Below are 72,089 nucleotides of genomic sequence, written 5' to 3' on the forward strand. Positions count from 1 at the left end.
TCCAAAAGTGTTAAACTCATAAACAGAGAATAATTTCTATTACATAATTTAGTGTTCCCTAATCGTCGTATTTTAGACGCCATCGAAAGTATGAAGTTGACTTTAGTAAACGTCTTTATTTTGTGATGGTGCCTGTCTTGCGAATTCAGTGCGTCAATTTGATTAGTACATTGTGTGAATTGTTCTTTGACAATACTAAGAGTTGCCTGTTTGGCATATGTACACTACAATTCAAGACTGGTCTTACTCAGTCAGATTAACGAGCTACTATTTTTCCAATCGTAAATAAGTATTGTGAGGCAGATGCTTTTGAGTAAGTGTGTAGTGTATCCACAGAATGGTGTGTGGTCTTAGCTAATGAAAGACTCGGCCAAAAGTCTTCAGAAATCCATAGCTGTTAGTTAGTTCTGTTACGTAAGTAAAATTACATAAAGACTCATTTCGCTACTTTTAGACAGTTGAACTTTCATTGTCAGTTTTTCATTACGTTCTGAAGGCATGGATTTGTTTTAACTCTTCCTCAAACATAGGTAAGAATTCTACATGCGTCTTTAGGGTAGCTGATCTGGCAAGAGAGTGAAACGGAAATATTGGGCCAGAGCCTTATACACTCGTGCGCACACAGCATCCCAGGAATACAACGACCAACTTCGTCTTGGGGGTTGCTGGAGGGGGGAGGGGGGGGGCGGTGAGAGGCTGTTGAAATGTGTCTTGAGGAATAAATCTAGAATAGAACCCGCGCTCAGAAACATCAGAAGAATGCAGCAGAAACTAAGTCAGTATTTCCCAAAATACTAATGTGGAATACAAGAGGCAGGTCAAACTCAAATTTTTCCATCCATTAAAAAATTGAAAGCTACTTCTCACCCTTCTTTCGCTGCTCCCCGAAATTGTACTGGATAGACATTGCAAAATTTGTATGAAATTCTGTTTGGCAGCAATGAATCAAATTCGGAATTCCATCTCGTCGAGCGCAGTTTCCTCAGAGCCTAACACGTCTGTTACTTCATCAGTTTCTTTTATTTGTCATCTCTGAAACACATAATCACTGAAGAACACATACATTCGTGGCTCCATTGTCGTAAAGCTGTTGCAGTTCCTACTTCCTACATATTCATTACGGAATCAGTTAGTAGAATATTTTGTTGTGTAATGAGCAACATGTAAACTCAGTATCTAGGTAAAATGATTTACTTCCTGACTGCAAACCTGAGTATTTGCCATTCATACAAACAATGTAATCGTATTATTGACTACTGCATCTATCCAGCTGTATTTTCATCTTCTCTAAATCATTTTATTATTTACTTTTCAAAACTCTCAGTATCATAGCCACTTACACCACTGATTCCCTCATTTCAAACTTATTTCCATTTGAGTTACTAAAATTTAAGTGTAAATACTTACAACACAAAGTTGTTCCATTCTAGAAGTAGTAGGGCTAAGAAGAGAAAGAGACATCCTTCAGCTCGACCTAGAGGTCATTCTGGGAAATCTCATGCAATTGAGCTTTTCGTATTTTGCTGATGTCAGCATCAGTATTTTTTTTATCTCCAGTCATTCGAGGAATCATGTCATACTGCCTCGTCCGAAGGTCAAGGAGGAGAGGGCCTGTGCATACCTACTGCCATTGTGGAAATTTTGCATTAAGTACCCCCCCCCCCCCCCCCACACACACATACACACACTGAGCAGCCCCCGCATTCGTGTGAGAAAGATTCAACTGCAGTTCACATGCATGCCATATTACACTGACTTCAGTAACATCCCCCCCCCCCCCCCCCCCACACACACACACACACTGCGCTACTACACAATTTGCTTGAAACACCCCACTACACCACTTCCCAACACTCCCGCAAACCTTGGCTTCCACTCTGCAGCTATTTTTGCATTACTAACTTTAAAAAAAATTCGTTTAAGGACTGCTTATGCCAGTCCTCACGTTGGTATCTAACTATGCATACCTCTAATTTACAAATAAAAACCAACATTTGCACGAAAATATAAGTAATGAATTAGGAATTCTTATTCACTGAAAATGAGTTTTTTCCTTAAACACTTTCCCACAAGGTCTGAAAACATAAATAAAAGCAAGTCTATCTTCACATCCTACTTGCTCCTGCTACTTACCAGATAGCTACATCAAAAATCGATATTTCTCTGTAAATAATTAAAAACCAACATTTGTTTCGAAAATATAAATAAGAAATTGAAAATTCGTATTTGTTGAAAGTGATCTGTAGCTTAAATGCGACTCCACAAACCCAGAAAACGCGAAATAATTGCAAATCCCAAATCCTCCAATCACCAGCAGAATACTGCACTGTAAAATCGAGACCATAGTTCGATCTTTGTAATACGCTCGTAGATGGCTCCAGTATCAATTAAAAAACAGCAGCAGCGCAAAAATGCCAAATTTACATTTTTATTAGACGTTTAAACGATGTCTGATGTTGCAATATTGCAATACTGTATCGTAAAAGAAAGTATGAGTTAATTTACACGTATATATAGTCGTTAAATTAGTGACCAAAGTCTGAAGTATGCACCCCAGTGGTAAAGATCAACAGTCGACATTTTAGAAACTAGGCCTTAAAATTTGACGTCGTAAAAACTACCCTATCCGGGCCTATAGCTGCAGAAAAATATGTGCTAGGTTGGCCCTCAAATAGAGACACTGAATCTAATTAGTCATAACACACTCTCAAAGTATATATTACAGTGTTTTTAAATAGTTAGAAGCACCAATTGAGGACGGACATCGATGATGCATCGTGTTATTCACTATAAAATGTATAAATGAAGCTTTACTCTGGTAATTATTACTATTACTACAAATAGCACAGGCCTATTAAATTCCATATAAAAAACAGCAGTTTGCAGTCAGAAGGTCCTGTAAAAGCTTTATAGACTGTATTTGACCGATATTAACCTTCGTAACACCGGGAGGGTGGGGGGGGGGATGCAGTGCTTTATGCCTACGTTTTGAAAATATTGAAATCTACTTAGGTACTTTATTTTTTAAAATTTTGTAAAAAATATTTACTTTTTTTGATGAAGTCTTCTTCCAGATTCTATGATTGTTTCACATATGTCGTTTAAGCTTAACCGGAAAATTTAAGTTTAAGTGAGATGGTCATAAAGTCTCTCGCCCTTGGTAGTAATGCAACTTCCCACAACAGTCGTGTTACGCCAGAAATAATAACAATGCGTGAACTTAGAACACATGTAAATTATCTTTCACTGGGTTGAAAATTGTCTCAACAACGATTCATTTTCCTTTGGTTATTTCTTGTTTCCTGTTCAAGGACACTTAATTCAGTGCTAGATACAACCGTGATTGAAATGTGTCAACATTCACTTACTGGCAGTGAAATACCACAGACTCTGAAAGAATCTACAGATCCCCAAATTGAATTTGATGAAACTTACGATGTAGCGAGTGAACCTGAAGAGGAATGTGTTGCACGCAAGCATGTGAACAGTGATAGATTACATAAGACTCTGGGAGCCTGAAACTGATGACGCAGCTTGCGAGTTTAGTGACAGTCACATCACAAGCACTTGAAAAATTTATAGCTCCAAACCTCCTCACATTAGAAGACTAGTGGCACAAAACATAGAGACAGAAAGAGAAGACATAAGAGACGAAGGTAAAGTAGGAATAATAAGAGAATCATTTGAAAAGTTTTTGTCTCCAGAAATTGTCAACATCATAATAAAAATAAAGCGTACCAATGAAGAGGCATTGAGGCAGAAAATATCCAAGACAGACAATACTGAATTCATGGCGTATATAGGACTACTTATTATTACAGAGAAGGAAAATGACAGTAATCATCTGTTACAGATTTATGGTCCTGCAGTTCAGGAAGGTTTGTTTATACTGCTACCATTAACCGAACCACTTTCCAGCAGCTTACTAAAATAGTAAGATTTGATGACGTTGCAAAGAGAAATCATAATACGCCTAACGCCTAACGCAAAGCTTTTTATGACTACCCTCCATTGCTATAAAGACGAAAGAAATGCCACAATACTTATTAATGGGATGCTATTATCTATAACGCACAGATATGTACATCTACATCTACATTTATACTCCGCAAGCCACCCAACGGTGTGTGGCGGAGGGCACTTTACGTGCCACTGTCATTACCTCCATTTCCTGTACCAGTCGCGTATGGTTCGCGGGAAGAACGACTGTCTGAAAGCCTCCGAGCGCGCTCTAATCTCTAATTTTACATTCGTGATCTCCTCGGGAGGTATAAGTAGGGGGAAGCAGTATATTCGATACCTCATCCAGAAACGCACTCTCTCGAAACCTGGCGAGCAAGCTACACCGCAATGCAGAGCGCCTCTCTTGCAGAGTCTGCCACTTGAGTTTATTAAACATCTCCGTAACGCTATCACGGTTACCAAATAACCCTGTGACGAAACGCGCCGCTCTTCTTTGGATCTTCTCTATCTCCTCCGTCAACCCGATCTGGTACGGATCCCACACTGATGAGCAATACTCAAGTATAGGTCGAACGAGTGTTTTGTAAGCCACCTCCTTTGTTGATGGACTACATTTTCTAAGTACTCTCCCAATGAATCTCAACCTGGTACCCGCCTTACCAACATTTAATTTTATATGATCATTCCACTTCAAATCGTTCCGCACGCATACTCCCAGATATTTTACAGAAGTAACTGCTACCAGTGTTTGTTCCGCTATCATATAATCATACAATAAAGGATCCTTCTTTCTATGTATTCGCAATACATTACATTTGTCTATGTTAAGGGAAAGTTGTCACTCCCTGCACCAAGTGCCTATCCGCTGCAGATCTTCCTGCATTTCGCTACAATTTTCTAATGCTGCAACTTCTCTGTATACTACAGCATCATCCGCGAAAAGCCGCATGGAACTTCCGACACTATGTCCTAGGTCATTTATATATATTGTGAAAAGCAATTGTCCCATAACACTCCCCTGTGGCACGCCAGAGGTTACTTTAACGTCTGTAGACGTCTCTCCATTGATAACAACATGCTGTTTTCTGTTTGCTGTAAACTCTTCAATCCAGCCACACAGCTGGTCTGATATTCCGTAGGCTCTTACTTTGTTTATCAGGCGACAGTGCGGAACTGTATCGAACGCCTTCCGGAAGTCAAGAAAAATAGCATCTACCTGGGAGCCTGTATCTACTATTTTCTGGGTCTCATGAACAAATAAAGCGAGTTGGACCTCACACGATCGCTGTTTCCGGAATCCATGTTGATTCCTACATAGTAGATTCTGGGTTTCCAAAAACGACATGATACTCGAGCAAAAAACATGTTCTAAAATTCTACAACAGATCGACGTCAGAGATATAGGTCTATAGTTTTGCGCATCTGGTAGTGGAAGGTGTGGAAGTCGTCGTGTTCTAAAAAGAAATTAGTGGATCACATCGAGAGGTTCTGCCAGTCCATGATGCTGCCTCAGCTACAATATACGCTTAATATCAAGCCCTCTCCCACATCATTCATACTAGGACTTCCAATAAGAAAAGCGTAAGCAAAACACCTGCAAATATTAAGAGGCACGTACCTCAACATCACAGTGTAGTAGTATGACGGTGCCGGTTTGAAGAGACGAAGATGACAGAGTGACACTGCACGGGAAATAAAGAGATGACAGCGGCAATAGTAGTGCGGGATTTCCAATAGTTGCCGACGTGACGTCATTGTATTCCATACCAGAGTAGTTGAAAAGACATCAAGTTATTACCTGAACGGTGTTCCACAGGTATTAAACACACGACCATGATGAGCCACGTGCGTCGTCACTTTGTAAAACCTATAAGCTGGTTACTAATAACATTGCCCGCTCCTGTACTTCTGATTTGACATATATAATATATAAAAGATTACTTTCACTCGACATTTGGAGGTCATCCACATTAAACACTGTTATGGTATAGTACAACCCTAGGTGTCGCTTATATGGAAGATGGCCCCTCGAACATACAACGCTCTGCCCTGTAACAACTTTGTAGAACTACTGAAGCAAGCTGGTTCCGTTAATGCAGATTTATAGAGCAGTTTCGCGAGGCAGAATACGTGCGCTGTGTGTAAGTTAACGGCATCATCTCAGATTCCGGAAAAAAAAGAAATGCTGGCCAATAATAACGTAACGGTGTAATTTAATGGTAAATTCCGCGATTTGTGTGACAGGGTACCAAATGGCGACGGACAGACCGTACCAACGACGGTACCGTGGAGAATAACGCTTCCGATTATTTTGGAGTCCGAGAATCTTATTATAAAAGCAGGCGGGCAGAATATAATAGTTAATGGTCTACCGTTAATGCAGTAGACAAACAGTAGAGGGGCTTCCGACCCAACGCTAGCAGCACTGCAGACACAGCCTACAGGAGCAGGAGATACAGACTGGGTGCTCGAATACAGTGAGCGAAACCTGCTATAAGTGCGTCATGGTAAATTGTCATGTGTTACCCAGTTCTCATGTGCTGAAACGATTTGACTGCAGGAGGAAGGTAGAGCCGCAGCCGTGTTAATGATCAGCAACAAGCCAATACTGCTGACATAGTGATCTCAAACCATGTCAGTCTACCTATAATACGTCATAAAGTTCGGGTATACAGCCCTTCAACAAGCCTACCGGCTTGTATAACAATAACACCATATGCTGGTGGCGATATAAATACTGCTTGCTTATACGGATTTCCAAATCAGGTCCCTACATCATAGTCTGAGCGTTGCTGTATATGATTCAGACACTCCGTATAGCAGTTTTCACTGGATGTATATTAAATCCTATTTTAGTTCGTGTGCAGGGTTATGAATTGCATATGTGAACTTGCTTACAAAAACAAGTACATTTATTGCGCATTACAACGGTTACATATCAGTTTGGTGAACTGTGAAGTTTAACGTCTCGCAAAAAAGTAACATGCAACATTCGAGGAAATGAAGAGTGCACAGTCAACTTTAACACAGGTAAAAGCGTCTCCACGTAATGGAACATTGCGTTTCCCTCGTCCTGAAAACAAATTTTGCACAGACGGATACCCTTGTTGCTTTATTCAGAATATTTGCGTCAGGTTTAATATTTCACACATCGTTTGCAGTAATTATCGCCTTTTTCGGTCGACAGATGGTATCCACAGTGTGAGTGTCCTTTACACGAATCAGAAACATACATTTGGAGAACCACAGAGCGTGTGCTGTCCTAGGATCATCGTTTTCACGCCAGTACTTCAAACACCACCACAATGAAAACACACTGTTCCAAAGCCACGCCCATCCGCGTGCTGCTTAGCAGGTTGGGGTCACTCACTGAATGTTGTTAATCTAACCTCCTGCGTGCTGTATTACGCCCACACTTTTCTCGGCACAATTTCGGCAGAAATGTATTGAGGCATTTATTCTGGAAAGAAATTTGGACGTATTTTCGGTTTGCACAGTTTGCCTCCCACTCCTATAAATACATTACTGGTCATTAAATTGCTACACCAAGACGAAATGCAGATGATAAATAGGTATTCATTGGACAAATATATTATACTAGAACTGACATGTGATTACATTTTCACGCAATTTGGGTGCATAGATCCTGAGGAATCAGTACTTAGAACTACCACCTCTGGCCGTAGTAACGGCCTTGATACACCTGGGCATTGAGTCAAACAGAGCTTGGATGGCGTGTAAAGGTACAGCTACGCATGCAGCTTCAATACGATACCACAGTTCATCAAGAGTAGTGACTGGCGTATTGTGACGAGCCAGTTGCTCTGGCACCATTGACCAGATTGGTGAGAGATCTGGAGAATGTGCTATCCAGGGCAGCTGTCGAACATTTTCTTTAACCAGAAAGGCCCGTACAGGACCTGCAACATGCGGTCGTGCATTATCCTGCTGAAATGTAGGGTTTTGCAGGGATAGAATGAAGGGTAGTGCCACGAGTCGTAACACATCTGAAATGTAACGTCCACTGTTCAAAATGCCGCCAATGCGAACAAGTGGTGACTGAGGCGTGTAACCAATGGCACCCTATACCACCACACCGCGTGATTCGCCAGTACAGCGATGACGAATACACGCTTCCAATGTGCGTTCACCGCGATGTCGCCAAACACGGATGCGACCATCATGATGCTGTAAACAGAACCTGGATTCATCCGAAAAAATGACGTTTTGCCATTCGTGCACCCAGGTTCGTCGTTGAGTACACCATCGCATGCGCTCCTTTCTGTGATGCTGCATCAAGGGTAACCGCAGCCATGGTCTCCGAGCTGATACTCCATGCTGCTGCAAACGTCGTGGAGATGGTTGTTGTCTTTCAAACGTCCCCATCTGTTGACTCAGGGATCGAGACGTGGCTGCACGATCCGTTACAACCATGAGGATAAGATGCCTGTCTTCTCGACTGCTAGTGATACGAGGCCGTTGGGATCCAGCACGGCGTTCCCTATTACCCTCCTGAACCCACCAATTCCATATTCTGCTAACAGTCATTGGATCTCGACCAACGCGAGGAGCAATGTCGCGATACGATAAACCGCAATCGCGATGGGCTACAATCCGACCTTTATCAAAAACGGAAACGTGATGGTACGCATTTCTCCTCCTTATCATCACAACGACGTTTCTCCAGGCAACGCCGGTCAACTGCTGTTTGTGTATGAGAAATCGGTTGGAAACTTTCCTCATGTCAGCACGTTGTAGGTATCGCCACCGGCGCCAATCTTGTGTGAATGCTCTGAAAAGCTAATCATTTGCATATCACAGCATCTTCTTCCTGTCGGATAAATTTCGTTTCTGTAGCACGTCATCATTGTGGTGTAGCAATTTTAATGGCCAGTAGTGTATATCCGGGATGGCTGAATGACCATTATAGATCTGTAGCTGCCGTGAGGTGGAGTCAAAAATCACACTTCTGCATCACGTGCAGCTGCAGTCGAATTGGAGAACTGACTCAGCACAGCCGTATCATGCACGATACGACCTTCTGACGCAACCTGAGACACAGGTGAGGTCCACAAAACTCTTCTCGGTATCTTGAAAGGTCGAGAACCTGAGAACCGACGACTTGGCACCGTGGCTGTTGTGACCAGCCTGCTGCAACTAGAGATCAGGCAGGTCTTCCAGTTGCAGCAACAGAGTCATGAATGCTAGCATGCGAGTATACACTCCCGACCATGGACCCTGTGTACACATCAATTTACGTTTTGGACTATTGGGATTTTAGATACACAGAGAGGCTTTCAAGGGCCCATGGATGCAACGAGCAATCGACCAGTAGTACTTTAATCGTCGTACTGACGAAGTATCCAAAATTATTTCTCCAATTACGTGACGTGCGTGATACGAGTGCGTCCACGTAGTATATTTAGTAAATTTCATCCGTTTCTATAATAGGGTTAATCTCGCGTTTTTGAAAATGTGATTTCATCCAGTCATCAGCGCAATAGTTGCTCACTGAACAGCCAGTTGCGTAGCTCTTGAAAGCAGCAGCGACCATTGGTGACCCATCACGAGTCTGGAAAGTCGCATTAGTCACCTCAGGTGTCACTTGTTTACCCCATGTGCTCTGTTTCCAAGGCACTGTTTCCTAGTGCACCCGACGCGGTAGATCCGCCCTCACAGCATCGTCAGTGGCAGGTAGTAACGCTGTCGCATAGCACGAGGTGGACGGCCGATGTGGAGACTGGCCGCCTGGCCTCGCCCATTCACCCTGAGCATGCGTGTTCCAGTCGTCTGGAAGTTGTGGCTCACGTCGGCACCAACGACGCCTGTCGCATGGATCCTGAAGCGATCCTCAGTTCGTACAGCCATCTGGCAGGGGAGGTGAAAACTGCTGGACTCGTGTGAGGGGTGCAAGGAGAGTTCGCAGTTTGCAACATCGTTCCCAGAGCTGGTCGGTGTTCTTTGGTTTGGAGGCGAGTGAGGGATCTCAACCAAATTCTTCGTCGACTCTGTGACGACCTTGGGTGCAGATTTCTGGACGTGCTTTAGCGTGTGGGGATTTGTAGGACACTCCTTGACAGACAGGTCAGGGGTGCGCTACACAAAGGAAGCAGCTACTCGGACAGCAGAGTACTCGTGGAGACCACATGAGGTTTTTGTTTACCAAGGCGGTAGTCTGAGGTTCTCTGATGAACACTCGTCAGTCGATCTACAGACAGGGAAGTCAAACTGACTTCAGAGTAGAGCCATTTCGACTGTCACAATTTTATGTGTAAACTGTCGAAGTATTCGTAATAAAGTTCCCAAATTTACTGTCCTCCAAGAAAGATGTCGTGCTCATACTATTCTATCACGAAGCCTGGATACTTATAATGTGCTTTTAACATCCTGTTCACTACATTTCCTTTCCTGCAATTTATATATACTTGTTTGAACTGTATATTTACCGGGTTGGAAAATTCTCTATGATTGAATAGTATATTTACGTAACCGCAAAATTAAGAAACACCAGTCTTGCTCGGAGACTTTGAAATGTAACAACGTAATGCATTTGAAACTTACCCCACACCGTATCTTGCTGTTCCTGGCAACCAGGTCCTTCCGCAGTCCTTCAAGCAGAGCCTTGACAGCATGCTTGCTGGCGTAGTACATCGAGTACAGTGGATCGAATGGCATGATGTGACCAGCTATACTGGAAGCAAGAAAAAGAAACAAACTTGTACTGCCTGTACTATATGGATGCAAATTGTATACTGTGTAAGACGGCAGGATTTAACCACCAAACATGAATAATTTTCACAATTCGTATTTCATTTACTTCGGGGAGCGAAAGCTAGCGAATTCTTAACCGTTTCTTGGTTGATACTTGGTAGCCTCATACTGACATTTCTGTGGAGATGCAAGCTGAGACTCTAATTTTCTGACAGACAGGCGAAAGTGCGACTTCACGGTCACAGTGATCGACAAGGAACAAGGGCTGTGGGAAGCCAGTTTCCTGGATCTAAAAGCAGAATGCTGGTAGTTTACAGCCCAAGACAGTCGCCTCGTCGTGAGGGCGGTGGGAAAGGACTTCTCGTGATTGACCTGTGGTCGCTAAGGAGGCTTAGGCGAGATGATGCTGAAAGTATGAGATTGTAGAGATAGAATCTTACAGGTGCCATGAGCAGTCTTTTTTAGCATAAGGAATGTACGTGGGATGCCTGCCGCAAATGAATGCTAACGTCCGAAAGAAGTTCTTATGCGAAGTGCCAAGCCGCATTTCTGCCAAAAGACACGTTAGCGTATTCGGTTAGTTCAATTGCAGATGGTGGAGGTGTCATAATATTTTCTAGAAGTTTCTATTGACCTGAACATGAGCTGAAAGAGGTTGAGTGATAGTTTCATGACGTGTAGAGTGGAAGATACTCCATTTGTAATGGGGGCTGTGATTGGCTGTAGGAGAATTCACACTAACGACGCGAGATTTACTCTAAACTGGACGCGTCACGGCGGGGGGGGGCTCCCTTGGTGGTGTCGGTAGGACATATTTGGCTAGACAGCGATTTTGAGAGCTCTCTGGTGAGCGATAAACTTAGGTGGATAGCGTTTTGAGACATGGCTGGCGAGGTGTCAGAAAACTGTCTGAGCATTAGATTCGAATGTGCAGACGTTGCCACTAGGAACTGCATCATTCGTCTCTCTATGGACAGAGATACGAACCTGTGCTTGTGCGTGGAGGCGGAGGCATTACAAAGTGCTTCTTTACGAGCTCACACTTAAAAAAAGTCTCTGATCCTGTTTTATAAGTAAGTCGAATTCTTAATTCGTCATTACACAAGTGGCCTCGACCTCAGGAGGTTGCAGACGCCATTTTACGTCCTCTGTGTAGTCAGAATCTTCAGCTACGCAACACACTTTGTCTCTGCGACCACTGGCAGCAGTTCCCAGATAATCGCTGCAGAATTGTTCTTCACAGAATTGAATTCGGCAATATACGCACCACGAATCGGCACATAGGAACTCTTTTAACAGTACGTGTGTTAAGTTCCATTTCTTTGATCGCAGAGCCGTTCATTGTCAGTGCCAGTAAGGGTAGAGGCTTTCGTAACTTCCATGTTAATCAGTATCAGCCGCTTAAGTGTTTCTGTCGTATAAGCGAGGACGCGATTCCGAGTCACGCCATGAACGTTTTGACAATCTCAAATTTAGGTTAGTGAGTTGGAGTTAACGTTCTGTCTCAATGAATGTTCACTTTGCATTGTATCTTTGATAGTTGTTTTTATAATAAAAGTATTATCATTGCCCGGTTGTTCTACTCTTCCTAGAATTAGACTCCAGTCACCGATCTTGGTCAATTTAGAGTGGAGTATCGTCACAGCTTGGGGACTACCGCAGCTGGGGACTGTCATTGGCATGACTAACTTAATTCACTTATTCGGCGATGCCACAACGTTGCCATCACGTCATTTACTGCTATCACACATAATCTCACGCAATTAGAGGGGGTAGTATTGGCACTGAAGTGACAGGACCCTTATGAACACAAGTCTGTAATTATCATTATTTTCTATCCATAAAATACATAAACTTCAGTGTGATACTGAATAAGTTCCAGGTTCCTCCCTACCGACCATTGGAACGAAACAGAGGGTTACGTGTGAGGAGAATGTTTGATAGATTCGACATGTGCAGGAACTGATACACCAGATGTGCTGTACATTTAGTTCCTCCGTGGAGTTTTTCGTTGATGAATATTACTAATGTTAGTTTCAACACTGCAGCATGTTGTTGGTCGTAACAGTGAGCAAGTCACAGTATTTAGTACTACTGGGCAGTGGTTTTGGCACATGATGCGTTAGTACACAGATATAGCAAAATGCATGGAGCTCTGCAAAGAGTAGGTTATGAAGATCTGTAGGTAACAATAATTGAGCGCCTTCGTTTCTATAGTCCGAGAGAACACAAAAAAGTATACTACGAGTTTGTTTTTCTTTTTTCTAAATGGTCCTACATAGGACAGAGACGGTGCCTCGCATTAAAGTCTACTCTATGTTGCGGACTTGAAACCATCTGTCATGCACTTCCTCAGGTCTAAGCGAAGAAGTTTTAATGCTTCGTCGATATCGGGGTTACTAGGACAAACACTAGTTCAATTTAACAATGATCTTGTTAGGAAATTAACGGTGGTGACCTTGAAGGAATTATTCTGGCTTGGGCCTTAAAATAAACAAAGAAACCACAGGAAATTTTCATGGGGATCGCTGGACGGGGGTTTAAAATCCACACCGTCTCGCGTAATGCGAATTTTCCTGTTTCCTTAGATGCACGAGAATTCTACATCGCAGCAGAATGCTACATTACTTTCACAGAATCCGTCTTTTAAAGGGAAGTGAAAATAGACCCGTTGTAACGATTCCTTCAATCGGGAAAACCTGATATAATGCAAATATTTTCTTCTGACAGTCAAACGTCTTATCTACACCGGTGCCCAAAATTCAAGCAACAGACGCAAATAGTGCAAGACTGCGTTAATTTTGCAACAAAACAATATAAACCGGTGACAGTAAAGTAGAAACAACGTAAAAAGTACAGAACGCAAACAACTGCACCATTTATAACGGTAGACATAGATGTTCTTCGTTTTTTCCAACTTAACGGATTTTCACACACATTCCGACAACTGGTTAATGTACTTAGCATGGGGTGTTACCACCTCTGGCAGCAATATATGTCTGACTAAGAGTGGTGATGCTGTGAGTGATGTCATCAGTCTCATGTTGAGGCAATAACGCCAATTTTTCCTGCAGAGCTGCTCGGAAGTTTTCAAGGGTGGTTGGGGGATGCTGACGTGATACAACCTGTCTTCCTAGCACATCCCAGACGTGTTCCATAGGATTCAAATGGGGGGAGTGAGCAGTATCATCCGCTTCCAAAAGAATATCAATCACCCGTGCTCTAAAAGTCGAGCAGTATCATCCATCAGTACGAAGTATGGGCCCACAACTCCTCGCAAGAACCACACATGAGGTCCCAGGCTCTCGTCGCGATACCTGGCATCACTTAAGCATTGCCTGTCCACTCGTACAATTTTATGAAGAGGTGTTCGGGTAGTCAGCGTAATCCCTGCCCACATCATTAGGAATCCTCCTCGATACCGCTGTCTTTCCTCAATGTTTGGATTCCGAAAATGTGTTCTACGCTCTCTCCAGATGCGTCTGCGTCGATAATCACTCTCCAGACCAAAACGGGACTCATCTGTGAAAATAACATTGGCCCACTGTGGCATGTTGATGGCCCTTCTGAGAAGACGCGGCAGAGGTACATATACAGCAGATCTCAGACAGTAAAGGCCTCTATGCTGTAGCCTTCCACACAGCGTTTGCCTCGCGGGTGCTGCGATGTCAGACGCCAGCTGCCATGCACTACTAAGGCGGTCCGTCCTGCTCTTACAGCCACATAATGGTTTTCTCTATTTCAGATATTACACGTGGTCGGCCCTGCCCTGGTCATCGGGATACAGTTTCGATCTCTGTAAACAACAGAACGATTCACATTAAGCCATCGGGGTACATTAGTTTGTGACTGTCCTGCTTCCATTCTTTTTACGGCTCTCCACTGCAAAGAGTCTGATAGGCGACTCCTCTGTGCGGCACTGCACCGTCTGTGACAGTGTACACCACGACCGTGGATGTTGGACTACCAGACAAATACTATCTCGTTTCATGGGTGCTCTGACGTCATCGTTGGCGTGCTTGTCCGTTGACCGGAATGCTATCTTTCATGCAGATAACGATTGTACGGACATCTGTCGACATTTTGTATGATTATATCGTGAATCAGACACAGGAAGGGAAAATAATGGTTTGTTGCTTTAATTTTGAACACCAGTGTAGACTGTGGAGATAAGAGTCAGCTTTCATGTTCGTTAATAAACACGCAAAAATACAAGAACTTCTAGCCCTTTTCTAAACATGAGACGTTGATTGGAAATTGAGCAAGGAAAACGCCCAACAACAACAAAACATAATCGTAATGAATATTTTGTAAATTGGGAAGTTGTTAAATTTTGCATCAAATGCAGATAAAACTAAAGTCTGACGAGGTCGGCTGTAATAGACGGGAGATTACCGACCGTCACTCTGGCACACACACACACACACACACACACACACACACACACACACACACTACCACCAACAGTAACAGCAGCGGATTAACAGTAATGATTAACAATGGTGTCAATAGTTAAGTGAAAACCAAGACTATAAACTCTAAAAATAAAACACCAACTCCAAATCTTCAAGTGTTACCTTAAACCAGATAAAAATTACACTGTGTCTAAAAAGTGAGGTAGTGTTTGTTATTTCGGTAGCTATAAATATGTACCAGTACTTCGAGAACCAGCTATTCGGGAAACAGAAATCATTTTATTATTCTTCAACGACAGTACACAATGATATCATCACCTGTAATTGTACTGTCCGAATTGTAAAGAAAGTAGCTAGTCTTCTAATAAAGAAAGCTAAATGCGGTGTAATGTTAAGCCTAACAGGAAAAGTATCACGCACGTGTATAACCCTGTACGAATATTTGGAAGAGTGTATTTACAAGATGACATTGCGTGTAGTTTTTCAAACCAAGATTCAATTTTTATGTCGCGAAAAATCATTTCTAGTTTTATAGTTGGGTAGATAATCTACATATCCTGAAAAAAAGTATATTTAAAGATGTTCATTTTTCTGCTCTGAGAATCTGGTGAACGTGTAAAACCGAAATAGTTACGATAGCTGTTAAAAAAAAATGGAAAAGTACAAGAACACAAATATCTGTAACCTAAGAGCTAGCGTCAACTCAGGCGCAATGCAACAATATAATTTAAGCTGTGTGGTAATAGAAAATTGGTTTACTAAGTGTAGTAAAAAAAAAAGGAAAAATGTTTGCTCGGTAAACAACTCACTTCTTGACATTGTCTCCTATGAGGGACACACACTTGGTCCAGCGATCTTCCAGCTTCTGTCAGACTCTGCGAAATACTCGTTGACTGCAGCTGTCAGTTTTCATTTGTTGAAAATTCCTTACCAGCAAGCCAAAATTTCAAGTTAGGGAACAGGAAAAAGTAACTTGGAGCTGAGCTTGGTGTACAAGGCGAATGAGGAAGCAGTTCAAAGCCCATTTCACACCGTTATCGCTGATATGTGGGATGGAACATTATACCCTGAAAGAGTACTTTTTCGTGTGCCAACCTAGGTTTTCTTCAGCCAACACAAGTTTCAAACGATCGAGGAATGGAGCATAATAGGTTTCAGGTTCGGGTCTACGTTTTCCCAAGTAATTTATGAGGATTATTCCTTGAGAATCGCAATAAACAGTACGGCACTGGAGAATTCTGAACCGATCTCACTTTACATTGCAACATGTATTTGCTACATGATGAAGAGGAGTACTGTAATCCAAGAACTGTCAAGAAACTTATTAGTTCCTCCCTAAGGTATCTCATGAAATGTTCTTCATGTCAGAGCTATCGCAGGTGTCAGTGCAGAATTCAAGCTTAGGGCGGTTTTAAGGTACCAGAGAGAATGATTCTCACGCGGTACCTGATGTCGACGTTTATTGGAAGCGAAATGCTGATTGGCTCTATGTTTAAGAATACCTCTATACAGTCTCACAAGACGAAAATACATCGCTATAGACGCTTTGAGGTCTACCTGCATATGTGGATGACGAAGGCGTCGTCGACTCCCCTGTCCAGCATGCTCTGGACGGCCTCCCTCGTGCAGACGACAGCCCCAGCACGTTGACGTCCAGTGTGTGCCGCCACTCGGCTGTCTGTCCAGCTGGGAACACAGGATGCCGCCATCATCAGTCAGCAATAAAGCGAAGGACGAGGACTGCAGTGAAACGGTGTGTACCGACACATCATTGGAAATGCTTATGCTGTTGAAGTCAGTGATCCTGTATACAATGAAGCTACTCAGAACAGTGTAGTGACAGAGCGTCGTCGTTTAAGCTTATTCTGTAATCCTCGTCGCAAAAAGTCGAGTGCACACTGTTGTATCTACGTCTTCACAGCCACTTTATGTCAGCAGTATTATCAATTTGAGACTCTGAAGACAGTCTTCCACGGGGTCCAACCTGCAAAAGTCGGAGGGTGTCACATCTGCACTGTGCGATGCGTAAGGGATCTTGATCCAGTCTAAGAAGGTGCCAGATTAGCTGCCAAAGATTCGTGCGGTTGGGCGTTACCGTTGTGAATTTGGATCGCTTCCGTGTTCTTGTGTAATCTCTTCGTGGTAATGCTTGTGAAAGGTGATCGTGTCTCTCGCTATTTATGAACAGCGGCATTACAGAAAATCAAGAACCGCGTCCTTATTATTCCAAAAATATAAATAATGAATTTTTTTGCTGCTGTCTGCATCTTACATTTGTTTAGTATTCGGAAGGAGATACGTCGCTTGTACCTGGATCTTTTTCATTCTGGATTATGTACAGGGTGGTCGGAAACAATCGGAAAACCTTTTGAGGGTCTTGCAGAGTAGGCTGAGTTGAGAAATATTTTTTAAGAAAAGAACTCGATACGTTGCGCCGTTTCCGAAATAATAAACACTGAAGGTCCCTGAGCGCGCAAATCCAAGCGGCCCGCCAGATGCAATTAGTATCAGTTGCTGTAGCATTCATGCCAACTTTCGAGACTGCTCAGCCTTCGGCTCTGGTTCGATCCTTACTACCGTCCCGTGTCCAATTATTGTGTCGCTCTCTTGCTCGGTATTCGGGAAACAAACAAACATGTTTGGCGACACTGTCTCTGGCGGGCGTCTTGAATTTGCGCGCTCAAGTCGCAACGGCTTGATTGGCTAAATTCCAATGTCTTTTATTCGGACGTGGTGGAACGTATAGAATTATTTTTCAGCACAACTTACCCTGCAACAGCATTACGGACTGCTCAGACTGTTTCTGACAATTCTGTATATTCACGTTTCGTCACCGGCCAGTAGATGGGATGCAAACATGTCTTTATTGGTTTCCAATTCTTGCAAACTTGTCTTTATCAGTCTCATTCCAATAAGTTCACACTTTCCGAGACTACAGATTTTCTTCCACTCTACGTAATGCTTTTGGAACGCAGACCATGTTTTTAGAAAGCTCTCAGGTATTTAAACCATTGTCTGAGTAAATAGACTCGTCGTCTCGCTTAGGATTTGTGTCAATGATTTCAGTTTAAAGTGTCTCACTTCTTACACTATGAAACAGTATTTAACTAAGAAATTCCTTACTATCAAAAAATTTAATTTCATTATATTTCATGAATATGACTCTTTATTTTTCAATTTCAATATTGCGTAAATGTTTTGAAGGAATCATCATAAATCATTTGTAACTGATATTTTATCGGAAAGGTGCCTAAAAACGAACATGCAATAAATTTATGAATTTAAACTACAAAGAACCCAGGTAAAATGAAACAAGTCACCTCTAGTTAGAAGTTCGTAAAATAATTAAATCGCACTGTGCGGATGGAACCTGCTGCCCAATTGAAAAACGACTCAACTTAAACATAAATTATTGAAACAAGATCTGTAGGTCAAAAATATCTGTAATACCAAAGGTATGCATAATTGTTGCGTTACAAAATGGTAAATAGAATCAACATTGATGAAGGAAGTTAATGCAAGTCGTATCACAGAGGTCGTTTGCTAGTACGCAACCTGAACATCCAGGTGTTTTACCTGCCTTGGTCCACTGTCTAGTCGATGAATGTTCGTTCGTCTCGTTATTTACAAACTGCGTTTGAGAATCAAAGTGGTTGTGCCAAACTTACAGGAATGAATGCGGCAGGGAATGATTCCATCGTATAACACTGATTAAAAATAGTTAAAAGTAAGAGGGCAGATGGACAAGCATTAGCTCGCCCTCTCGGATCAATCCAACAAGTAAAACGGTATTAACTTGGTATATAGTGTCTGTGGTGTCACCGCTAGACACCACACTTGCTAGGTGGTAACTTAAATCGGCCGCGGTCCTGTAGTACATGTTGGACCCGCGTGTCGCCACTGTGTAATCGCAATCCTAGCGCCACCACATGGCAGGTCACAATACACGGACTAGACCTCGCCCCAGTTGTACGGACGACATAGCTTGCGACTAGACCTACCAAGTCTTCCTCTCATTTGCCGAGAGACAGATTGAATAGCCTTCAGCTTAGTCCATAGCTACTACCTAGCAAGGCGCCAATTGTATCAGTGCTTATAGCTTACTACTATTCAAGAGATGTATTCCAACAAGAGAATAAAAGTTAAGTAACATCTACGTACTTTTCTTCTTATTCATTAATAAGTCTCATGTTCCAGAACTTCAAGCCCGTCTGCGTTAGTTTAGCGTGCACCTAGCTACCTCATTGTGTCTAGACTGTAAGAAGAAGACACAACAGTGTCTCTCTCTCTCTCTCTATTTTAGTCGATTCCCACTCTCCATGACCACCTGAACTACAGCACGCCAATTACTTCTGTTCTGCATTTTCTCCTGTAGACTTCCCAGGTTCTAATGCATTACTGATGTGACGCCATCGATTCATCTCATCCTTGGCATCCCTCTTCCTTTTCCTCCGATCTTGTCCAGCATTACCGTCTTTTCCATAGAATGATGTCTTCTCGTAATGTGCCCAAAGAAGGTCTGCTTTTTTTTGTTTCAGTACTGTACCGTCTAAGCAACAGTGTGGTTTTATTTGCTGTATTCGTACTATTTGCAGTGCATGGAACTCTTAAGTATTTTCTTCCAATACCACAATTCAGAGGTACCTATTCCACGCCGTTCAGCCTTTCTTGCGATCCAGGTCATATCAGTATATCACAATTTACTATACGGATTTTTGTTTTAAATTTGCGTCTCTACTCCTTAAAACACTGTCAAAGTTGTACCTCCCCTCTCCTCAAATCAATGACGGTCTCTTGATTTCGTGGCTGCATTCGCCATCACAGAAAATACTTCCATTTTTTCTCCTCCCGTATGCCATGAAGTGATACGTGCAGTTGCATAATTTGAGTTTTCTTGACGTTCTCCCTCAGACCAGCCTTTGCACTTACTCCTTTCACCTTCAGTAAGAGGATGTTTAACTCTCTTTCGCGTTCTGCAATCAGTGTGGTGTCACCTGCATATGTAAGATTGCTTATATCTATCTCAGCTATTTGCATTCCAGTTTATTCTTCATCTAGCCCAGCATTCCCCATAATGTCCACTGTTGAGCCAACTGACCGATACCTGGGACCGAGACTCATACTGACCCACTCCCTAAGAATGTGCGTCTTAACATTTTAACATTAAAGGCCGGCAGTAGGAATAAGCAGCATCCACCCCGTACGTAAGCAATTGACCACAATACCTAAATTTTATATATAATTGGAAGGAGAAACAGCCTTGGTCGTATTTTTTTGTTTTATTATCCACAAAATCGATTTTCGGTCACTTAGTGACCATCCTCGGTGCTGTAAGATACAATTAAAATTGTTAGCACTGGTATTAACAAGCTTAGAGCTAAGTGACCGAAAATCGATTTTGCGGATAATAAAATAAAAAAATACGACCAAGGCTGTTTCTCCTTCCAATTATATCCATTATCTGGTCGTGGTGCACAGAACACTCCATGGAGTCGCCAATCAATAAAATTTATATCACACTATAATTATTCTTAAACAAAAAAATACGACCAAGGCTGTTTCTCCTTCCAATTATATCCATTATCTGGTCGTGGTGCACAGAACACTCCATGGAGTCGCCAATCAATAAAATTTATATCACACTATAATTATTCTTCATCTACCTAAGTTTTTGCTATGTCATATTCATTTATTTAGGAATTCCATTAAAAATAGCTGCGAGAAGTCGCTTAGTTTCAGAATTACGCTCAGACAACGCTACATATTTTGAGTATTTTCTAGTGTAGCGGTTCCTTTTATTATGCTAATGACTTACTTTCAAATAAAGTGTTCCCAAACGTATGGAAGAAATTAGAAGTTGATCTCAGGTGAGCTGCCTCTTTTAGGGGCCAAACATAAAAATCGGCTTACTTACGATTTAACCAGCACAAAATCAAGACTGGTACGCAACTAAATATGTGAAATATATGTATAACGCAACCGAATATGTAAAAGAAATCTGTATGAGTGACTATACATTTACTTCGATACATGGAATTTCTTCTTTCCTCTGTTATGAAATAACTTGAACTGTCAAATCGGAGTAATACGAGTAATGTTAATATATCGTGGCCGCACTTGTGGAAGTACCCAGGTCATACTAGTATTTTTTTTTTTTTACAATCGTATTGACCAACTAGGATTTTTTTTTTTCAAATGCAAGTAGCTATCTACATTTCTTTCTTCGGCATATTTGCACCTTTTTATTGTCTGATTTCGAGCTGTGCACACATCAGTGGCATTGAGAGCTAGGGGTGAAGGGGGGGAGGGGGGGAGAACCATGACAACGCTCAGGGCGGCAGCAGATTTTTGAAAGCGGCAAAATTTTAAGTTTTAATGTGCCTCTAAGAGGACGAAGGAAACAAGACAATGAAAGTTTTCCATAAGTGAATAAATATGACATACAAATCACTCATAAAATCTAGTGTTTTAGTGGAAATTATCTACGGAAACAGATAACAAATGAAGTGCCGGTTTTCCTAGCGTGCGTCTTTTAAAACAGAAAATATTGCTAGTGGCGGTGTTGCGTTCCCTATTAATTGTTCACTGCCTCTATACAACATTTGACATGCACCTACGTCAGCTTGAAAGCCCCTACAGAAGGGAAAGACTTTATAATAAAGAAATAAAGGTGTCAGCTCGTGATGACCTTACAGTTCCTAAACAACAACCTTAAACACCTGTAGCAACATCACTGAGGAAGACATTTTGTAATAAATAAATAACGAATTAGTAAAATATTCACTGCACGTCACATGCCATAACCTTCTGATTACAGACATTCTGATTCAGTGATGTTTACACGGGAATGATGCGTGTCGTCCTTTCCCTATCCTTCCCTCTCCTTTCGATACGCCATATATGCCATTTACATCCCTGTTCCTCTTGCCATGGTGCTCAGAGTTGCAGAAAACGTAGAAAAAAAATAATTTAATGTTTTCCCTCGTTTCTTTTTCGATGTTGAAGCCTCAAGCAATAGATAATATTAATATGATACCAAAGAAACGTATCAATATTTGTTCTGGAACTGAACTGCACTGCACGAGCTGTTTACCTATTTTCATCGTCTCTCACACTGCGCTCAGAAAACTTCATTTAAGATTTAAGTCCCATTTTTCACTACAGTAAATGAAAGTGCTTTCAAAACTGCTTGTTTTGAGTCATACATGGTGGTCGTGGCATGTCGGAGAGCACGCCTCCTCAATATCCGACTTCAGCCGCTTCTCCTTCGTGTACTACGGATACACTAAATAGGCATTCGTGATTTATACACGTTGTTTCAACAGATACAGCATTTGTACGTAAGCCACCGTGCTGCTATGACGTTCTACTTTGTACAGCGGAAGCGACAACGCAGTACTCAGCTCTTCTGGCTGCCACGTGTTTCGCGCCGCAGTTGTCTACTTCTCCACGGTAGTGTGCAGCGGTGCAATTGTTTAGAGAAAATAGTTAATTTATTCAAAAATCGCAGATGATGTTCTCTGTTTCTGCTACAAACTCTTCCCGAACATTAAAATATTATTCACTTCAGGCGCCTACAGAAACTGGCGGTAGATTTCTGAGACGTTAATCAGCTACAGTACATCCCTAATGAACTCAGAATCGCACCATGAGTGGGTGAAGATCTCCAGAAGACTAAAATTTGTCAAAAATGTAGATGCAGGAGCCCTGGAAATATTAAATGTGGAAACCCGGCATCGGTAAGGCGTAATCAAACACCTTATAGCAATTGTTCATTTTTTGAATAGATAGTCTTCCTTTGAATGGAACGTCAGACAAAATGTTTATTCGGAACTATGAGAATTTCTTGAAACTGGCAGTGATAATAATAAAAAAAATTCTGGGCAAACATGCAAGGAAGGCAACTCGTGGTAAAGAAATGTCATAAAATTATCTCGGGAAACTCATACAAAGTGGCATAATTCGCAATCTCTGTTAAAAACTGAGAATAAAATATTTTATTGACAGCTACTAACTACGAGGGCAGTTCAATAAGTAATGCAACACATTTTTTTTCTCGGCCAATTTTGGTTGAAAAACCTGAAATTTCTTGTGGAATATTTTCAAACATTCCCGCTTCGTCTCGAATAGTTTCATTGACTTCCGACAGGTGGCAGCGCTGTATGGAGCTGTTAAAATGGCGTCTGTAACGGATGTGCGTTGCAAACAACGGGCAGTGATCGAGTTTCTTTTGGCGGAAAACCAGGGCATCTCAGATATTCATAGGCGCTTGCAGAATGTCTACGGTGATCTGGCAGTGGACAAAAGCACGGTGAGTCGTTGGGCAAAGCGTGTGTCATCATCGCCGCAAGGTCAAGCAAGACTGTCTGATCTCCCGCGTGCGGGCCGGCCGTGCACGGCTGTGACTCCTGCAATGGCGGAGCGTGCGAACACACTCGTTCGAGATGATCGACGGATCACCATCAAACAACTCAGTGCTCAACTTGACATCTCTGTTGGTAGTGCTGTCACAATTGTTCACCAGTTGGGATATTCAAAGGTTTGTTCCCGCTGGGTCCCTTGTTGTCTAACCGAACACCATAAAGAGCAAAGGAGAACCATCTGTGCGGAACTTCTTGCTCGTCATGTGGCTGAGGGTGACAATTTCTTGTCAAAGATTGTTACAGGCGATGAAACATGGGTTCATCACTTCGAACCTGAAACAAAACGGCAATCAATGGAGTGGCGCCACACCCACTCCCCTAGCAAGAAAAAGTTTAAAGCCATACCCTCAGCCGGTAAAGTCATGGTTACAGTCTTCTGGGACGCTGAAGGGGTTTATTCTGTTCGATGTCCTTCCCCATGGTCAAACGATCAACTGTGAAGTGTATTGTGCTACTCTTCAGAAATTGAAGAAACGACTTCAGCGTGTTCGTAGGCACAAAAATCTGAACGAACTTCTCCTTCTTCATGACAACGCAAGACCTCACACAAGTCTTCGCACCCGAGAGGAACTCACAAAACTTCAGTGGACTGTTCTTCCTCATGCACCCTACAGCCCCGATCTCGCACCGTCGGATTTCCATATGTTTGGCCCAATGAAGGACGCAATCCGTGGGAGGCACTACGTGGATGATGAAGAAGTTATTGACGCAGTACGACGTTGGCTCCGACATCGACCAGTGGAATGGTACCGTGCAGGTATACAGGCCCTCATTTCAAGGTGGCGTAAGGCCGTAGCATTGAATGGAGATTACGTTGAAAAATAGTGTTGTGTAGCTAAAAGATTGGGGAATAACCTGGTGTATTTCAATGCTGAATAAAACAACCCCTGTTTCAGAAAAAAATGTGTTGCATTACTTATTGAACTGCCCTCGTATTACAGTATGATTTTGGGCTATGCATCAGGCATTTTTGGTGTATCTCAAAGGAAAATGATAGTAAGTTTACTTAATTGGATTTTACTGATGATATCTACGATACAAATATTCGTGAACATTTTCCTGCTTAGTGCCTGTAAGGGATACATCTGGTTTGGTGCTTCAACAAAGGTACTTGTAAAACACACAAAAAAAAGAAATTACTTTTGGCAGACGTGACGGGGCAGCGCAGTGATGACTGTAAAATATGAAAGGCAAGAACATGGGAATGTAAAAGCGAACTTTGGATAAATCCTCAACCATTTCAAGTTCCCTGTAGTAGTTATTCCCTGATTCTAGTCGTGAATAATGCTGCAAAGGCATCGTGCTACGCAGTTTCCTTCGTTTGTTTGGTGAGAAAAATTTTTGGTTTCTCTTCTGCGTCTACGCGACGCTGGGCAGATTTGTTGGTCATAGACGAGGGGCGTTCAATAGGTAATGCAGCGTTTCTTTTCTGAAAGCAGGTTAGTTCTATTCAGGATTCTATTAAACCTTATTATTTCCCACTCTTTTCGTACAAATCCCTATTTTTCAGCATTATCTCCGTTCAACGTGACGGCCTGGGAGAGCCAGTATGCCTACATGGTACCACTCCACTGCATGACATCGGAGGCATTGGACCAAATAGACGTCGGGAGGTGCGAGATCCTGGCTGTTGGGTGGGTGAGGAAGAAAGGTCCAACGAAGTTCTGTATGCTTCTCTCGGGTGCGCAGACGTGTGTGAGGCTTTCGATTGTCTTGGAGAAGGAGCAGTTTGTTTGCATTTTTGTGGCGACGAATACACTGAAGTCGTTTCTTCAGTTTCCTGAAGGTAACAGAATGCAGATCAGAGTTGATCGTTGCACCGTGATGGAGGGCAGCAAACAGAATAACCCTTTGAGAGTCCCAAATGGCCGTCGCCATGACTTTATCGACTGAGGATGGGGCTTTGAACTTTTTTCTTCGGAGGTGATGTGGTGTGGCGTGACTCCATGGACTGCTGCTTTATTTCGAGGTAATGAACGCATTTATCATCGCCTGTGAGGCTGTTCTTACTAATAATTGCCTCGATCAACCTCTTAACGGGCAAGCAATTCCACGCAGATGGTTCTTCGTTGTTATTCTTTGGTCTTCTGTCAGTTGGCGAGGAACCCATCGGATACACATCTTTCAGTACTCCTATTGGAGAACGACTGCGTATTTGATTGTGATCCGTCGATTACCTTGAACGAGAGTGGCCACTCGTTGCAACAGGTGGAGCGTGACAGCTGTGTGCGGCCGCCCACGAAGCGGGAGATCGTAAGGTTTTGCGCGACTTTTTTTGCAATGATGACAGACACCTCACCCTACGACTAATCTTACTTTTGTTCAGCGCCAGGTCTCCAGAGACGTTTTGCAACCTATTACCAACAACTGTGAGTCTCTGGTTTTCCGCCGAAGGTGACTCAAGAACAACTCTCGGCTTGCAAAGCACCGCTATTTTGAATTCTACGTATGGTGCCGCCAAATGTTGAAACTTCATAAAACTACAGGGGTGAAGCGGAAATATTCCACCACGTCCCACAGCAAATTCCGCATTTTGTCAGCTGGAATTAGGTGGGATAACGAAGTGTTGCATTACTTGTTGAACGCCCCTTACATGTATCCTAAAGTTGAAGCCATTGACTAAAGCAAGGTGGGAAGGTAGATTTGATGGAGTCGTACAAAATATATGACACTAGCGATGCACTGGTTGAAGTAAGCGAAGACGAAAATACGAACATAATGGGTGCACGTGAGGATGGCAATTTGGCAGACTTTAGCCGTGCTTTCCTTTGTTGTACCCCAATATTTGTTCTGTCTCTCGGCGAAATAGCTAGGCAATTCAAACCAGTATTGTTACGGGTCCTATTTCACTTGCTATCGTCTGTCCACTTTGTCTTGCTTCTTGAGAGCCACAGTTCTGTTAGGAATTTTTTGACTTAATTCTAAACGTTTCGTGCCTTTTGCAACTTCTGCCAAAGTCGGCGATCTACCACTGTTCAGCGTTGCAGCGAACAGTCGGTCAGTGCGCGGCTAACAGGTGTAAGAGCATTTCTTTATCTTTGTGGTGTGCTGTCAATATGTACCACATGTGAAGATAACCGTCTACGTATATATGCACTCCGTCTTCAGGCCACGAGTGGCCTACCGGGACCATCCGACCGCCGTGTCATCCTCAGTGGAGGAAGCGGATAGGAAGGGCTTGGGTCAGCACACCGCTCTCCCGGTCGTTATGATGGTATTTTTGACCGAATCCGCAACTAATCGGTCGAGTAGCTCCTCAATTGGCATCACGAGGCTGAGTGCAACCCGAAAAATGGCAACAGCGCATGGCAGCTAGGATGGTGACCCATCCAAGTGCCGACCACGCCCGAAAGCGCTTAACTTCGGTGATCTCACGGGAACCGGTGTATCCACTGCGGCAGGGCCGTTGCCTACGTACATATGCACTGACACAAAACTTTTCTGTCACGCCCATCATGTGGATTACAGCAAGCAATCGGTACGAAGCGCAAACCGTGCATACTAGACGTAATGTGAGATTTGTACTCGCCTCTGCTCCCCGCCTGTCACTCCCCCGGCCCCCGCGGCGGTCATGGTGCTCCTCCCTCCGCACTGCACGCTCGCCTCTGCTCGGGGAACGCATTTTAGTTATACACTCTGCAAATGACATCTCTTAATTCTGGTTGACGTAATTAATTTTGGAGTTAGAGCTCAAAATATTTTAGACTGTAAACGTTTCACTTCTGTTTTACTGATTGGTTTCCCAGTCTTAAATACGTATTCACATCCAAAAGAGCTATAATGACGTGTGGAATATGAAAATAAGACGTCAAGGATTAATGATGTCGTGAGAAATGGAAGATGGGGTGCCTTGTCTCTTGTTCCTTGATCATTGTTCGGAGCCTCAGCCGCATCCACAGGGTTCACACAAAGTCCCTTTACCCCCTATGTAATGCAGAGATGCTAAATTGTTCTTTTATTCTTGTAGACACTCACATAAATGTAAATCATTGCTAATGAGTGCACTTGCACCTTCAAGGAACGAATCGTAATGACCACGTGTGTTCACGAACGACCACATTCAGAAAAATCAATAACAAATATTATTCTAGATTTCAGTGCTCTATTTCACAAGCCTTCCCTACCAAACGCAACAATTTTATGGTGTGAGAAGAAGCCATTTCAGCTGAATGTATAAAGCATAAGATGCGCTCGATGACGTACCCAGACACTCTGGAATAAATAATTAAAAACAGTCACACAACCTCAAATTTGTCCTCTGTCATGTTGTCATATAAACACAGTGTCACTATCTAAGTATATACGGACACTCCATAGGGGGTAATGGGACTTTGTGATCACTCATTGGTCTTCCGGGTAATCCATGCCCCAAATTTCGAAGCTGTATGACGGCTCAGAAGTTCTTAATTGGCGAGAACATGAAACAATTTTTTTTCCACAAATTATTAATAAAAAGGATTTTTCTTCAGTTGCGAAGATTTACAATCAAACAGTAATCATTTGGAATTAACATTTTTCCTCACGTATGCTTAAAAATACACTCCTGGAAATTGAAATAAGAACACCGTGAATTCATTGTCCCAGGAAGGGGAAACTTTATTGACACATTCCTGGGGTCAGATACATCACATGATCACACTGACAGAACCACAGGCACATAGACACAGGCAACAGAGCATGCACAATGTCGGCACTAGTACAGTGTATATCCTTCTTTCGCAGCAATGCAGGCTGCTATTCTCCCATGGAGACGATCGTAGAGATGCTGGATGTAGTCCTGTGGAACGGCTTGCCATGCCATTTCCACCTGGCGCCTCAGTTGGACCAGCGTTCGTGCTGGACGTGCAGACCGCGTGAGACGACGCTTCATCCAGTCCCAAACATGCTCAATGGGGGACAGATCCGGAGATCTTGCTGGCCAGGGTAGTTGACTTACACCTTCTAGAGCACGTTGGGTGGCACGGGATACATGCGGACGTGCATTGTCCTGTTGGAACAGCAAGTTCCCTTGCCGGTCTAGGAATGGTAGAACGATGGGTTCGATGACGGTTTGGATGTACCGTGCACTATTCAGTGTCCCCTCGACGATCACCAGTGGTGTACGGCCAGTGTAGGAGATCGCTCCCCACACCATGATGCCGGGTGTTGGCCCTGTGTGCCTCGGTCGTATGCAGTCCTGATTGTGGCGCTCACCTGCACGGCGCCAAACACGCATACGACCATCATTGGCACCAAGGCAGAAGCGACGCTCATCGCTGAAGACGACACGTCTCCATTCGTCCCTCCATTCACGCCTGTCGCGACACCACTGGAGGCGGGCTGCACGATGTTGGGGCGTGAGCGGAAGACGGCCTAACGGTGTGTGGGACCGTAGCGCAGCTTCATGGAGACGGTTGCGAATGGTCCTCGCCGATACCCCAGGAGCAACAGTGTCCCTAATTTGCTGGGAAGTGGCGGTGCGGTCCCCTACGGCACTGCGTAGGATCCTACGGTCTTGGCGTGCATCCGTGCATCGCTGCGGTCCGGTCCCAGGTCGACGGGCACGTGCACCTTCCGCCGACCACTGGCGACAACATCGATGTACTGTGGAGACCTCACGCCCCACGTGTTGAGCAATTCGGCGGTACGTCCACCCGGCCTCCCGCATGCCCACTATACGCCCTCGCTCAAAGTCCGTCAACTGCACATACGGTTCACGTCCACGCTGTCGCGGCATGCTACCAGTGTTAAAGACTGCGATGGAGCTCCGTATGCCACGGCAAACTGGCTGACCCTGACGGCGGCGGTGCACAAATGCTGCGCAGCTAGCGCCATTCGACGGCCAACACCGCGGTTCCTGGTGTGTCCGCTGTGCCGTGCGTGTGATCATTGCTTGTACAGCCCTCTCGCAGTGTCCGGAGCAAGTATGGTGGGTCTGACACACCGGTGTCAATGTGTTCTTTTTTCCATTTCCAGGAGTGTAATATTTGACCGTGGAAAACATCTGAAAACCTATCACGATCTTCTAGAATCCACTGCACGCAGAGTCGCCGCTTTCCAAATGTGGACCAACAGACTTCTAAGCAATTGATCATTATGTTTTGGCTTATCAGTGTGTGTAAAATAGGTGATATTTATGTAATAAGATTTTACCAATTGTTGGGAAGGCATCGAGGAAAGTAACAACTATCTGAGATCAGAGATAATCATACCGAATGGCTGTTTATTGTGGCTATAGTAACGCTATATTAATCTGTGTCGCGTACCAGGATAACTGTCTACGCCTGTACACCACACGTCTTGGAGACTCATTAAGACCCCAGCCAGATAGGCCCAATCTTGAGCCGCTACTGCCACTGTTAATCAACGGACGACAGCCTTCAGTAATATGAAATGTATTCGCAGTTGCGATTATGCGCAAGTATCAGCTGTATAATGGAATGATTGTAACTGTCGCTGTACGGAAATTACCAGAGATCAGAACAAAACAGACTAGCAGATGGGCGTTATATGAGGCAAATTCCACAGATTCGAATACTGTAATACGCTGATATCTCCCTCATACCGCAGCACTACAGTTACTGTAATTGTCAGCCTGTGTCCCAGTTCGAGGTAGTTCCTGCTTATACGTATATAGGACGAAATTAAGTCTCCCTCGTGTGTGTGTGTGTGTGTGTGTGTGTCCTAAGAAATTCCTCCTGTTTATTTTTCTTTCAAATTCCGTGAGCTGTGAATAACAGCTACGTGTCCTATCGTCACATCGCTAGTCACAACAACAGGTTTATCTCGCATTGTGTTTGCCGTTTCAACATGGCATTGACTTATCTGCCCTCCTGTGAACGCCTAATACTATTAGTTTTCTTTGGCTACGTGGTCTATAGCTGGGCTCATGATATGGCTTACCGGCACACACTGCCTTTACTATTTCGTGATGGAACTGCCTCCTCTGCCATCTTGGAACGTCGTAGACGGCTGGTTTGCTTTCGGCATTTTCCCAGAGTAGCTTATGATTCTTTTCTTTGTTGTACCTGCTGCCTCTTTTCTTTCATTGACTGAGCGTATCAAACTTTGTGAACTGAACAATGCTTTATTGAAAATTGTATCAATATTATGTGACAGTTTTGCTTCTTATGCTACACGTAGTTTGTACAACAAAAATGAGCAGTGGTGGCTTCTATGAGGCCGCGCGCGCGATCGTAATGGCGCCATTTCTGCGTGTTCCATCGATTGTGGGCCTCGTCGTATCATCTTTGCTTGGTTGTGTGTTACCTCTGGGGCTGTGTGGTAAGGAGTAGTGTATGGAAGACGGGACGGGTGTGTCTGATTACCCGGCGTACTGACGGTTGCAGAGAGTTGAAACCGTTGACCGTTAGTCCGCTGGTGCCCGCCTTTTCCTCCAGCGTTTACCGTTGCTGCTGGCGAGCTGAGAGGGCAAAGAGCGGCTCTCGTCGCGAAATGCATCGTTAATTGTGGTGGCCTAAATACGCCGAGGTGTACTGAACCTCTTGTTAGCAGCTATGAGCAGGAGGGCAGTATTATCCAGTGCCTACTTGGAGTCCTCAAGCTATTGACCTCCTTCGCATTTATGTGAAATCACGTACGAAGACTGTTCAGTAACTACTCTACTTAAAGACTGTTAATTCTCCTACAGTGCTAGCTGACTAGGAATCCGCTTCTTTAATGCCTTTCAGTGACACCTTTTGGGCCTGTGTGTGTCAGTCTGGAGATTTTTGTAAGCGCCAAGGTAGTATTTTGCAATGGTGATCTAGTACCTGAAAGCATTGTTATCATTGAGTATTTGATACTAGTGAGTGTAATTTTTGTTTGTCGTAGACCTAATGGCCCTTCCTAGAACGAGTTATTGGTTTTGGCTTGTAACTGAAGTGCTGTGCAGTCAGCCTCAAGATATGCACGTGTGGGTCATGTGTGTGAGTGTGTGTGTGTGTGTGTGTGCCTGTGCGTTTGTGTGTATGTTGTGTGTGTGTGTGTGTGTGTGTGTGTGTTTGCACACACCCCCACTCCATGTTGATGAGCCCTTCGGATTGTAGGTGTACATTTTAACCGACGATCTGTCATTTGGCGCGTAGCAAATTACAGTGTCCTTTAGTTACTAAGAGGCCCCAGTAAAGGTACAACTTGCAACTTGTCTTTTTTGCCTTGGCCGGCCGAAGTGGCCGTGCGGTTAAAGGCGCTGCAGTCTGGAACCGCAAGACCGCTACGGTAGCAGGTTCGAATCCTGCCTCGGGCATGGATGTTTGTGATGTCCTTAGGTTAGTTAGGTTTAACTAGTTCTAAGTTCTAGGGGACTAATGACCTCAGCAGTTGAGTCCCTTAGTGCTCAGAGCCATTTGAACCATTTTTTTTGCCTTGTTTCAATTATTATGTAATTACTGTTTTAAATGACTTTTTACATTTTCTAGGAAGGTTAACTTGCAACGTTTATGAGCGGGTCGGTGGAGGACGACGGTTCAATCAGATGGCTCAGAGCCATTTTATTGTAAGATCCTTGTGGGAGTGCGATGAAAGGCTTTGGGCAAACTGAGCAGAGAGCTTCTTGATTTCTTTAAAAAAAATTATGCGTTTAATTGTCAATATCATTTTAATAGTGTTTTAGGGGGCCAGTAGTTTATTTTGTTTTAGGGGCCCAGTAGCTTATTCAGTACTTGATTTGTGTGTAACAGCCTTGTAGCCAATCGGTGAAGTATTACAGTTTGCACGGTTTTCACACGACGATTGCGTTTGGCCACCTTGTCCTTTTCTTGTCTATATGGGAGCAGAATAACAATGTCTTTGACATCAGAGTGTTGTCGTTTGCCTTACGCTCCCTATTATTGTTAGTAAAAGGAAGATTTAACATGATTGTTTACCACCTAGTGTGAAGTGGCTAGTAGACTTTGGACACAAACATTATATATACTTGAGTCCAATGTTTGCCTCGGAGCAGGTCTGGAGCTTACTGTTGCAGTGGAGATGTATGCATTTTAACGTCCTTTACTTGTCGTTTGTTGAACTTAAATTCAAGTCCTGTTGTGGGGTTAGCCCACAGTTGTGCTGCTAGAAGACCGGGCGCAGCCCTGCCACCCGTTTATTTCGTAAGTTGTTTGTAGTCGGTGTGTGTGAATTCCTAAGGAACCAAACTGCTTAGGTGATCGGTCCCTAGACTTACACACTACTTAAACTAACTTATACTAAGAACAACACACACACACCCATGCCCGAGGGAGGACTCGAACCTCCGGCAGGAGGGGCCACGCACTCCGTGACATGACGCCTCAAACCACGCGGCCACTCCACGCGGCTTTGTGATCGGGCCATCACTGTGTTGCACGGTTGACATGTTCTTAGACTACCACTTGTAATTTTACGTATAGTGCAAATGTCATTATGCATTGCGATATTACTTTAAAACCTCAGTTATCTGTGTTAACTTAACAAGGTTCTTGGTAACTGTTAGAACTGTTAGTTGGCTTATGATAGAATTGTTATTAATTTTTTTTTCTTTTTTGAGGGGAATCATAAATGGCGCACTAAGTTGGCCCACCCTTCTACATGTTTCCTTAAATTAATCCCGATCCTTGCTCTGGGTCTCAAACATATCACACGAGATAAACAAGACATCCAGCCATGGCCATGGAGAAACAGTGAGCGTACAAGAAGATTTACAGCACCGATTCTGTGCGTAATTTACCACCTGTCCATATAAACCATAAATCTCTTTCCAGATTCTTTGCAGCTTCATGACGTCTCAAGATTCTTACTTGAATGGACACGAACTGTGGCTCACTTACTTGTTGGAAGGTTTTCTCTGCAAACGCCGGCGCTGTTGATAAGAACATCGACCCCTCCTAAACTCTCTTTGATCCATTTGAAGGCGCGCAGAACATTCTCCTCGCAGCTGACGTCACATTGCACCGGATAGAGCGTACCCGGAGCGTCCTTCAGTTCTCGAGCCTGCAAGAAATAAACGACAGATTTGTCGAATCTGCAAGGGAGAGAAGAAGAAAGATCATTACGAGATAGATCAAGTTTTCCATTTAACAAACTTCAATCCTAGACACGTGAGTGTCGTAATTCCATAAACAAAGAAGCTGTTGCCACGAAGGATGATAATATTTTTGTGTCTCTCCCCAGAACCTTGGAATTCGTGAAGACACGTAGTCTCACTTAACTTGATCATATATGTAAAGAAACTTAACATAGTCATTCAATGTTCAGTTTTTACCACTGACTAATTGAATTAAAGCACCTAACAGGTAACAACCAAAAACTTACGTTTTCAGAATTCTTTAAAGAACTTAAAGCAAATCAGTATGACAAATAAACAATTTTTAGGACTTCATTCGGTGTTCTGCTCGTTGTTGTACTTTTCTTAGTACAACTAAAAGATCAGCTCTTCAAATGAACAGTAACCACAATTCAGTTAGGATATCACGCCGGCCGCTGTGGCCGAGCAGTTCTAGGCACTTCATTCAAGATCCGCGCTACCGCTACGGTCGCAGGTTCGAATCCTGCCTCGGGCATGGATGTGTGTGATGTCCTTAGGTTAGTTAGGTTTAAGTAGTTCTAAGTTCTAGGGGACTGATGACCTGAGATGTTAAGTCCCATAGTGCTCAGATTCATTTGAACCATTTTTCAGATTGGATATCGAATATGTCAGGTGTGCCGTTCTATTGGAAGCCATGTGGCCTGCTCTCAACCTTTTGTGAAAATCTTCCGTTTTAGACTAGAACTGTGGGGAAGCAAGGGTGATGTGGTATGTGCTGTTAGATAGTTCGGACCCGGGTACTTTGAAGTTGATGTCGCAACATAACGACTCACTTTCAGGAATCTATTCATAATCTTCCATAAAAGGAAGACGTATGAACAACTCATTACAGAATATAACAATATAGCAACATATCAGTATCACGTGCAATTCCTGAATTTGTTCTGTTCATTGTGAAAGGATTGTAAAAGGAAGACAGACACAGCCATTACACAAAAACAGACATAGAGCGAAGTAGCAACGGGAGTAGCACTGGGTTCTTCACTGAGGAACGCGCTAATAAATATGGACTAAATTTCATGACACTATCACCTTTTCTGTCGGACAATGAAAACTAGTTAGCCCAATCTAGCTACGTCTACTGTTTACAACTACACTGATGTGAAAAATCGCAATATCAAAATATGATTAATGTACAGTCATGAAATTTACGGAATACATTTGTCTAGTTAACATATTTAAGTGATTAACATAACGAGGTCATAGGTTAACGTTGGCGCGAGATAATCCATTCTAAATGTGAAATTTTTGTACATTAATAACCCATGAAACCACTAGACTGTCGAATGCAAGCATGCAAACTCGCATCCATTGTCTTGCACATTTGCCGGAGGTCAGTTTGTGGGAAGGAGTTCCATGCCTATTGCACTTGGTCGGTCAATACAGGGACGGTTAACCGTGTTGGTGAGTGCCTCTGGAGTTGTTGTTCGATGACGTTCCATATGTGCTCGACTGGAGATAGATTTGCTGATCGAGTAGGACAAGGCAACATGTCGAGTCTTTGCAGAGCACGTAACAGTACAACAGTGGTTTGTGGACGAGCATTATCCTGTTGGAAAACAACCCCTGGTCTGTTATTCATGAATGGCCGCACAACTACTCGAATCACCAGACTTGCGTACAAATTTGCAGCCAGGGTGTGTGGGCTAACCACGAGAGGGCTCCTGCAGTCGTACGAAATGGCACCCCACACCATAACTCCAAGTATAGGTCAGACAGGATGGTTCCAGGCCATCAACTGGACTCGTTCTTACCAACGCACTAAGGCAGAACCAACTATCATCAGAAAACACAACAGACCTCCACTCAGCCCTCCAAAGAGCTCTCGCTTGATACCTCTGAAGTCGCAAACGGCGGTAGTTTGGGGTCAGTGGAATCCACGCTACAGATTGTCTGGCTCGGAGCTGACCTTGAGGTAATCCATTTGTAACGGTTTGTTGTGTCGTCGTGGTGCCAACTGCTGCTCAGATAACTGCTGCACATGCAGTGCGATGTGTCGGAGCCATACGCCGAAACAGATGGTGTTCCCTCTCGGTACTGCCACGTGGCCGTCCGGAGCACAGTCTTCTTGCGACAGTACATTCCCGTGACCACCGCTCCCAGCAGTCATGTACTGTGGCTATATCCCTGCAAGTCCTTCTGTAGGATTGCAGAAAGAACCTCCAGCTCCTCGTAGTCCTACTGCAGGACCTCGTTCAAACTCAGTGAGGTGTTGGTAATGGCGTCTTTATCGCTGTAGGGGCAACGTTGACTAACATCAACTCACCACGTCGAATCTCAAAGGTAACTAACCATTACGACCGTTACAGCATGTATTTGAAGCCAACCCGTTTTGCGTTGTCACAGTGGAACTACTAGCGCAAATCTTAAGTGACAGGGGCGAAATCTGAATCGATATCATCTTTCATATGAAGACACACGCCTACCATAGTTCGTTTACGTCACAAAACTCCTTCTAGGTAGTAAGATTTCCGTCAGTGTATAGGACCACCTCTTCATCTGAACAGTAATCACAATTTGCATAGGATTTTAACTATATTAATTTTATTGGAATCCAAGTGAGTGCTCTTAACCTATTAATGGTGAAAATTTTCTTCCCCTTCAGTCTAGAATGGAGGGGAAGCTGAACTGATGTGATATGTGGTGTTTGACAGTTCGGTACCCAGTTTCTTTGAAGCTGATGTCGCAACAAAACGTTGACCCTTCTGCCGTTGACTCAGCTAAATGCAGTTGGTAATTGTCATGATGAAGAAGGAACGCTGGCCGCTGTGGTCGAGCGGTTCTAGGCGCTTCAATCCGGCGCCGCGCGGCTGCTACGGTCGCAGGTTCGAATCCTGCCTCGGGCATGGATGTGTGTGCTGTCCTTAGGTTAGTTAGGTTTAAGTAACTCTAAGTCTAGGGGACTGATGTCCTTAGATGTTAAGTTCCATAGTGATTAGAGCCAATTGAACCATTTGAAGAAGGAATATTGAAGTGTGTTGCTCCTGTCGGGCAATCTGAGCAGCGCGATATTCACCGAAACTTCGATTTATGTAGTTCTTGCGACGTAGCAAGACGTCTTAGGACGTCCTGCGCTAGATAGTTCGCAGTTTTTTCACCAAGCAACGGGAAAGAGGGTATTCATGGAATCGGTAGATATCAAGAGTCTGTCGACATGTTTCATATTGTATGATCTGTCAGATAGCAAGTAACATAGGTGTTAGCACGGATTTTTCTGTGGGTCGCAAAGAGAAGAGGTTCATATTTATCGTTCTAAACTACACAGCTTCTGCAAGGATGCCTCATGTCGTCGAGCCACCTGGGAACAACTTTTTGCCAGGCTTCCCAAAAGCAGTGTCATTTGGACATGGTTGAGTCTCAAGTCGCCTGTGGATATCGTCGCTTTGCTAACTTCATTATCTTGTACTGAATAACGAACGCGAACTGCGATATCTATTATTTGACATCAGGTTTCCCCAGTTCAAAGTATATTCACATTGGACATATGTGTAACACGAACGTACAGTAAAAGACTATGTATAGCCCCAGCATGTTGCTATGAACTGGAGCCAAGTGGACTGTCTAAAGCAGAAACTTCGTCAGTTCGGTGCAGGGCTTACCTGAAGAATCCACGAGCTACGGAAACTCGTACAGTCACCCCAGTATTCACCAAAGCCCAGATGCGGCCAAGAGGGAAGAGAGAGCATGTGGAATACATTTTTTTGAGTGTGAATCGAAATTCCCCAAGATCTCCGCGTAAACATTCGTAATATGAAAATCCAATAACTGAAACTGATGTAATATCAAATATGGGACGTGAGGTTCTTGAAGTGTTAGTTGTCATCTGCCGGAGCGAGAGCTTCAAATAACTTTCACATTACACTAGAAACGCCGTTCAACAGTAAATGGAATATACATCGCAAAGTTGGGACAGAAACTCTCCTCGTGCTTGGGCGAGCTAAATTATTAGGTTAGGCGAAATTCAAATAAAACGTAACTGCTAGTACACATAGACGATAGTAACGAACGGTTGTCCAGTTAGCCTGATACCTGTATGCTTGCACATGGTGCCAGAATTGGACGCGCCGGTCGTAAAGTCATTCAATTTTAGCCTAAATTGAATTACACGGATGCAGCTCAACTATACTTTAGCAGAAAGGGACTACTTCCATACAGCGAGCACAAACCAGGAAATGTTCACTTACATTATCGACAGTAAGAACAAGCAATCTTGTAAAATAATATTAAATCCACCATGAGGTAACTGGACCGAAGAACTAGTTTCACAAAAATCGCGTGAGAGAAACCCTTTGGCGCTGCTGACATCAAGAAAATTAGATGATCTTGAGACCGTCGACAAAGAGAGAGTGATTTGACCCTATTAGTCATGTGGAACGTAACACTGTTAATATTCCAAGTAAGAAATGTTACATGATTGTCGGCAGCTGAAAATGCATACTCCTATAAACTACGGTGGTTAAACCGTAAGGTCATAAAACATAACAACGGTTTTTTGTATCACAAATATTACATAGGTTTCCAGAGATATATGATACCTCCTTTTTATGAAGTTCAAGCCCGATTGCGGTTTGTAAATTGTAGTATATTCCTAACAGTCCTATAAAATGATTGTCGGCAGCTGAAAATGCATACTAAGAAAGAGCGACATTTTACGAAGTAATAAACAAAACTATCAGTAGCCAGAGAAGATGTAACAGTCTTATCGCAGTTTACCACTTCTCCTTGTAACGTTCTTCTTCCACAGTGAAGTCATGGTCCAATCAATGTTAGGTTGTGCTGCTCATGTGCAGGATGCTATGATCGTTTCACCTTGAGACGACCTCTCTAGAATGCCCCCTCTTTCCACTATTAAGGTGTTTATATGTAGCATCAATCCACTTTCGTTCGGGACACAGAGTTTTATTGATTTCGGTCTGTGCACGTTTCATGGTAATTTTTCTCTAATTTTGTGTACTCTCAGTCAATTTTCGTAATATTTCTACGTTTCGCGGTTTTACACATTTCATATAGGTAAGAAAAGGGGGTCGCTACGCTTTCAACTCCGTAATTACAACTACTTTCAAGATCATCCAACCATCCACTTCCCCTATCCGAAATACAAGAACATAGATCAATGTATATAGGAAATGTCTTAGGATTCTTGGTGGGTTAGTGATTAGTAAATGTCTTTGTACAAAATATGTAGTAACGTTTGCATATACGTTCACACGTAGAAAATAACTCATTCCTTATTTTTGTTAGGTGTAGTTTTAATAATGCCCAATTTAATTTTTAGCTCATAACTTAGACCTGCATCTGCATCATCTATTTCTTTATCCAGCCAGTACCTTGACAAATATAGAGAAGTATTTTCTGGAATTCTAATACATACCAAATTTTTTTCCTGTAAAATACTTGTTTTGCAGTTTCAACTATCAGCTCCCCTTCTGCAGTTTTTCTAGGCAAGAAGATTCGATGATTTTAATTTTTCCTCTTATCTTTTCCATTATGCTTTTGGTAATGCATACCACATCTTCCAGTGTGTGTGCCGGCAACTCCTCTGCCCCACATTCTTGTGGGAATTCAGTATAGAGCTTCAGTGGTAGGACAACTTTCGTTCTGGAGCACATACGATATCAGATACATGTGCAAATTAATTAAATTGTGACAGTTGAATTATTTATGACCTAAGCCTATTGTTCTGCTAGTTGGTTTTTCATTAATCTCTCCCCCGTTCCCCACCCTTCCCTATTGTTCTGTTAATTGATTTATGACGCCCTGGAGGTTGATTTATGACTCCCTGAGGGTAATTCATTCTTCTGAGAAATCCCTCACACCTCCCCCTCCTCGTCCACCACCCCTCCAGGAAATCCCCTCAGCGATACAAACACACTTTCGATATCTAACTAATGCATTAATAAATTAAACTGAACAATTAATTAACCTCTCCTCCTCTGGGAAAACTGCGAGCCACTGTTACCTCCTCCAGATCCCCTCGCCTCCCCCAATCTGGGATTGGGGGAAAAAGACTCAGTTGATTTCTACTTGACAGGAAATCGTTTGGGGCGTATCGCACATTTTTCAAAAAATTTTTATGGCAGGGAAGGGATTATGTGTAATAAAGTTATTTATTCATTTACAAGGTTTGTCAGTAAATTGGTTATAGTGTATGTAATACTGGTTCTTTAAGCAGTTTCTGGATGACAGTGCAGTATGGAATTTTTAAACATTTGTGGCGCTTTCTTTGTGTGGTCACACATTGAATACTGTCATGAAACACTCATCACACGTAGGGGCAGACTGCACTGCACATGTCTGGTGAAAGAGCTCTCGATCATGTGACTGACTGCCGGACCAATCTCACTGCACAGTGCATGCCAGGGACCGTCGCAACTGTGAGATAGCACTAATCTTCCGAAAACAAAGATCAGGCAGTGATATTCCTTTCAGAATTGATACCAGACTCAATTCCTGCCTCCATCTCCCTCCTGTCCCCCCTCCCCCCTTCCCCCCTCGTCTCTCTCCATCTGTCTCAAGTAATTACTTCCTGTTTGTGTGAACTAACGAGTGCAAACACACACAGACCACACCTCATCCCGTCCATCCCTCGATGGCCCTCTCACCTACCTGGCGCTGGTAGTCACTATATCCACTTGTTCTCTCACTTCCATAGCAATGGAAACCGGTAACAGATGGAAAATAAAGGTATTTGAGAAAAAGTAGGTAGTGTGTGTTGTGTGCTGCACTTATCCCTCTAATTCCTTCTTTCTCCTGAACAAACTAGTGGATACCAGGAAAGCACCCAGCTGTGGATGTCTTGGAAGTATTCCCTTACTCTACTGGATTGATTTATTAATTGATTAAATCAATACCATTCGTGTGCGGCCAGTTTTATCTTGTAACCGATTGATGGATACTAGGAATGCTACATTTGGTGCGATTCGACCCCATAAGTGCCCAGTTTCCAATCCCTTCTGGAGTTTTATTCACTTGCCTCCTGTTGGTGGATACAGGGACAGTTGAGTCATTTGGTAGGAAATCCATTACATTAGAGGTAGCTGAAAATTTCAAATTCCTGCTGAATTGCATGATATGTTCTTAAACAATGTGCGGAGGGGTTTAGTTGGTATGTATGCTCATAATACCACTATCAGGAACAATAAATTTGTGGTTGGGTTTTTGAAGTGCTAGACAAACCCTAAGTTGGTTTTCTCAGCTACAGCGAGACGAAGAAGGAGAAGGAACGGTCTACCATGTGGCAGTACAGTAACAACAACGAATACCATCTTTCCACTGCAAGACAGAGTCCACTGGACGCTACTGAGGAGCAGTATATATCACATAGTTAAACAGTGTTCCATTCTGCAGTGGTAGTTACCACAGTTAAGTGTCGGAGATCGCTGGAACAGTAGCAAATCCGACGCTCTCACTTCGGGAAGTCCACATGCAGCGCCCCAGGCCAGAAACCGCGCAGCACTGGCTGCCGCCGTGTACGCACGTCTCAGCGACCGCGCCATGTCGGCAGCCTGACTCGGCCCACCAGACAGGAATGCCCAGCTGTGAAGGCGTCTGGGGATGATTGGAATGGCAGGAATTTGGATTTTATCAATACCTCCAGCGCCAACGCTAGTTAGTGATTGATATTGAATCTTCGCAAATATGAACCTAAAAATGGGAGAATACTCACAATGAATGTGATCATTTAGGCTGCCCAACACATACTGAGTATTAGTTGGCTATCCACCCACCTAGAGGGCGACATGGGTTACCCCAGTTGACTGGTTCATGAGGCTTAGCGATGATTTGCACCCTAATCCAGAAATGCCAATTCATTCTAACCACTGGCTACTTCTGCCAAACACCCAGACTTCAGGCAGAGTCGTCCTAAGAGACCAGCCACATATTTATCAGGGTAATTACAATTAAATATTACGATGCCTTTTGACAATGAACAAATTATTGGCTCCTGTCGACGGCTTTGGCTCTGGCTCTGGAATTATCAATATCTAGACCATTCTCATAATTTTCCACATAAAAGCTTTCATCCCCTTTATGGCAATTAAAGCAGTGAAATGGAAATTTTCCACTTCAGTTCTATACCTCCCTTACAACCAGACTTAGTTACTTTTGTTGCACATGTCGGAACACTGACCACAGTACTCTTACATTCTAAAACATACACATCTGTTATTGTAGTTTACCTGTGTGTAGCTCCGAAAAAATTATGGGATGTCCACGCTCGCACCAGCCGGGTGCCATTTCGCACTGCACAGGAGAAACAACCCCCCCCCCCCCCCCGCCCTATCACCACATCGTCGTTATCAGATAATTTTTGCGGAATAAAGGGCCTCATTACAATTGAATAAGTCCTCACACCTTTTTTATCCCGGGCATTCAAATTAAACCCCGTCTCTAGCGTAAACTAAAGGTAACCATTTTATTAACTCAAAAATTTAGTTATACACAGCACACATACTCAAAAATAGGCGCCAAAACTGTTGGAACATTTATCCCATTCGTTTCCATCCTCGAAGAAGCTGTCAGATCCAGCCCTGGACTCAGTTATGTTCTTCGTCGTCCGTTGCGAATCGATGTCGGCGAATGGCTTGTTTTAGAGTTCCAAACACATGAAAGTCACGCCGTGAAAGTTCGGGACTGCAAGATGGATGATCCAGCGTTTCCCACGCTGCTGCAATGTCGCCTTCACCGCACCGGCCGTGTGTGGGCAGGCATTATCATGCAGGAGGATAAAAGCCATTGGTGAACATGCCTCGCTGGCCGCTGTGGCCGAGCGGTTCTAGGCGCTTCAGTCCTGAACCGCGCTGCTGCTACGGTCGCAGGTTAGAATCCTGCCTCTGGCATGGATGTGTGTGATGCCCTTAGGTTAGTTATGTTTAAGTAGTTCTAAGTCTAGGGGACTGATGACCTCAGATGTTAAGTCCCTTAGTGCTTACAGCCATTTGAACCAATAACATGCTCTTCGTTTCGACTAAATGGTTCGTTCAAGGTTCTATAAAGTGACTTGATAACGCTGCGCGTTGATGGTGGTTCCCCTTTCCACGAACTCGACAAGCAGTTGGCTCTTGCGGTCACAAAAGGACGTCATGACCTTACCAGAAGTGGTGTGCACGGCCTTTGATTTCTTTGGAGGTGCTCGCTCTGACACTTGCCTTCCGGTTCAAAGTGGTAACACCATGTTTCGTCACCTGTGACAGTACGTGACAGAAAGCCGTATTTCTCCTTATGATAACGTTACAGATGACTCAAAGACAGCGACATTCCAGCACTGCGCTGTTTGGCGGTCAGTTGGTGGGGAACCCACTGCGCACAGATTTTTTGAAAGTTCAAGGGTTGATGCATTATGGTGCATTATGGTGCATCGCCCACGCTAATACGTAGTAACCGATAGATCTCGTCCACGGTGATTCTGCGGTTGTCCAAGACTAAAGCATTCACTTCCGCAACCGTTTCCGGTGTGATGACACGATGAGTCTGTCCAGGACGTGCATCGTCTTCCAGTGACTGGCGCCACTCAAGGAATCGTTTGCGCCATTCCACGACACTTGAACGACTCAGGCTGTACGCACCTGACACAGCCTTCATCCGTCGATACATTTCGGTAGTGGACGATAACTTGTGTGAGCACCTTCTCTTAGGCGAGCAACCACGCTGGCTGGCACTACGCAACGTCAAACGGTGACCATGCGTCAGTCTCTCTACCAATAGATAGCGCCACCGTACCCGCAATTACATAGTCCCACCTTCCGTGTAAGGCAGAGGTAGACGCAATGACCAGGTTTCATTTCAATGCACCTCGTATTTCCTCGTTTTCGCCAATTCCATGTCCGCCCCGATAGCTGAGTGGTCAGCGTGACGGCTTGCCGTTCTACGGGCTTGGGTTCGATTCTCGTCTGGGTCGGAGATTTTCTCCGCTCAGGGACTTCGTGTTGTGTTGTCTTCATCATCATTTCATCCCCAGCCGCCGCGCAGGTCGCCCAATGTGGCGTCGAATGTAATGAGACCTGCACCAAGGCGACTGGACCTGCTACGCAAGGGGCCTACCGATCAATGACGCCAAACGCTGATTTCAGTTTGCCACTTCCATGAAACCGTTTCGTACATTTGTTACTTGTAAATCAAGCCAGCATAATGGCGTCTTATGTATTCGGACCGTCATCTTGGAGTTCGTGTTACTGTATTTGAACCTTATATCATGTTTAAACACATAACCATAGTAGACGTAACATCCAGATCATACATATTTCTCGTCTAAGACATCATTGCGAGCGCTATATACTACAGTACGTCCATTCGGGGTTAATTCTGAAGAGCCAAGTAAACCGGTAGAGAAATGTTTACATGTGTTGTTGTTGTTGTGGTCATCAGTCCTGAGACTGGTTTGATGCAGCTCTCCATGCTACTCTATCCTGTGCAAGCTTCTTCATCTCCCAGTAACTACTGCAGCCTACATCCTTCTGAATCTGCTAAGTATATTCATCTCTTGGTCTCCCTCTACAATTTTTACCTAACACGCTGCCCTCCAATAATAAATTGGTGATCCCTTGATGCCTCAGAACATGTCCTACCAACCGATCCCTTCTTCTAGTCAAGTTGTGCCACAAACTTCTCGTCTCCCCAATCCTATTCAATACCTCCTCATTAGTTATGTGATCTACCCATCTAATCTTCAGCATTCTTCTGTAGCACCACATGTCAAAAGCTTCTATTCTATTCTTATCCAAACTATTTATCTTCCATGTTTCACTTCCATACAAGGCTACGCTCCATACAAATACTTTCAGAAACGACTTCCTGACACTTCAATCTATACTCGATGTTAACAAATTACTCTTCTTCAGAAACGCTTTCCTTGCCATTGCCAGTCTACATTTTATATCCTCTCTACTTCGACCATCATCAGTTATTTTGCTCCCCAAATAGCAAAACTCTTTTACTGCTTTAAGTGTCTCATTTCCTAATTTAATTCCCTCAGCATCACCCGACTTAAGGGGCTCCGGAAAGGCTCAAAATCATGAGAAGTTCAATTTTTACTTTTTTGCTTTTTCTGAATCTGCAGACTATTACCTTTTAATAGATATATAATCTATTCAATTCCGAAGACTACAACTATTTTTAATTTTTTTTGAAATGTGTTCTACATGGGCGTGACCTACTGTGGCGCTGTTAAACTGCTGTCAAATGGTGTTATTATTAACGTCCGTGTTCATCAGGTACATTTTAGTGATGTGAGATAAAGTATGTGTTGTGGCTAACCTGTGATGGTTCAATATATATCGCTGGTGTGATTGTCGATTGTTTCATGTTTATTTACTCTGTCGTTATCTCGAAAATATTCGTAATTAATTCTGTTTCTTGAGTCTCTGTTTTGTTGAAGTATAATAATGAGTAAAAGTAAAGTTATTAGAAATCCTCTGAAGGCTTTTAAGAAAAGGAGAAATGTTGGAAAGCCAAAGGTATGTGTTATTACTGTAAACAATAAAGACGATGAAAATCCCCAACAAACCTTGTGTCCCAAAGAAGAAGACAGTTGGTGTAAATATAACAAAGGATTGCTAACTGGTGAAGTGTACACTCATAAGCATAGTCTGCCTCATGCAATAATGGAGGTGATAAAACCTATTTTCAGAGACTTAGCAGCACCTGAACTGTTGAAAAAGTGTATTCACGGAAAAACTGAAAACCCCAATGAAAGTGTAAATAGTGTTATATGGTCGAGAATCCCCAAGACTGTATTTGTTGGAATAGAAACAATTCACTTTGGTGTGTTTGATGCTGTTGCGACTTTCAATGATGGCAACATTGTAAGGTGCAAGGTATTTAGAAATATGGGAATGAAGATACACTCCTGGAAATGGAAAAAAGAACACATTGACACCGGTGTGTCAGACCCACCATACTTGCTCCGGACACTGCGAGAGGGCTGTACAAGCAATGATCACACGCACGGCACAGCGGACACACCAGGAACCGCGGTGTTGGCCGTCGAATGGCGCTAGCTGCGCAGCATTTGTGCACCACCGCCGTCAGTGTCAGCCAGTTTGCCGTGGCATACGGAGCTCCATCGCAGTCTTTAACACTGGTAGCATGCCTCGACAGCGTGGACGTGAACCGTATGTGCAGTTGACGGACTTTGAGCGAGGGCGTATAGTGGGCATGCGGGAGGCCGGGTGGACGTACCGCCGAATTGCTCAACACGTGGGGCGTGAGGTCTCCACAGTACATGTTATCGCCAGTGGTCGGCGGAAGGGGCACGTGCCCGTCGACCTGGGACCGGACCGCAGCGACGCACGGATGCACGCCAAGACCGTAGGATCCTACGCAGTGCCGTAGGGGACCGCACCGCCACTTCCCAGCAAATTAGGGACACTGTTGCTCCTGGGGTATCGGCGAGGACCATTCGCAACCGTCTCCATGAAGCTGGGCTACGGTCCCGCACACCGTTAGGCCGTCTTCCGCTCACGCCCCAACATCGTGCAGCCCGCCTCCAGTGGTGTCGCGACAGGCGTGAATGGAGACGTGTCGTCTTCAGCGATGAGAGTCGCTTCTGCCTTGGTGCCAATGATGGTCGTATGCGTGTTTGGCGCCGTGCAGGTGAGCGCCACAATCAGGACTGCATACGACCGAGGCACACAGGGCCAACACCCGGCATCATGGTGTGGGGAGCGATCTCCTACACTGGCCGTACACCACTGGTGATCGTCGAGGGGACACTGAATAGTGCACGGTACATCCAAACCGTCATCGAACCCATCGTTCTACCATTCCTAGACCGGCAAGGGAACTTGCTGTTCCAACAGGACAATGCACGTCCGCATGTATCCCGTGCCACCCAACGTGCTCTAGAATGTGTAAGTCAACTACCCTGGCCAGCAAGATCTCCGGATCTGTCCCCCATAGAGCATGTGTGGGACTGGATGAAGCGTCGTCTCACGCGGTCTGCACGTCCAGCACGAAAGCTGGTCCAACTGAGGCGCCAGGTGGAAATTGCATGGCAAGCCGTTCCACAGGACTACATCCAGCATTACGATCGTCTCCATGGGAGAATAGCAGCGTGCATTGCTGCGAAAGGTGGATATACACTGTACTAGTGCCGACATTGTGCATGCTCTGTTGCCTGGGTCTATGTGCCTGTGGTTCTGTCAGTGTGATCATGTGATGTATCTGACCCCAGGAATGTGTCAATAAAGTTTCCCCTTCCTGGGACAATGAATTCACGGTGTTCTTATTTCAATTTCCAGGAGTGTAGGTTCTAACATGGTACGAGCGATGCTTGCTTTAGACAAAGAACGCCTTCGGGCTGCAGACAGGGCTGTAAAGAGTCTAGAAATACAAGCAAGAGTAAACAGGAGGAGGAACAAGAGGAAGCTGGAGGAGGAGTTTGCAGAGGATGAAGATAATCCATCCTCTGGACCTGGAATGCACTAAAAAGTTAATCCAATCTTTGTCGCTCGATTCCCAAAACTTTTATTTTCTCATACTAATTACATGTTTTCTAAGGATCTTCCAAACATACTTGTTTCAAACTTTCAGTAAATGTTACACAGTACCTTCTGCATAATTTAACACAGCCTTTTTCCAAAAAACTGTATATTTTGGAATATATAAATAAAAAATTGCAAAAAATGTTGTGAATTTTCATTACAATTGAAAAAAAATCATCTTTAATAACTGAACTAAAATTTTGTAGCCCATATTCCAATAAATAATCTGTAAAAAGTTCAACTTCCTACCTCAAATACTTTGTGAGGAAAGATGTAATTTATAAGCGTTATTTTAACATTGCAAGTATAGGGCGTTCCGGAGCCCCTTAATTCGATTACATTCCATTATCCTCGTTTTGCTTTTGTTGATGTTTCTCTTATATCATCCATTCCGTTCAACTGCTCTTCCTAGTCCTTTGCTGTCTCTGACAGCATTACAATGTCATCAGCGAACCTCAAAGTTTTTAATTCTTCTCCATGTATTTTAATACCTACTCCGAATTCTTCCTTCACTGCTTGCTCAATATACACATTGAATAACATCGGGGAGAGGCTACAACCCTGTCTCACTCCCTTCCCAACCACTGCTTCCCTTTCGTGTCCCTCGACTCTTACAACTGCCATCTGTTTTCCGTACAAAGTGTAAATAGCCAATCACTCCCTGGATTTTACCCCTGCCACGTTCAGAATTTGAAAGAGAGTATGCCAGTCAGCGTCGTCAAAAGCTGTCTCTAAGTCTACAAATGCTAGAAACGTAGGTTTGCCTTTCCTTAATCTAGCTTCTAAGATAAGTCGTAGGGTCAGTATTGCCTCACGTGTTCCAATATTTCTACGGAATTCAAACTGAACTTCCCCGAGGTCGGAAAAGTGTTTGGTATCGGCTCCAAGCACAATTTCTCTTGCTAAACACTGCACCTGTTTAACATTTTGGAGATGGTACACCCCGAGGCAGATCCGATGCAGCTGGCAAAAATTAGTTTGTCGAGAAGAAAAAAGAACCCAGCGTCCAGTATGCTTCGTATAATTTCAACCTTGATCGAAGTAATGGTATTCTCGCACATGTAACAAACAAAATCTTTGTATGACGCTGTAACAGGTGCTTTTTTTTCGAATCAAACTTAGTTTTGCCAGCTAAATCAGGTCCGTCTCGAGGTGTTCCGCCTCCAAAATGTTAAACTGGTACGGTTTTAGCAATAGGAAATTAAATTCCGAAAAGTTTACGATAACATTATGGTATGCAAACGTTTCTCTACCCGTTTACTCGACTCTTGAAAATTAACGCCGAATGGACGTACTCTAGTACATTGCTCTCACAGTGATATCTTAGGCAAGAAATTTGTATGATCTTGGTGTTAGGTGTACGATAGCTATGCGTTTAAACATGATATAAAGCTGAAATCCACTACCACAAACTCTAACATGGCGGTCCGAACGTGTAAGACGCCACTGTGATAGATGGATATACAAGTATAAAAAATACGAAAGGGTTTCGTGGAAGTGGTGAAATCTAGAAAATAAAAAAGTTGTGGAAGCTTTTTAATTATAATTACATCCTTTATTCCTTGACAGATATGTGATAATGACAATATGGCGTGGGGCGGTGGGAGGGGAGAGGGAGTCTGCTATTGCGCAGAATGACGCCCAACTGGTGCGAGTGTGGACATATAACTTTTTCTGTCGCTATACACCTATAAATGATAGTGCTGGTTGAACGTAAAGTTACTGTGCCTTATATTCCAACATATCACCAGACTTTAGTGGGAAGTGATCAGACTACTATTCACGTAAGAAAATTACATATGTGTAGTTGTAAGGGGAGGATTGATTTGACATCGGTAATTGTAATTTCAATGCGCTGAAGAGTCTAGTCGACATAGGGAGATGATAGACTCAATTCGTAAACAGCTACACAGTACAGCAATGCTGGGGTTCAACTGGATCTGCTATAGTGTACAAACAGGGCGGGCAATATAGCTGTAGCAAAATGGATCGCAGAACGTCCTCTCATTAGCTCCCCTATGCATATCCTGACATGTTCTTTGTGGCACTATCGACTGTGACGTTTATTACAGTACACCAACACATACTGGTGATGCCTTTCTATCCCTTTTGACACTGGGAACACTTTTGATCATCACATATTGCCGGAGGCCTGTGTTTTACAGCACTTGTTTGAAAGAGTCGTGGAGGAGATGCAGCACTTCCCAGAAGGGCTGAATGAAAATACCTACAGTCCATTCTCGACTCTCACTGGCTAGGACACTTCAAATCAAATAAGTTTCTAGAAATGAGGAGAATCGAGACACCTAGCCTGTGTGTGTGGCCATAATTTTTCATTGCAGCGATTGGTGTAAGGGGCAGGAAAGGTTTTATGTGGAAAATTATGTCCACTCATAACAATTGTATAGATATGGAAATTTCCAGAGCCTAAGCCGTCAACAGAAGTCGCTTCCAATTCTTTATTCATTGGCAAATGTCATCAGACTGGTACGATGATCGTAATATTTAATTGTAATTACACTGATAAATATGTGGTTGGTTTCCTAGGACGACTTTGCTTGATGTCCAGGTGTTTGGCAGAGGTAGCCAGTGACGGGAACGAAATGACATTCCTGACTTAAGGCGCAAGCCGTCGCTAAGCCTCTGAAACCAGTCAGGCGAGATAAAATCATGCCGCCCTCTAGGCGGGTGAAGAGCGAACTAATACTAATACTAATGTGTTGGGCAGCCTTTGTGATCATATTCATTGTGGGTATTCACCGATTTTGACGTGGATATTTGAGAAAATTCAATATCAATCACTGACAAATGTTGGCACTAGAGATATTGATAAAATCCAAATTCCTACCATTCCACTCGTCCCTGGACGCCTCCACATCTGGACATTCCTGTCTGGAATTCCAAGTCTGGCTGCAGACATGGAGCGATCGCTGAGACGCGCGTACACGGCGGCAACCAGTGGTGCGTGAGTCTCTGGCCTGCTAGGGCACTGCGTGTGGACATCCGAACATGAGCGCTTCGAATTAACGCGTGTTTCAGCGATCTCCGACATCTAACAGTGACAACTGTCACTACAATATAGAACGTGGCTTAACTACGTGTTATATAATGCTTCTCAATAGCGTCCAGTGACTCCATCTTCTGGTGTCTCACCTGGGCGGGGGGGGGGGGGGGGGGTTATCTCTTCTAACAACATCCAAAATTTTAGTAGGATGTTGACACATTTGTTCCCTCCCTAGTTACAAGCCCACTCCAGTGTGCAGACACGGTTCTAATATGACGTAATGTTTAAGCACACACTCTCCTGAAGTGTTACATTGATTCCAAGATCAATTATTCAGGCTGTGGGTAAGTCATTTTTCTACAATATTCTTTTTTCCAGGCTTTCTGGTTCTACAAGAAGGCATGCAGGAGTTCTATGAAGTGTGGAATCTATGATAGAAGTACAGGTTTGTAGGAGGGGCGTGAGTTGCGACCTGCGACTGAATACCTCAGTTAGTAGAGCAGTTACAAGTGTAGCACGTAGGTTGTTGGTTCGAGTACTAGTCTGGTACAAAGCATTAATAGCCAGGCGTTTCAGATCAGTACGTACTCTGTTACAGACTAAAATTCTTTCTGGACGTCAGGAAGACATTGCAAAAATAGTTCCCTGCCCTCAAATTGAACGCTGAAACTGCTTGGATGTGTGTGTGTGTGTGGGGGGGGGGGAGGGGGGGGGCGATATGGATGGCTGCTACTCCCTATCCATGAGGTTCAGAATTGCATGCATGCATATCCGGAAGGACAGTGTATCCTCCTTCTTATCACGACAGGCACTGCAATATCAAATTTATCTCCCAATGCTGGACAGCGACATTCAATTAAACTTCCCTCCCCTGCACGGGAATTACATAATGTGTGTACGAGTACAGGTTCTGTTGCAGGAACGAAGACATACGGAAGTTTAGGTCAGGTCATGAGTCCTTCACGGATAGCCAAAGCGATTAACGTGAATGCTCATGTAAAGCTGGAAGTAAAGGTTCGAATGTCGGGTCGGCACAAATTTTCACTGTCATCATTCCCTTATTAAGCTGATGTTTCTTCGCACTCGCAAATTCGAATAAATTTTGTATGTTTCATAACACAATGCCTGACATGCATGTATGTCCGGAAGTACATTGCATCGTTCTTCTTATCAACACAGGCACTGCAATATCGTAAAACTGGAAAGGAAGTTACTCATCTAGGCTGAGGCACAAATTTCTTGTCACAATCAATAGCTACAGCCCTGTGCTGGTAGATATCACCTTTCATCGTAAACAAGAACCGAAAATTCAACCCCTGTTCTATTCGCTCTGGTGCTCTTTGCATTGACTGCAGGAGCGGTGTACAGTACCATAGCTAGGACAGGTAAAGTGGGATGTAAAAAATTACTTGTCCTCAGTATGATAAGTTCTATATTGGCCAGTCAGGCAGAGGGATAGCAATCAAGCAAAGGAATAGCAGTTTGGCTGGCAGAACATGAAATCAACAGGAGGTCGCAGAATGATGACCCCACATTCGCTGAGCATGTACTGCGAAGACCCCAGCGACCAGTTATTGTCACATGTCACTTAGCAGACTAACACAAATTCACCTCCATACGTTAGCAGATCTTGACGAGGCCTGGAGAAAATTCTGGCAGTGCATAAAATTAGTAACTGAGTCAAAGGCTTCTATCTAGTAACTCATCGAACAGTCCAGTCTGGTGTGACAACAGAAGACAGTAATAGGAACAGTAATTTTAAATTTCGCGTTTAAAAAATCATTCACGTAGGAATATAGCACAGACATCGTCGTTTAACCGCCACACATACCCCAGTACGAGAAACATAGTTATAGTCATCTCTGATATAGAGAAGCATCTGAAAAAACTGAAAAGAAATCAGTCACCGGGTCCGTATGGAATGCAGTATTCTGTGTTACGGGGAGTACTCTTTGGCACTGAACCCGTAACCAGCCTGCATAATCTCCGGCTCAGAGTGAAGTCTCAACTGAGTGGAAAAAAGCGCAGGTGACTCGTGCGTGTAAGAGGAGTATATGAACGGATCCCTAACGCTATCGAGGAAAATAATAAATCTCCTGTGGACACAAAAGTTTCTGTCCCAAATCAGCACAGATTTAGAATGCACCGCTCGTGAAAAATGCTTGTCCTTTTCTTGTATGAAAACCTGCGAACCATTGATGAAGGGCAACAGGCAAATTCAATTTTTTTAGATTTCCAGAATGAATTCCACACATTGCCACACAGCGCTCTATTGTGGTTTAAAGAAGGTCCTACCATATGGAACAGTACGTAGTGCGTTGTTCCAGAGTGCAAATGAGACGAGGTTATTATCTCGAATATGCCAGGGACGAGTGATGAAACCTGTCTTATTCTCTATATATGGATAAACGATGTGATGGGTAAGGCAACGGTTTTCTGACTATACTGCAGTGTAATGGACAGTGTTTTCGTAGAGTGTGTTAGAGGCTACAGGATGAGTCGGAGATAATTTCAATTTGGTATGATGAATGACAGCTTGATGCAAATGTAGAAAGGTGTCAGTTAATGCGGATGAGTAGGACAAACACTCCTGTACTGTTCGGTTCATTGGTAGTGTTGTGCTGAAGGACACAGACGTGACGATTATACAGGCTGTAACAGGTGTTACACGTGGGGCCTTGAAGTGTACACACATCAGCGTGCTGGTTGTTGTTTCTCTGCGTGTAACAGTCTTCCCGCAAACACATCAGAAGCTTTACGACCTGAGGCTTTCTGCATGACAATGCTGCACCACTAAGAGGACTATGCCTGTCAGTATGCACTAAGCGTTTTGCGACCACACCTCCACGCCTCACACCCGACTTGCTGCCCAGGGGAAAGACGGTCATTCAGTGCTTTCTCTTGCCTCATGTACTTGGAGGTACTAAGCAACTAAAAGATATACGACTTGTGCTGACTAGTCTGCAGTGACATAAGTAAAGACGTAATATTGTTCAGTACGCTGTCCTCAGCAACCAGTAGAAATATCTGAACTTACTTAAAGCAAGTCCCTCTAACTAAGGGCTCACCTTCAGAGGACGTCATATTTCCAAATAGAGAAGGAATTAGTATATTTCATCAAAATATAAGAGGTATTAGAGACAAAGTTAGCGAACTGCTTGTAGATTATTGGGGTATCGGAGCTCCACTTAAATAATTTCGCACTTTGCAATGTTTTCTCACTCTGTGAGGTACTGGATGAGTTAAACAGAAGGTTTAGAACGCTAGGCATATTTCTTTGATTTAACTAAGGCGTTTGATTGTGTTGATCACAAAATATTGCTGCAGACGTTGTCCCATTACGTAATATTGGGAGTAGCTCACACTTGTTTCACCTCTTACTTTAGCAATAGACAGCAAAAGATTATTATTCACAATGTTGAGAATGGCTGTGATGTGGGGTTTGAGTGGGGTACAGTCAAGTGGGCGGTGCCCCAGCGATCAGTGTTGGGGCCACTCCTATTCCTTATTTATATAAATGATATGCCCTCTGGCATTAAGGGTAAATCTAAAACATTTCTGTTTGCTGATGACACTAGCTTGGTAGTAAAGTATGTTATGTGCAACATTGGCTCGGTTTCATACAGTGCAGTCCATGACCTAGGTTCATGGCTTGTAGAAAATAAGCTAACGCTATATCACAGTAAGACTCAGTTTTTACATCTTCTAACACAATTCAACAAAACCCGACGTTTTAATTTCACAGAATGGGCATATGATTAGTGAAACTGGGCAGTTCAGATTTCTAGGTGTTCAGATAGATAGTACACTGTGATGGAAAGCCCACGCTCAGGATCTTGTTCAGAGACTTAATACTGCCATTTTTACTATTCGAACGGTATCTGAAGTGAGTGATCGTTCGACACGAAAATTAGTCTACTTTGCTTATATTCATTTGCTTATGTCGTATGGTATTATATTTTGGGGAAACTCTTCCCATTCTAAAATGATATTTTTGGCTCAGAAACGGGAGAGATCGGGCAATAAGTGGTGTAAGTTCACGATCCCCTTGTCGACCCCTGTTCACGATATATATATATATATATATATATATATATATATATATATATATATATATATATTATTCTCAGGAATAAGCAACTTTCACTTAGTTAATACATGTCAGAAATCAAACCTGCATTTGGATCGGACTTCCTTGACTCCTGTGCAGAAAGGTGTGCAGTATACTGCTGCATCCATTTTCAATAAGCTACCACTGGAATTAAAAAATCTTCGCACTAATACACGCGCATTCAAATCAAAACTAAAGAGTTTCCTCATGGGTCACCCCTTCTACTCTGTCGAGGAATTCCTTTAAAAATTAAACTCATTCTGGTTGAATTGTTGATCGCGTCTACTTTAACTTTTGGGCTGACATTTTTCTGGTTCATAAACTTTTGATTTTTATCTGTTATTACCTCTATGTTGTAATTTCAAGTACTGACACGTTCCATGACCTTGGTCCTATAGAACTTGACGTGTAAATAAAAATAAAATAAATTACACCCGTTACGCTCTGTATGTCTACGTGTAACATTGCAAAGCTACATGAAATGAAAGGAGCAAGTAGTGTCGGCAGTAGGGAAGACGAATTATCGATTTAAATTTATTGGAAGAATTCTGATGAAAATTTGGCTCAGATATGGAGGAGACCGCGAATAGAACACTTGTGCGACCCATTCTTGAGTAATTTGGGTCTCCAAAAGTTCGGATTAAAGGAAAATGTCGGAGCAACTCAAAGGTCGTCTGTGTGATTTGTTACTACAGGCTCGAGCAACACGTGGGTATCACCAAGATGCTTCGTGAAAATAAATGAGAATCCACGGAGGTCGACGCTGTCATTCCGGTAATGAATATCTGGACTCTATTGAAGGATTTCGCTAGTGTGAATATAGAAGCCAAACGCAACATTAAGGTAAGTCTTGGTTTGTTTGCTTGCCGACATTAGATAGTGTGTTTTGAATCTCTGAGAACATGACAAGTTCAGACAATAGTGCTTACAGTGTTACAGTCCTACAGTCGGACTCACTTGTTAGCAGCAAGAACTGTTAATACATTTTGGAAGAAACAACATCCCGTTTGTGGAGACGGTGATGGGCACTTGTCCATCAAATGCCGCTCATATACATTGTTATAGCACTTTACTAAGCTCACAAGTAAACCAAATGAAAAAATAGCACTTGTTTCAGGTCTTACTGTAACCTTACGTATTGTCCATAGCAGCACTGATGTACAAGTGGTCGAGGGGTATCGTCTTTGATTATTGATTTGATTGACGTCTTCGGTCCCAAGTTCGAAACACGAAACTACTTAAATATTGATTAATAACCATCATTGGCGGGCGAAGACTTCCGACATAAGAATCACCCTCTTTCTGCCAACGGCCTTGTCAAAGAGGGCGATGGAGCGGACTGAGGTTAAGGCCACTCTCTTGTCCTCGGTTTAGGAAACTGCCCCTAAGGGCGGAAGAAACAACAATATCAAACGTCCAAGGTCATGGAACGTGTCAGTACATGAAATTACAATATAAAAGTAATAACAGATAAAGATAAAATGTGTATGAACCAGAAAAAAGTCAGCCCATAAGTTTAAGTAAACGCAATCAACAATGCAGAAGGCAATGGAAATCACTGCATTAAAGACACATAACGTGTATCCAGGAGATACGTAGCCTGTAAGTGAAAAATTTTCATGAAGATCTCTCCATTGACAAAAGATTCAGGAACAGTCACCCATTCGGATCTCTGGGAGTGGACTGCCAACGGGGAGGTGACCATGAGAAAAAGGTTAAATAACCAACGAAAGGATAGCGTCCTACGAGTCGGGACGTGGGTTTGTCAGGAGCCTGAACGTGGTCGGGAAGCTAGAAAATCTGAGAAGAGAAATTCAAAGGCTCACTATAGACATAGTAGAGTTCAGTGAAGAGAAATGGAAAGAAGACTAGGATTTATGATTAGATGAGTATAGGGTAATATCGCCAGCAGCGACAAATGGTGAAACGGGAGTAGGATTCATTTCAAATTGAACGAAGGGAAGAGAGTGTGTTACTGTGAACATTTCCCTGATAGATTTGTTTGTATGAGAATCGACAGCAAACCAACACCAACGATAGTTCAGGTATAAATGCCGACGTCGCAGACTGAATATTAAGAGACAGAGAAAGTCTATAAGGGTATTGAGCGGCTAATACAGTATGAATAGGGAGATGAAAATATAATAGTAATCGGGGACTGGAATACAGTTCTAAGGGAAGGAGAATAAGGGCGCGGGACAAGGATTGAGAGATTAGAAAGATTGATTTAGTTCTGTTATAAGTTTCAGCTAGTAATAGTAAATACTCTGTTCAAGAATCACAAGAGGTGGAAGTATTCTTGGAGAAGTCTGAGTGATACGGGAATATTGTTCGATTAAATCATAGACATGCAGAGATTCTGAAATCAGATACTCGACTGAGTTGATATAGACTCAGATCAGAATGCAGTGGTGATCGAGAGTAGGCTGAAGTGTAAGAGATTAGTGAGGAAGAATCAATAAGCAAAGAAGTGGGATACGAGAGTAATAAGGAAAGACAAGCTACGCTAAGTTCTCTATGGCTGTAGATACAACAATAAGGAATAGCTCAGTAGGCAGTACAGTTGAAGAGTAATGGACATCATCTCTAATAAGAGCAATGATAGAAGTTGGATAGAAAAACATTGGTTCAAATGAAATAACTCCGAAAAAACACTACTTCAGTTGATCGGTAAAAGAAAGAAGTACAGGAGTGCTCAGGGAAATTCAGGAATAAAGAAATACAAGTTGCAGAGGAATGAAACAAATAGGAAGTGCAGTGTGCAGGGAAATTCAGGAAATACAAATTGCTGAGGAATGAAGGTAAGACGAAATGGCTGCATGAAAAACGTGAAGAAATCGAAAAAGAAATGATGGTCGGAAGGACTGACGCAGCAGGAAAATCAAAACAGCCTACGGTGAAATTAATAGCAAGTGTGGTAAGATTGAGAGTGCAACGGGAATTCCACTGTTAAATGCAGACGAGTGAGAAGATAGTTGGAAAGAGTACATTGAAGGCCTCTATGAAGGGGAAGGTATATCTGTTGTGGTAGAAAATGAAACACCAGTGGATTTAGAAGAGATTAAAATCAGAATTCAAGAGAGCTTTGGAGGACTTAAGATCAAATAAGGCGGAACGGATAGATATCATTCCAAGAGAATTTCTAAAATCCTTGGCGGAACTGGCAACAAAACGACTATTCAGGTTGGTGTGTAGAATGTATGAGTAGTCTGACGACATACCATTTGACTTTCGAAAGAATATCATCCACACAGTTCCGAAGACTGCAAGAGCTGAGAAGTACGAGAATTATCGCACAATCAGGTTAACAGCTCATGGCTTTAGAAAAAGGTAAAGGCACCAGACAGGCAATCCTGACATGTCGGTTGCAAATGAATGCAAGACTAAAGAAAAATCGAGATACGTTCATAGGATTTGTCGACCTGGAAAATGCGTTGGAGAATATAAAATGGTGCAAGATGGTCGAAATTCTGAGAAAAACAGGGGCAAGCTATAGGGAGGGATGGTTAATATACAGTACGTACAAGACCCAGGAGGGAATAATAACAGTGGACGACCAAGAACGAAGTGCTCGTATTAAGAAGGGTGTAAGACAAGGCTGTAGCCTTTCGCCCCTACTCTTCAATCTGTACATCGAGGAAGCAATGATGGAAATAAAAGAAAGGTTCAGGAGTGGAATTAAAACACAAGGTGAAGTGATATCAATGACACGATTTGCTGATGACATTACTATCTTAAGTGGAAGTGAAGATGAACTACATGATCTTCTGAACTGAATTAATAGTCTAATTAGTACAGAATATGGTTTGAGAGTAAATCGTAGAAAGACGAATGTAATGAGAAGTAGCAGAAATGAGAACAGCGAGAAACCTCACATCAGGACCTATGGTCACGAAGCAGATGAAGTTAACGGATTCCTCTTCCTAGGCAACAACATAATTAGTGTCGGACGCGACAAGGTGGACATCAAAAGCAGACTAGCACCGGTAAAAAGGGCCTTAATCTGTTGAAGGAATTTCTCAGAAAGTACATTTGGAGCACAACATTGTGTGGTAGCGAAGCATGGGCTGTGGGAAACCCGGAACCGAAGAGAATAGAAGCATTTGAGATGTGGAGCTACGGATGAATGTTGAAAATTAGGTTAAATGGTAAGGTAATGAAGACCTACGTCCCCAATTATTACTCTGAGATGAAGAGTTTGGCACAGGAGAGGAATTCGTGGCGGGCCGCATCAAACCAGTCAGAAGACTGATGACCCAAAAAAAGTAGCATTTGAGGATGACCTATGAAGGCTGAAAACCAGTTACGATTGTGTCATAAAAAAGTGACTGAGCTAAAAATAGAAAAAAGTAATACCTTACTCTTAATACATCACATTCATTTCTCTATGGCACTGAAACCCACGCTATTTCTGTTTCAATTAGCTAAATAACACTTCGAACAGAAATACTGGCGCAGTTTTCGAACCTGTCCGATTTTCAGATGCTGTACCGAGGCTGGTGGTTAGTTAACTACCTGGACCCTGTCGATCCTCTTGTCGAGGCCGACGACCTCGAGCCCCCTCCTGAGCAGCGCCCGTGCGGTGGCGGCGCCGATGCCGGAGTTGGCGCCCGTCACCAGGGCGACGCGACCTGCGTACCGCTCCATCCTGACAGCAAGTGGCGCGCCTCAGCGGCTGTTCGCCTCCAGAGGACAGGCGGCCCGCGTAGCTCCGGCAAGGGCAGCTCGTTATCGCCAGATCGCAGTCCATATTCCTCTCTGCCGAAGCGCAAACAGATCTGTCTGTCCGATGGACGACTTCTGTGGAACGCTACGGACAGACGCATTTGTGTCCTGCAGGCTTCATCTTTAACGAGTAGCTTTTAGAGCCTGGAACTTTGTTTCATTCATAACCACAATCGGTTGACCGCAGTTGTATGTAAATAAATAAATAGCAGCATTTGTTCCAAACAAATTGTTTGCTGACGACGGTTTTGTAAAGCTACATAACGTCGGTGGAGTAAGCTCCACATTCGAAATAAAGGTATCGTTCTACAAGGGGCGTTCAATAATTAATGTAACACATTTTTTTTCTCTGTCCGTTTCTGTTGAAAACATGAAGAAGACTTTGCTGGGGGACATCGTGGAATACCCCGCTTCAGCTTCTGTAGTTTCATGAAGTTCCGATCTGTGGTGGCGCTATATGTAGCCCTCTGTAATGCAGGTGCGTTCAAAGCAGAGCGCTGTCAATACGTTTCTTTTGGTGGAAAACCAGAGTATCGCAGATATTCATAAGCGCTTGCAGAATGTCTGCGGAGGCGTAGGAGGGTGTCTGTGATCACTGCAACAGAGTCGTGCAAACCTGACCGATCTCAGGCGCTCCGGTTCGTTGCACACGGCTGTGACTCCTGCAGTGTTGGAACGTGTCGACATTTTCATTCGAGGTGATCGACAGATCACAGACAGCCACCTCGCTGCAGAGCTGGACACCTCTGTTCGTAGTGTGGACACTTTGATATACCCTCTCATGGTGCAACGATCAACTCTGAAGTTTACCCTGGTGCCCTCATGACACTGAAGGAACGACTTCAGTGTGTTGCCACAAAAATGCAAATGACTGTCTCCTTCTCCATAACAACAGAACACCTCACACAAGTCTGCACATCCAACAGGAACTCACAATAGTTCACTGGATTGTTCTTCGTCATTCACCCTACAGCCTGGATCTCGCACTTTCCGAGTTCCATGTCTCTGGTCGAAAGAGAAACGGACTCCGCGGGAAGCAGTACGTGGATGATGCTACAAGACGTTGGCTCCGACGTGGACCAGCAGGTGGTACCGTGCGGGCATACAGGTCAGCGTGGTAGGGAGGCATAAGGCCGTCTCATCGGACCGAGATTATGCTGAATAATAGAGTTTCGTATCCAAAAGAGAGGGAAACAATATCCTGCACTGGAATGGTAAATCAAACCAACCTGCCTTCAGAAATATCTGTTGCATTACACACTGAACGTCCCTCATATTATTATTTCTTCAAATAGCTTCAGGCATTGGTCCACACAACCAAGTACTAAATGTGTAAACACGAAAAAAATTAATCTGCAAACCCTTTGGGTACAGGGTTTCTGGGCAGGTATGTAGACTTTTCAGGTATATCAGAAGAACGATCATTTGAAGGCGAAATATTCATATGGAATATTCAGGAATAGTTTCCGAGATAGTATAGCTTCATATTCAGCTTCAGTGCTGTTCAATAAAATATCGGGTTTACACATGTACAGATGTATAACAGGAAGTAAATGTTACAACATATTTTACAAAGTGTCAATTGAAAAATATAATTTTTTGTAACAGATTCACCTTAAGCCCTCTTGTGCATGTCACATTACACGTGTTTTACAGTTGACAATAAATTCTAGAATATCCCACCGTCAGCTTCATTGGATATGCGCACTCTAGGTAGGACATGTACTGTTGGTTGTGCGAGTGCTTCTGTACGTTCCCTAATGAGAGCAGCAGCTTCAATGATGCCACCAAGCAGTTCATCTCTCGTATTCACCTTTCGTTTCTACACCCCACATTTCATCTAACACCATAAACAAAGACAATTCCCAATATACTTGAATCTTTACCATTTGCTATGGGACACTAAAAAGTGGATCTTTTAAAATTAATCTCTGAATACATTTCTTCTTCTTCTGTTTCGTCTTCTTCTTCATCCTTGTCGTTTCCTATTTCTCTATAATGCAGGTTTAGGCAACGTGCATCTGTTCGTGTTTCCTGTCACGTGCTCATGACAGTTGTGTTAAATAGTAAACATTATAATTCTTATGCTAGAAACATCGTGTCAGGGAGGCATTTTCAAACCTTTTTTTTCCCTTAAAGGCGCACTTGATTTTCCGTCTTAAATATAAATTGCCCTTTGTCTCTTCATTCAAAGTAACCAAAGAGAGAAGCCTATGACATGAAGAGGATGCTTTCGTAACCCAGTTAAATAATCTTTTACTGTATTTGCGTCGATAGCTGATGAAGCTAGAGGACCTGTTACTGATTCTTACTGTCACATTTTCAACTTTCAAATCAAATGCACACTATTTTTAATGTTTACGTTTGCAAAAAACTTACCCACGTCTCCTTCATTAGCCTATAAATGTGTGTGTGTCTCCTGAACGCCCGTTCAGTGAATGTTGCTGCTTTATGCGCCTCCGCAGCAGGCGCCTCCTTCCTGCACCCATGCCGACTGCTGTTCATCGCCGACGGAGGCTGGAATTCTCACGCCAGAACCGCAACTGAAGGTCCACTGAGCGCCGACAGGAGGCCTTTCCAGGTGGATCACGTTTTCTGCTTCATCGTACAGATTGCCGTGGGCGCGTACGGCCCTACAACGTTCGTCGGAAGGTTCTAAGCTGGAGGAGCCAGCATCAAGGTCAGGAGTACATTTCTGTGGCATTTCCTGGGTGACATTATTCTCGAACGTGAAATGGATCAACACAAGTATGCATCTATCCCTGAGGTCATGGTCACTCCTACATGCAGTTTGCTTTTCCTCTACACCACTGCATCTACCAGCAGGACAATGCAAAGCATCACACAGCTCGCAGTGTACACGTGAAGTTGGAACACAAGGGTGAGTACTCCCCTAATCAGCAAACTCCACCTACTTAAGATCAGTCAAATTCTGTGGGACCACGTCGATCGGGCTGTCACGCCGTTCATTCTCAAGCTGTCACAGAGTGATGGACTTCGGGCAAGTGAGAGACTGCTTGTTTACTCAGAGGACAGTGTATCTTTGACATGTTGTATTGTATGTTCTGTGACTATGTAGTAAAGTGTTCTTAGACTGCTAATCGCTGCTCTACTGTGATTCACGACATAAAAATTTGGTGCCGAAACCCGGGAGACAATGAATTTCCAAGTAATACCGTGGTGGGCGAGGAACTGATAAGTTGGGCTAGTCCCAAATTCGTAGATTGGAATGTTTTCGCGTTATCTGTATACATCGTGTGGGGTAGCCCGCGTCTTCCCGCGAATCGCTGAAGTGCCATAAGAAACTTGTCCGTTGACAAGTCTGTACAGAGTTCGAGGTGTACAGCTCGTGTGGCAGCACGTGTGACAAGAGTGATATATGACTTGTGCGTTTCTTTCCCCACTTCAAATTTTTATGTCGTGAATCACAATAGAGCAGAGATTAGCAGTCTAACAACACTTTATTACATAGTCACAGAACATACAATACGACATGTCAAAGATATACTGTCCTAAGAGTAAACAAACAGTCTCTCACTTGCCCGAAGTCCGTCACTCTGTGACACAAGCAAAGTACATAGAGCAGAGCAGCTGGCCACGCCACGTCCTTGTCGGTACCCTCCAGAGCCTCACTGACTGTCTACCTGCAAGTCTGCGTTACAGATGGTGGTTGTTGAGCCTTCTGACACGTGTTCACATATATGTGACTGGATCGTCTGTAGTCATGAAAATAAAGACTATGAAATCTGTGTCATTCAGAGTTGGGTTTTACGATAAAACAATAAAATGAAAGAACAAGGTAATTAGTATAAACATATATTATCGTAAAAGATACACTTGGCGATAACTAATTTACAGATTCGATGATTCAGAAAAATTAGAACTTAATGGCGTGAGAAGTAATAAATACCATCCCGATTTGGGTTTCCGTGATTTCCCTAAATCGCTCCAGGGAAATGACGGGATGGTTCCCTCAAAAAGGGCACGGCCGATTTCCTTCCACACCCTTAACAGAATGCCCGCTTGTGTTCCGTCTCTAATGATCTCGATATCGACGGGGCGTTAAACACAATCTTCCATTTTTCCTTTTCACTTTTTTATGTTTACACACTCCAGTAAAATGGAGACTGTCATCTTCAACTGCAATTTGCATTTGTCTTCACTGCAAGCCTTTGACACTTATCTCAATACGGGTGGGATATTAGTGTGAGTGTGTGCTGTTGTATGGGAGTTGAGTAAAAACAAGGGAACACCGCGAAAAATGCATGCGTGAACATAAATCCAGATCCTAGCCAAGGCGGCAGGGTACGCCGTTCTATTTGACCACGAACGGCATCTGCGCATCGTTCACATTACGTTGAAAATGTCAGTTGTACAAAAAAAGAGTTTTCTGCGTGGTTGTGACAGTATTATGTCGCAGTTAAGTGTATTCTGCGGCTGTTGCGCGTAATAGTCTATCTAACAAACTGTGTGTGTCAGTTGTTCACATTTCTTTTGGTCATACTCGTCGTATACTCACTGGTGATTGTAGCAGTTACGCCGACCGATTAAATCCACAACATTGCATCCAGTCGCTCAAGACGTCCTTCAAGATACTTCTATATTAATTATCTCTTCTATGTGTAATTCGAAGAAATCGACTTGCGTTCCAGCATGCAAGCTACTGACTCATTACTGACTACAATAAAAGTTCGTTTCTGCGTGGTCCCTTGCAGAAATATGCTGCCACATGTTTTCAAAGTTCAACCGTAATCGGCCATTGTCGATTACGGAATTCGTTATGATTTATCGCCCCATGACAGAAGAACAGTACTCATCTTCTTTGGCAGGGGAATAAAGATGCCTTTCAGTTTCACAATCAGCTTCATCCCATTAAACTATAGGTATGTTTAATAACCTCTATCGTGTCCCTGCATATCGTATGACAATACCGGCGCGTGACTTCCAGGCCAAGAGTTTTACCAAACAGAATGTGATGCCCTCCTGATCGCAGAACATTTCGGAACAGCTGATATATGCGTGTTTCTCCATTTTAAAGTTGGATTTCTTCACAAAAATTCAGCTAACAACCCCAGTAATAACCCAGAATATTTTAACAAGTATCATATTTTCGGCTATGGAAGCCACACCCACAAACTGATCAAAAAAGACAGGAAAGTCATTAAAAAAGCATGGACAGTATTTCTATTTGTCCAAAATAGAAAACAGTCATTGTCATCCTGTCTCAAGAAAGACCTTCGAAGTTACATCCTCACAACATAGGACAATCTCGGGAGAAACATGAAAACTACCACATTTCATGTATCGGTGACAAAAATAATACAACATCTTTCAATGAGAGAACATATCGAAAGATATGACAAGAAATTTTAGATCGCACAGATCAGATGAGGTTCAGAACCACAGTTCTTACATCATCATCCGTGGATGGTCTTGCATTGAAATTAAGTGCAAAGGAAGTAAGCCAAAATATCAAATTGGGTGTGACGGTTATCCAAAAATTTGCCTCAAGTACTGAGGACAACAGAGAAAACAAGGATTTCAGCCTTTATTTTGCTAGATTTTGCGAAGAATACTTTTCTCAATTATCGGCTTTCCTAGCTGATTACCATCTGTAAATAATTTAGCGTTACATATTTCTGTGTCGTTGTGGAGATCAGTCGAAGACTGCTTCGTGCAGTCCTCTGCACTAGTCTGTTCTGTGTAAAAGCTCTTCAGCTCTGAGTAACTACCGCAATTTATATAAATTTTAACCACAATTTTCATCAATTTGAACCTGATTACTGTACTCTAGCCCTGGTCTTCTACTGTACTTTTAACTCTCCACACTTCCTCCATTTCGAAACTGGCATTCCTCGATTCCTTTTGGCGTGTCTTATCAAAATGAAATTTGCTTGTTATATTTGCACATTGCTAACATTCAGTTACTTATGTGTCGCTTACTTGCGACGAACGTCTGTTGTTATCGCAGAACCCACTCATAAACTTTCACTGCAGCGTCTGTCACGGTAGTTTCTCTGCTTGAGCTCTAGGATGTGAATAACCTAAGCCAAGCACGGGAAAGAGAGCTGAGATGTTAGACATGCTTTTACAAATTCCGAAGGAAAACAGAGCCTGGGTCTTCTTTCTTTTCTGTTCGAGGCTGTGACAGAGAAAGGTGTCCTTTCTTACGGTGTAAAATGGTGTACCGTTGAGACCGACAACTGTGCGGCTGGTCCCGGCCGAGGTTCGAGTCCTCCATCGGGCATGGGTGTGTGTGTTTGTCCTTAGGATAATTTAGGTTAAGTAGTGTGTAAGCTTTGGAACTGATGACCTTAGCAGTTAAGTCCCATAAGATTTCACACACATTTGAACATTTGAGACTGACTGTATATACGTGAGGGGCGTTCAGTAAGTAACACAACCATTTTTTTCCTGAGAGCGTATTATGGATTCAAATACTCCATACTATTCCCCACAGGCTTTGCCTACAAAATCCTACTTTTCAACATCACCTCCATTCAGTGTGAGAGCCTTATGCCACCTTATTGGGAGGGCCTGTAGTCTCGCGTGGTACCATTCTACTGGCCAACGTCTGAGCCATCGTCTTGCTATATCAGTAAGCTCACCATCACCCACGTACTGCTTCCCGCAGAGTGCGTCCTTCATTGGTCAAACAGATGCTAGCCGGAGGGTGCGAAATGTCAGCACACGATTTTGAGTGAGTCAGCACTCCCAGCAGAGACACACAGTTGAGCAGCCTGGCGTCTGATTGTGACTCATCGATCACTTGCAAACAGAGAGTCCACACATTGCAAAACTGCAGGAGTGACAGCTGTGTGCGGCCAGCAGGCTGGCTGTCAGGCAGACTTACGCGACCCCGTTGTGACGATGACAGACACCTCGGCCAGTGACTCACCGTGGTGTTGTTCACTGCCAGATCTCCGTAGACATTCTGCAAGCGGCTAGAATATCTGCGATACTCCAGTTTTCTGCCAAAACAAACTCAGTGACAGCTGTCTGCTTGTAACGCACCTCCGTTAGAGGCGCCATTTTGAAGGCAGCGTATAGCGCCACCACCTGTCGGAATTCCATGAAATTGTGGTGGGGGGGGGGGGGGTGAAGTAGGAATATGCCACGATGTCTCACAGTAAAATATGCATTTTTTAAACCAAGATGGTGGAGCAAAAACTGCCTTTCATTACTTATTGACCGCCCCTCATACATGATGAGAACACTCTGAGAGTTGTAATATTCACTCTTACATTTTATTCGTAATAATATTCACGACAGCATTGTGTGTGGAAAGTGAACGAACATTCTCGTGATACTAATAAAAAGGACTTCATCGCTAGTAAAATAATAAATAATTATTGTCAATGACATAATTTAATATTTTGTAAGAAACTATATCTCAGATAATACTTATGGGAAAAGGTAATGGTAGTCTCAATCTTTTGTTTTCTTTGATTCTTCTAGAACAAATCTTCTTTTTCGAGCTGTTGTACTGATAGGATGTGATTGATGTCTGGTAACACAGAGGTCTGTAAAAACTGTATTATGTCGCTAATTTAATATTTGATAAATAGAGTTTATGTGTCAGCGGAATAAATCTTCTTACATTGGAGTTTTATTTTATTTTGATTCTCATCATATGTAAATGTTAAGTTTTCTGATCAGGTACAAAGGAGCGCATCCATTGGAGCTACTGATCTGCAGCGTGGTTTATTGTTAAATGTTGCATAATAAGCGAATAACACTAAGAAATATTTTCAAATGTTAATGCATATAGTGAAGGTACAAAAAGATTTATTATATCTTATTCGTTAGTAGTCAAACAGGGGTTGGAGGATGTAACCTCCCAACAAAAATGTTAAATAATAATGAAAAATGGAGCCAAGTGTAGGCTCGCCACAAAAATAATAATTAAAATGAATTTTTCTAATATTGTAACCTCTGAACAAAATTGGCTCACATTTATAGTCTGTGCGCAGAAATGCATTCACATTTAATGATACCACAAAATTCTATTCTCATTTAATATCAAGTTCGAAATAGAAAAATTCCTAAACACCAAAAATAATAAAAAAGTTTTGTAACCTGTTAAATTTATAAGGACAGCAGCACTGACCTTCGGCCCTGTATTCTGAATAAAACAAGCAAAAATTCTTACCTCAATAAAACTGCAATTATATCTGCTCTTAATTAGTCATTTTTCGTCACAGCTTCATGCAATTCTGGCCTATATATATTTTTTGATTCTTGGAAGCAATGATAATGCATTGAAAATTGAAATGAATGCTTTTCTTTAAAAGAGTTACTTTATATTATAAAAATTATTATTGGGGCATTTTTTCTGAACAAATTAAATTACAACTAACATACATTATTAAATATGCGCAAGGCTGCTTCTTTACCTTCTGCAACAATACTCATCCTCCAGAATCCTGACCAGAGTCGCGAGCAGAGCACACAGCTGACGCATGGCGACTCCCGCAGACTACTCACGTCCACTCGCTACTAAAGCCGACCGACTACTACCTCGCTACTAAAGCCGATCGAGTACTGTCGACTCGCGCAGTCAACCGCAGACTCGCGACAAGCAACAACTAACGATAAACTACTCTCTGGTCAGAGATTCTGTCATGCCTCGCCCATCGCTGGCAAAGCCAGCCTCCACTGGGGGGGGGGGGGCAAAAATTTGGCAGCGATGGTGAGTCAATTGGACTTGCCATGAGCAACAAATTTTTCTTATAATTAACTAACTTTACCATTACAGAATATATACATATATATATAGGTGCAGAACATGAAATAAAATGTAGTGCACATGCACTGGGTACAGAACATATCAGGCAATGACAAAATATGTACACAATGGGTACAAAACATATTAACAAATGGCAAAAGTGCACACGCACTGTAAAACTCTTTAACATTTTTACAACAAATAAACATAATGAGTACAAATCATATTGACAAATGACAAAAGTGCACACGCACTGTAGAAGTGTTTAGCATTTTTAGGACAACTGATCTTGTTAACAAATGAAATGAAATGCACACGCACTGTTTATGTCTTTATCATTTTACAAGAATTAGGAAAGGAATGGGAAGGATTGCGTCATGGTTGTAGCACTTTAGGTTGCACACAGTTGCACTGAAAGTCCATATCTTTCTATAGAAGCACAACACCAAGCGAGACAATCTGAAGCTCTTTTCCTTGAAGTATTAATCAGTGTAGCCAAGACACTGAAATTTCGTAATAATATTCCATGCTATCATTTTGGTAGTACACTAGGTACACCAAACAGTGAGACCATAATAACATCTCAAGGTGGTGAACAGCATGTCGTGTCAACACCATGTTCATGTAAAGTACACCATCGTAGAATTAGAACAAAAACCAAATATAGTGCTCCATGATCATGAGGATAGACAGGACAAATGGATATTGCAGTAATTTCTGGTAATTAGGTCAGAAGGTGAAGGACATTAAGTGACATAGTAGTCTTAATTGAGAATTACACTAGTCTAACAACTGATTTGAGTAATTGGTGGCACTCATCGCCCAGTTACTGAACATTTCTGTACCATGTATGTAGTATTACAGAATAATGTTCATAAATTATCTGAATATAGTAATTATTGGCACTCATTGGCCAGATACAAAGCATTGTTTTATGCATTATTCAGAAGTCATCATTCAAAATAGGAGCCAATGAATGGCATAGCATTTATACATAATTAATCTAATTATAGTAATCATTGGCATCATAGGTCATCTTATTACAGTAATCAGTGTCATTCATTGGCCAGTTACAAAGCATTTTTTTTATGCATTATTCAGAAGTGATCATTCAAAACAAACGTTAATTATTGGCATAGTATTTATAGAGTATAACAAAAATATTATTTACAGAAATTATGCGCGTAGTATTTATGCATTATTACAAAGCATCATTCAATATTATTCAGAAGTCATTATTGAAGTGACATACTATTCAGAGCTGATCAGTATTACTCAGAACTCTCTTAAACTGGTAGCATTATTTGGGACTGGTAATTCACTTCTTTTTTTTTTTTTTTTTTTTTTTTGCTAGCAATGCATTGCGTTGGGATCGGTAATTGATTACTGGGGGATAACAATATTTGCTTTTGAGTTATTGCTGCAAATGAAGATGTGTAACGTCATTCGTCATTAGTCAGCTGTAGCAAGGTTATGAAACAAGTAGAGTATATGTGATCACTTTCATAAATGACATAGGTTTATAGCACATTAATTTCATGAATAATTTCTCCTGCAAAATATACAAAATGGATTATTAAACTGAAAGAAGAAACGCATATTATGCTGAAAAGTAGTGAACTTCGAATTAAAGGTAGTGAAATGCGTATAAAAAATATATATGTTCTCTAGCTGTCCTTTCCAAAACCTTCAATCATCATACCATGCGATATAAGACATACTGTCAAAACGAACTGCAACAAATACTTAAATAACTACATAGCATCTCTTAACTAACAGTAAGTATATAAACTTCATCATTATCCTCATCTGTAAAGAAAAACTTCATTATTCATATTACCATAACGCCATTATTATCATCACCTGTAAAGAAAAACTTCATTATCCATAGTAGCATATTCTCCATCATTATTCATCATCATTCATTATCATCTGCAAAAAAGTCACTTCATTATTCATTATACAACTATTCCTTATTTCTAGCATATTTCATCACTAAAACTAAGATGTGTAGTTCTGTCTGACAGCCTGCATCAATCGCCTCGTATTCTGAAAGAAAAAAATTAGTTAAGACTGCTATCATACGATGTGTATAGTATATTCTTGTTAATGCTTGTTAATTCTGATCCATTTACTCTTCGTCACGAGGTATTGCATCTTCTTTCGTTCATTCCGAAGGTGAAATTCCCAATTCTGTTTAATTTATTTCGTTTACACGTTATCTCTTTCTGAAAATGATGAACAAAGATTAATGTCTTGCATTTAATTCATATACCCATTAGATAAAAACTGGTTTATAGTAACATAATTGAGCATACAGCATAGCATGACAGAAAACGTAATATGTCAAAAACATAGACAGTGTTGAGAAGCAAAAATGTACACAGTGTATCACAATGTAACAGCAAAAAAAAGTAAAGTAGTCAAGATGTTGAGATATCATATGGCAAAAATGTTAAAGTCAACTGGTGTTTGTTATATCTTAACTATTTCATAGTGCATACAAACAAAACAGGAAAACAATCACACACACATAAAAAATGGAAAATATGCACGGTCTGATATATATATCGACAAGAAAAGCGACCTGCTAACCTTACCTTGCCGGGCACTTGCCAAGAAAAAAATACAATAATCATCACTAAGTGTTCATGTGAATATAGTTGCATAAACGGTCATAAAAAAAATTAGGAAATGGCATTACAGTGTGATAAATCATAAAGTATCTTCACTCAAAAAAAGGTTTGACGTTCGATACGTGGTGGTTCCCTTTGGTTTTTCTGGTTCTCAAAGTTTCGACGTGTACTACATTGGGGTGATGAATGCTGTGAATCCGATATGGACCTGCGTATAGAAGCTCAAATTTACTACACTTACCTTTTCCTCTATTGGATAAATAGTGTGTACGTACTAATATCTTCTGTCAAATGTGAAAGTCACGGCGTATACAAACCTGTTTCTGCTGTCTTCTCCGGCGCTCTGCGGCACGTTTGATGTTGTTCAGCGCAATGTCAATTATTTCTTGGTGTCGTAGTCGACGAGATGTAGGAAAGGTTACTAATTCTATAATTTTGTTAGGTGGTTCAACATTTTTCAGTATAACAGATGGAGATAGCATAGTAGATTCATTTGGTATGGTATTAATTACATCTTGGAATGTGAGTATGTGTGCGTCCCAATCAATATGTCTTTTATGGCAGTATATTCTACACAGTTTACCAATTTCTTTCATTAATCGTTCACAAGGGTTCGAAGAAGCATGGTACCTGGATATATAGATCGGAGAAATATTTCTAGCTCGTAACATACGTGTCCATATAGCAGATCGAAACTGTGGTCCATTATCGGAAATTACTTTCAACACATGCCCTACATGAAATAGAAAATGTTTTACAAATGCTGTCGAAACAGTTTTAGCAGTGGCTTTGCGTAACGGAGTGAAGGTAACAAATTTTGAAGTGAGTTCAACAGCGACAAAGATGTAGCAAAAACCTCTATTAGTTCTGAGAATCGGACCAAAAATGTCTACAGCGGCCATATGTCTCAATTTAACAGGTACAATGGGATGTAATGGAGGAATATGTGAAGTCGTGTCTGATTTAGCTTTCTGGCAGATTTTACATGACGCTAAGACTCGTCGTATACGTTTCTCCATGTTGGTAAAATAACAGTTCTGTCTCAGTATAAGAAAACATTTTCTGGCTCTGTAATGTGCGTAACTTAAATGAGTATACCAGATTAATTTGTTAACAAGTTCGTCAGGAATGCATAATAACCAATTGTTACTGTCAGGATGAGAGCGGCGAAACAGAATGTCATTGCGTACAGTGTAATGGTTTCTAATGGTAACATTATTCCTATCTTGCCAAAGGTGTTTAATTTCTTTCCATACGTTGTCTTTAGTCTGCTCTTGTGCTATGTCTTGTAATGACGACGAAATGAAATTTTCAAATGCAACTTGTTGAATGTACATGACGCTGAAATTTGCTTTGCAGAAGTTGGTTGCGATGTCTTGCAGATTGTTGCTAAGAGAACGGGATAGTGCGTCTACTACAATATTTTGTGTGCCGGAAATGTGAAAAATTGTAAAATTAAATTCCTGCAAATAAAGTTTCCATCTACTTAATCTGTCGTGTGTAAATTTAGCCGAAAGTAAAAATTGTATCTATCTATGATCTGTGTAAACCGTAGTGTGTCTTCCATAAAGAAAATGCCTAAATCTGGTAAAAGTCCATACAACACATAATGTTTCAAGTTCTGTAACAGAATAATTTCGTTCAGCAGGTGACAGAATGCGACTTGCAAAAGCGATGTTTTTAATTACTGTACAACCATCTTCTTCAATTTCCTGGAAAATATGTACGCCTGAAGCGGTGTTAGAACTGTCGGTGGCAATGGAAAAATTTCTGGTAAGATCTTGGTGCGATAAAAGTGGTGCATTCAACAAGGCTTCTTTCAGGTTCACAAATTCAGAATGTCTTGCCTATCCCAGGACCAAATAGTG

At 42.6% G+C, this 72,089-nt stretch overlaps 1 pseudogene; it reads right to left on the reverse strand.

The window, feature by feature from the left end:
- Positions 1–9,120: 9,120 nt before the first annotated feature.
- On the reverse strand, positions 9,121–58,779 carry LOC126235584 (dehydrogenase/reductase SDR family member 11-like; annotated as a pseudogene).
- Between the last annotated feature and the right edge of the window lie 13,310 nt (positions 58,780–72,089).

This window comes from Schistocerca nitens, chromosome 2, assembly GCF_023898315.1.
Source record: "Schistocerca nitens isolate TAMUIC-IGC-003100 chromosome 2, iqSchNite1.1, whole genome shotgun sequence".
Taxonomy (NCBI): Eukaryota; Metazoa; Arthropoda; class Insecta; order Orthoptera; family Acrididae; genus Schistocerca; species Schistocerca nitens.